Source organism: Oncorhynchus mykiss, chromosome 23 (assembly GCF_013265735.2).
Source record: "Oncorhynchus mykiss isolate Arlee chromosome 23, USDA_OmykA_1.1, whole genome shotgun sequence".
NCBI classification, from domain to species: Eukaryota; Metazoa; Chordata; class Actinopteri; order Salmoniformes; family Salmonidae; genus Oncorhynchus; species Oncorhynchus mykiss.
In genome coordinates, this window is record NC_048587.1 from 48,557,807 (window position 1) to 48,629,559 (window position 71,753).

The window sequence follows — 71,753 nt, forward strand, 5'->3', positions numbered from 1 at the left end:
TAAAATAGATGACCTACGGGGAAGATTAAACTACCAACGGGACATTCAAAACTGTAATATCTTATGCTTCACGGAGTCGTGGCTGAATGACGACACTATCATCATACAGCTGGCTGGTTATACGCTGTACCGGCAGGATAGAACAGCAGTGTCTGGTAAGAGAAGGGCCGGCGGACTATGTATTTTTGTAAATAACAGCTGGTGCATGATATCAAGGAAGTCTCGAGCTATTGCTCGCCTGAGGTAGAGTATCTCATGATACGCTGTAGACCACACTATCTACCTAGAAAGTTTTCATCTGTATTTTTCGTAGCTGTTTACATACCACCACAGTCAGAGGCTGGCACAAAGACAGCATTGAATGAGCTGTATTCCGCCATAAGCAAACAAGAAAACCCTCACCCAGAGGCAACGCTCCTAGTTAATGCAGGGAAACTTAAATTAGTTTTACCAATGTGGCAGGGCTTGCAAACCATTGCAGACTACAAAGGGAAGCAGAGCCGAGAGCTGCCCAGTGACACGAGCCTGCCAGACAAGCTAAACTACTTCGTTGCTCGCTTCGAGGCAAATAACACTGAAACATGCATGAGAGCACCAGCTGTTCCAGGAGGACTGTGTGATCACGCTCTCCGCAGCCGATATGAGTAAGATATTTAAACAGGTCAACATTCACAAGGCCGCAGGGCCAGAATGATTACCAGGACGTGTACTGCGAGCATGCGCTGACCAACTGGCAAGTGTCTTCACTGACATTTTCAACCTCTCCCTGTCCGCATCTGTAATACTAACATGTTTTAAGCAGACCACCATAGTGCCTGTGCCCAAGAACACTAAGGTAACCTGCCTAAATGACTACCAACCCGTAGCACTCACATCTGTAGTCATGAAGTGCTTTGAAAGGCTGGTCTTGGCTCACATCAACACCATTATCCCAGAACCCTAGACCCACTCCAATTTGCATACCGCCCCAACAGATCCACAGATGATGCAATCTCTATTGCACTCCACACTGCCCTTTCCCACCTGGGCAAAAGGAACACCTATTTGAGAATGCTATTCATTGATTACAGCTCAGTGTTCAACGCCATAGTGCCCTCAAAGCTCATCAATAAGCTAAGGACCATGGGACTAAACACCTCCCTCTGTAACTGGATCCTGATCTTCCTGACGGGCCGCCCCCAGGTGGTAAGGGTAGGTAACAACACATCCTCCACGCTGATCCTCAACACAAGGGCCCCTCAAGGGTGCGTGCTCAATTCCCTCCTGTACTCACTGTTCACTCATGACTCCATGGCCAGGCACGACTCCAACATCGTCATTAAGTTTGCTATGACACAACAGTGGTAGGTCTGATCACCGGCAACGACGAGACAGCCTATAGGGAGGAGGTCAGAGACCTGGCTGTGTGGTGCCAGGACAACAACCTCTCCATCATCATCAAGACAAAGGAGATGATTGTGGACTACAGGAAAAAGAGGACAGAGCACGCCCCCATTCTCATCAACCGGGCTGCAGTGGAGCAGGTTGAGAGCTTCAAGTTCATTGGTGTCCACATCACCAACAAACTAACATGGTCCATGCACACCAAGACAGTCATGAAGAGGGCACAACAAAACCTATTCCCCCGCAGGAGATTGAAAAGATTTGGCATGGGTCCTCAGATCCTCAAAAGGGTTTACAGCTGTACCATCGAGAGCATCCTGACTGGTTGCATCACTGTCTGGTATGGCAACTGTTTGGCCTCCGACCTCAAGGCACTACAGAGGGTAGTGCAAACGGCCCAGTACATCACTGGGGCCATGCTTTCTGCCATCCAGGACCTCTATACCAGGTGCTGTCATAGGAAGGCCCTAAAAATTGTCAAAGACTCCAGCCACCCTAGTCATAGACTGTACTGGAGAGCCAAGTACTGCTGCTCTTTAATTTCTTGTTACTTTTATTTATTATTCTTATCCGTATTTTTAGACTGCATTGTTGGTTATTGTTGGCTCATAAGTTAATATTTCACTGAAGGTCTACACCTGTTGCATGTGACTAATAAATCATTTGATTTGATTTGATATAGTGCAGTCAGAAGTTTTTAGCCTGGTGTTCATTGTGGACATACTGGGTGTGAGTTATGTAAATTCCACATCTATGTATCTATTCTGTTTATTGTGGCAGCACTATTTCACTGTGTCAAATTCCTTTACATGAAAATGTATTTGGCAAAGGAAGGGGATTCTGATTCTGATTAAATAAGAACTTTGACGTCTACATACTGTAAATGAGACACCAAATACATGAGGTACCAACCAAAAACAGTAAGTACAGTGCCAGTCAAAAGTTTGGACACATCACCTCATTCAAGAGTTTTTCTTTATTTGAACTTTTTCCTACATTGTAGAATAATAGTGAATACATCAAAACTATGAAATAACACATAAGGAATCATGTAGTAACCAAACAAGTGTTAAACAAATCAAAATATATTTTATATTTGAGATTCTTCTAAGTAACCACCCTTGTCCTTGATAACAGCTTTGCACACTCTTGGCATTCTCTGAACCATCTTCACCTGGAATGTGAGTTGACACAAATGCTGAGCACTTGTTGACTGCTTTTCCTTCACTCTGTGGCCAAACCATCTCAATTGGGTTGAGGTCAGGGGATGGTGGAGGCCAGGTTATTTGATGCAGCACTCCATCAACCTCCTTGGTCAAATAAACCCTTACACAGCCTGGAGGTGTGCTGGGTCATTGTCCTGTTGGTGTATCACTGCAGAATGCTGTGGTAGTCATGCTGGTTAAGTGTGCCTTGAATTCTAAATAAGTCACTGACTATGTCACCAGCAAAGCACCCCCACACCATCACACCTCCTCCTCCATGCTTCACGGTGGGAACCACACTTGTGGTGATCATCCGTTCACCTACTCTGCGTCTCACAAAGACATGTCGGTTGGAACCAAAAATCTCAAATTGGGACTCATCAGACCAAAGGACAGATTTCCACCGGTCTAATGTCCATTGCTCGTGTTTCTTGGTCCAAGCAATATTTTCTTCTTATTGGTGTCCTTTGGTAGTGGTTTCAATGCAGCAATTCAACCATGAAGGCCTGATATCATGCAGTCTCCTCTGAACTGTTGATGTTGAGATGTGTCTGTTACTTTAACTCTGTGAAGCATTTATTTGGACTGCAATTTCTGAGACTGGTAACTGTAATGAACATGCTCTGCAGCAGAGGTAACTCTGGGTCTTCCTTTCCTGTTGGGGTCCTCATGAGAGCCAGTTTCATCATAGCACTTGATGGTTTTTGTGACTGCGCTTGAAGAAAAGTTCTTGAAATGTTCCATATTGACTGACCTTCATGTCTTAACCGTTAAAGTAATGATGGACTGTCATTTCTCTTTGCTTATTTGACCTGTTCTTGCCATAATATGGACTTGGTCTTTTATCAAATAGGTCTATCTTCTGTATACCACCCCTTCCTTGTCTTTTATCAAACTGATTGGCTCAAACGCATTAAGAAGGAAAGAAATTCCACAAATTAACTTTTAACAAGGCACACCTGTTAACTGAAATGCATTCTAGGTGACTACCTGGTGAAGTTGGTTAAGAGAATGACAATGGTGTGAAAAGTTGTCATCAAAATATATGTTGATTTGTTTAACACTTTTTTTGGTTACTACAAGTATGTGTTATTTCATAGTTTTGGTGTCTTCACTATTATTCTACAATGTAGAAAATAGTAAAAATAAAGAAAAACCCTTGAATGAGTAGGTGTGTCCAAACTTTTGACTGGTACTATATATTAGTCTGAAGGCCAGTAAAGATAAGTGCCCACGGATCAATATCACAGACCAATATGAATACCCTCATGCATATATATGATAAATCACACATTAAGTAATATTTTACAAATGTGTGATAGCGACCTGGGGCCGACCCTGGTCTAAATCACCTTGACACGGGGACATGGTAGGTATAAGCACATATCCCAGAGCCTATAAACTAAACAGGCAGTTATTGATTCTGCTCAGCCATCTTCCTTCACCCCGGGTCCCGGAGGTTAAGTTTGCAATATTAATGGATCCTCTAGAATAGGGAGTATATCTGTGTCCCAAATGGCACTCTATCCCCTATATAGTGCACTACTTTTGACAATGGCTGTGGTCAAAAGTGCACTATATAAGAAATAGGGTGCCATTTGGGAAGCACCCAGGGAGTGTGTCTGGGCGGCTCCATTGGCCAACGCCGCAGCACTGGAGCGGTCAGCAGTTTATGATGGTGAGGCCAACAGGTCAATGGGGAATCAGGGGTCAAAAATGGCCATCCCAAATGTCTCCAATGACCCTGGCCAATTGATTGCTTACACATCAGAAAGCTTCCTTTTTGCATTAACTTCAAATTTAGCCCTGGACTCTACAGGGCCATATGACCCACACCACCTCTCTACCTCCCCTCTCTCTACACATCCGCTGGAAGACTGGTCTGACGTGACTGAACAGTAGATCACATGGTGTGGATATTTCATAGAAAGGTATTTTATTCTGAAATGTTGACTTATTTGATGAAAACAAGACAGTTGTTTTGTAATAAAAGCTTTAGTAAAATATCAGCATTTTGAAAAACAGAAGTAGAAGATAAAACATTGTAATTTGATAAATGATGCTTTCCAGAAATTTACAGTCAGAGAGGTACAGTTTATTAGTTTGGTTTGAAACAAAAACACAATGCAGAAAACCACAGATACACATATAGGATATATCACAATTCTCAATAGCATAAGTCTTGCAACATAAATAATATCAATTTTACAGCACATAGAGTAAACCAACCAATATATATTTCCCCCCAAAAAATAGCATTGTCCAGCATTTATCCGAGCATTTATCCCAGCAATAGTCTTCTTTTAATAAAAAAAATGTCACCTAAAAATCGTTGGGATTGCATTTTAAAACCGGAAAATGGGACAACAGTAAATCATTTGTGATTACTAAAATTATTCAGGAAATGCACTTGGCTTATTGTAGTCTAGCTTATTTAAATAGTATTAGCATATTCGGGATTCATTTCTCAGGTGAAAAGATTTGTCAGGCTCATGGAGCAGTTTTGTCAGAATATAAAAATGGTATTACATTGCAGTGACACAACAATCTTACAAGAAAAATCACATCTGTTATTCAAGGAGTTTTAATGCCTCTCTTTATAACCAAAATAACCTATCAGTCTCTCCCATGGTTTGGTTACAATGGTAGCACAACTCTAGCCTGTTCCCGCCAGTCCCAGCCGAAGTCACGAAGACCTGTCATCTGGTAAAACATCAGGTTGAGTGGCCAGTACAGGGCCTGTCTTATCCTCTGGAGACCCATGTCTATGCTCTATCCCATCCCATTTCCATCAGTCCCAGCCAAAGTCATGGCCTGTCATTTGGTAAAACTTCATATTAAATGGCCTATAGAACTCCCTGAGCCTGAGCAGCACCTCTGGAGAGATCTGTGGATGAGGCCTTCCCTTAGACTTCCCTAGACAGCGTGGCCTGCTGCTCCCCTCAGGCTTCTTCAGGCAGGGGAAACCCTTGGTCTGGTTGAAGTAGAAGTGTTTGTCCGTGACCAACCTCTTCAGCCCCAGGAAGTCCTGCACCCTGCCCATCTCCCCGGCCGGGTCCGTCACCAGCCTCTCCCCGCTGACAAAGAGGAACTTCGAGAGGGGGAAGTAGCGCAGCCAGTTCTCCAGGTGCTTGGCGTAGATCCCGATGCGCACGGCGCTCCAGGAGGTGTCGATGAGGCCCATGGTTGAGTTCCGGAAGGTCAGGCTCTGGAAGGACGGAAGGCCGGGTTGTTTTGACAGTGTCTGGGTGTAGTCGGACACAGCCCGGGTCACAGGATCTCGGACCACCACAATCAGCTTGGTGTGACGACTCAGGGCGAAGAGACGGCGAGGAGCCTCCTTGGTGACGAAGTAGCTAGGTGTCTTCTCCATAGTGATCTGGCTTTCCAATGTCCGAGGCATCAGGTTTCTGAGAGGAGAGGAGAGGAGAGGAGCGGAGAGGAGGGGAGAGGAGAGATTTGATTAGTGGTTCCCAAATATTTGGCAAACGGACCCACCAAAAGCTTCTGGGAATTTCTTGTGACCCATGAAGTAAATCTTGTTTCTATGTACCCAGTCTCAATCCTATCATCCTGCATGTGATGAAACAGACTTTAAGACCTTTGGAGCCTGGCTTGTGTGTCATAAACATGACCAGATCTGCGTCCCAATCTATATTACAAATTGTGACAACATATTAATATTCCTTGTGTTATTAGTGTGTTCTCATTGTCTCTTTGACGCTCTGCAGCCTTGAGAGCCTCTGATTTAGTTTTGTAAGTAGTTGGTTAGGTCTGTGATTACATCAATATAAACACCTACATTAGATGCTGGCCTCACTGAAATGTCAGATGGGAAGGAAGTCAATGAGTGGGTGCTAAAGGAAAACCACAAGGCCATAACGACCACTGAAAAGTAATTTCCTCAGGACTTCCTCCTCCTTCACAAGGCTGTTGGAGGCTGGGCTGAGAGCTGGGCTGAGTGCGCTCTCCCCCAGGCTGCCTGGACAAATATACTATGCCATGTACTGTGTATTGTATACCACTGAAGCTGCAAGAAACTCCCCAACAGACTAGCAACAGTCTGATTCTTCTTTAGCCAACAAAGGAGAAATTGACTGACACCCAGGTAGGCAGTAAAGGCTCTGATTGTGAGATGAAGGACAGCTATTAGTCTCCAAAAATGTGTCCTTTCACAGCTGGAACCATATGCTGGGACACTATCTAAAGTGGATTACCAGAAGTTTCATTTTAAAATACAAAACAGGAATCCTTCCAACTTTCCTCAAACAAGGATCCCTTCATTTAATTTAAAATGAGGGGATTCCAATCTCACGGCGGGTTTATGTTTTAGAAATCCAAGCACGGAGGAATGTTCCAAGTCTTCAGAAAATCCCTCATTTAATTTCCACGGATGGTTCCCCCCTGTAGCGTAGCCATGTGGTAGAGACTGAGGGTGGGTCTCAAATGGCACCCTATTTGCTATGCAGTGCATTTGGGCTATGTTCAAAATGAATGCACTATATAGGGAATAGGGTGCCATTTGAAACACATCCTGAAGGCTGTCGTTGACGTGGTTGTTCTCTGGTCTCTAACTGCAGGGCTCTGGCCTGAGCTGTGTGGGGAACAAACTCCTCTCTGATCCAAATCTGATGTCCCCCACCACAAATGTGCCATGGGGCTAATACTGAAAACATGACATTTGTTTTTACAACAGATCACCTCTTTTTTCCCTACTACACCTCGATATGAAGGGATACGAGGATCAGGCATATAGAGAACACTCATACTAAAGTAATACACCATGCAAAAAGAAGATTATGAATGTATTTGGTTTTTGATATTCATCTCAATAGGATCTGGTTCCATAAAGACATTTAAAAAAAATAGATAAACAATGTAGAAAACATTTATTTGGCTCACCCCAACTAGGCCTGTAGCATGTTGATATTAATATTACAACATAAGAGGTCAACAAGTGACACAGAAAACATCAAAGAACAACATCTCCACTGGGATCCAGCTTTTCTACATATTCATCTCCACGGGCTCTCTCTCCTGTCTTCCTCTTTGTTCTGAACGACTCCCACAGTGACCGATCAGTTACATAGGACAGCATTGTGCCACGTTTCTATACTTTATATAAAGGATATAAAGGAAGTGACACTTTTCTTTACAACTAGTACTACAACCCACCAGTTTTTACAGTGATCATTTTGGCCTGCCATATAGACGTGCCAGTCTGTTTGTGTAGTGTGTACTCAGCAGTAAGTGGATGTTTAATTCTGGCCAATCAGGCTAATGGGATCCATGCTGGACCTGTCCCAGCTTCCATTGACATCATATTAACATTCTCGAACACTGGCCTGTAGTCACAGAACTCTGTAGGACTCTCTGGCTATAACACATGCTAAAAGGAGGCCACACACTAGAGAGAGAGGAGGAGGGAGGGAGGTTAGGGAGGAAGAGAGGGACACACACACACACACACATTAACCTGGTCAGCCTTATCTCGCAAGATTAAAGTGAGACTATGTACTAGAGTGTATACCACTTCAACTGTGTTTGTTCTTTATCAGATGCTGTTGGTCTTTGTATGGTTTCCAAGGGCAGAGGCTAGCTAAGCGACTTGCTGTTTGTTTTGATCACACCTTAGCCTAGCGGTAGCGCTGTTAGCATCTGGAGCAGGAATGCCGGTGTGTGTTTATCTCCATAGACCTGCTGCTATCAGCAGCCTGCAGTACTCCCCGTCTGGGTGGCCCTCAGCTCTATTAGGCCCTATTTTAAAAGACCTCAGGTTAATTTGCTACTGTTTACGACCGTATTGTAGTGACTGAACTATGTATACCAACCTGAGTGTGTCAATGCCATCTCAAAAACAAGGTGAAAAGATGACGAGCTACACATTAATTCTGGAAACATCATATTTACTTAATTGTTTTCTGTTCTAAGTAGGTGACCCCTCATGAAAAAAAGACTACTGAATTACTACACAAAACCTATTTGTGCAGTAGTGATTATGTAGGGATTACCTGTAGGGATTGTGTGGTGAATGTGTTGTATATGCACTACTCAAGTAGAGTTTTGTAGTGTTCAGTAGGAAAAACAGTAGTGCTTCCAGGAGTAATCAGGTAGAGATTTTTACAGCTTGATGTTGGCAGTAAATAAGTAGTCACAACACTACTGCCAGACTACACAGTCTTTTCACGACCACAGAAGAAGACAAAACAGGAAGTAGTTGGTTGTTGTTAGCTATCTACTGTTTTTGACAATCCTGAATGTAATCATCTTCCATCCTTTGCCATCCTGTCTTTCATAGCCCTTATGCTGGCACCATCTGTAAGCTTAACTTTCCTTTATGTTTTGTGAATACTTTCATGTTGTTGTTTAGCCATTTATATAACCACATCAAAAAGATTGCTAGTCAAAATGGTCTTGTGTTTACTAGCCATATTGAAATGTAGCTATGTAGACTCTGTTTTCGTCATGCGAGCTAATAAGAATGTGTGTTTGGGGAGGACCATCCTCCTCAGTGAATTTCAGAAACATGTAAATAGTGAAACATTTAAAACGTTTTTAGATAAAACTCTACTAAATATATTCACGTCACCAAATAGTTGATTTCAAACACAATGTTTTGCAATGGTCTACAGTAGCCTCAACGTCACTCTGTAGGGTAGCACCATGGTGTAGCTGGATGATGGCTAGTTTCCATCCTCCTCTGGGTTCAATGACTTCAATACAAAACGTAGGAGGCTTATGGTACTCACCCCCTTCCATAGACTTACACAGTAATTATGACAACTTCCGGGAAGACATCCTCCAACCTATCAGAGCCCAATCAGAGGATCAGAGAAGGAATATAGTACTGAAAGCATAAGCTACAGCAAGCTAGCACTGCAGTGCAGTGAAAGACAATAGTTGAACAGTTTTTAACAAATTACTTTTCTTCAAAAATTAAGGAGAAGCAACAGAGAGAGATATTTAGTATTTTTTTCACTTTCTTAGCAAATGCAGCTAGCTAGTTTAGCCTACTCAAACAACCATATCAAACAGAGAGGGATACTGTGTTAGCTAACTGGCTATGGCTATCCAACAATGGAACTTATGGTTTTGTACATTGCCACCGGGACCCGCCAGTGTAACTGTTAAACTCCTTGGTGACTATACACTGTACTGCATGATTGTAGCGGATTTACTCATGCGTTAGTTCTAGTAGCTATGTTGACTGACGTTATACAGTGGTGGGAAAAGTACCCAAATGTCATGCTTGAGTAAAAGTAAAGATACCTTAATAGAAAATGACTGAAGTAAAAGTGAAAGTCACCCAGTAAAAAATACTACCTGAGTAAAAGTCAAAGTATTTGGCTTTAAATATACTTAAGTATCAAAAGCAAATGTAATTGCTAAAATATACTTAAGTATTGAAAGTAAAATTAAAAGTATAAATAATTTCAAATGACTTCCTTTTATTTATGTATAGCCAGGGCCACACTCCAACACTCAGACATAATTTACAAATTAAGCATTTGTGTTTAGTGAGTCCGCCAGATCAGAGGCAATAGCAATGACAAGGGATGTTCTCTTGATAAGTGCATTAATTTAATAATTTTCCTGTCCTGCTAAGCATTCAAAATGTGACATGTACTTTTGGGTGTCAGGGAAAATGTATGGACTAAAAAGTACAAGATTTTCTTCAGGAATGTAGTGAAGTAAAAGTAAAAGTTGTCAAAAATATAAAGAGTAATGTAAACTACAGATACCCCCAAAAACTACTTAAGTAGTACTTTCAAGTATTTTTACTTAAGTACTTTACACCACTGATGTTATAATATGGTGACAACAATGTAGGTAGCGGTTATGATATGATGGTTTGGCTTGGAAAGTTTTTTTTGCCTGGTCACAGACAGTTGACATGTTGTGCACTGAAGTCCACAAGCGAAGATATAAGGTGAGAGGAGGATAGCACGTAGATGCGAGAAGAAATTATACAACGATCAAAGGGATGCTGTATGTACAGTTGAAGTCGGAAGTTTACATACACTTAGGTTGGAGTCATTAAAACTCGTTTTTCAACCACTCCACAAATTTCTTGTTAATAAATTATATTTTTGGCAAGTCGGTTAGGACATCTACTTTGTGCATGACACAAGTCATTTTTGTAACAATTGATTACAGACAGATTATTTCACTTATAATTCACTGTATCACAATTCTAGCGGGTCAGAAGTTTACATACACTAAGTTGAATGTGCCTTGAAACAGCTTGGAAAATTCCAGAAAATGATGTCATGGCTTTAGAAAACTCTGATAGGCTAATTGACATCATTTGAGACAATTGGAGGTGTACCTGTGGAGGTATTTCAAGGCCTACCTTCAAACTCAGTGACTCTTTGCTTGACATCATGGGAAAATCAAAAGAAATCCGCCAAAAATTGTAGACCTCTACAAGTCTGGTTCATCCTTGGGAGCAATTTCCAAACGCCTGAAAGTACCACGTTCATCTGTACAAACAATAGTACGCAAGTATAAACACCATGGGATCACGCAGCCGTCAGAGAGAGAGAGAGATGTTCATCGTAGAGATGAACATCTCACATTGGTGAGAAAAGTGCAAATCAATCTCAGAACAACAGCAAAGGACCTTGTGAAGATGCTGGAGAAAACAGGTACAAAAGTCTCTATATCCACAGTAAAACGAGTCCTATATCGACATAACCTGAAAGGCCGCTCAGCAAGGAAGAAGCCACTACTCCAAAACTGCCATAAAAAAGCCAGACTACGATTTGCAACTGCACATGGGGACAAAGATCAAACTTTTTGGAGAAATGTCCTCTAGTTGGATGAAACAAAAATAGAACTGTTTGGCCATTATGTTATGTTTGGAGGAAAAAGGGGAGGCTTGCAAGCCGAAGAACACCATCCCAACCGTGAAGCACGGGGGTGGCAGCATCATGTTGTGGGGGTGCTTTGCTGCAGGAGGGACTGGTGCACTTCATAAAATAGATGGCATCATGAGAAAGCCTCCAGTGGGCAGCTGGGTGGAGGTGCTCTTATTCTCCATGGACTTTACAGTGTCCCAGAACTTTTTGGAGTTAGTGCTACAGGATGCAAATTTCTGTTTGAAAAAGCTAGCCTTTGCTTTCCTAACTGACTGTATATTGGTTCCTAACTTCCCTGAAAAGTTTCATATTGCGGGGGCTGTTCGATGCTACTGCAGTACGCCACAGGATGTTTTTGTGCTGGTCAAGGGCAGTCAGGTCTGGAGTGAACAAAGGGCTATATATATATATATATCTGTTCTTAGTTCTACATTTTTTGAATGGGGCCTGCTTTTTTAAGATGGTAAGGAAAGCACTTTTAAAGAACAGCCAGGCATCCTCTACTGCCGGAATGAGGTCAATATCTTTCCAGGATACCTGGGCCAGGTCGATTAGAAAGGTTTGCTCGCTGAAGTGTTTTAGAGAGCGTTTGACAGTGATGAGGGGTTGTCGTTTGACCACGGACCCATTACTGATGCAGGCAATGAGGCAGTGATCACTGAAGACAGCAGAGGTGTATTTAGAGGGCAGGATTATATCTATGAGGGTGCCCCTGTTTACGGATTTAGAGTTGTACCTGGTAGGTTCCATGGTAATTTGTGTGAGATTGAGGGCATCTAGCTTAGATTGTAGGACGACCGGGGTGTTAAGCATGTCCCAGTTTAGGTCACCTAACAGTACAAACTCTGAAGATAAATGGTGGGCAATTAATTCACATATGGTGTCCAGGGCACAGCTGGGGGCTGAGGGGGGTCTATAACAAGCGGCAACAGTGAGAGATTTCTGGAAAGGTGGATTTTTAAAAGTAGAAGCTCGAACTGTTTGGGCACAGACCTGGATAGCATGACAGAACTCTACAGGCTATCTCTACGGTAGATTGCAACTCCACCCCCTTTGGCAGTTCTATCTTGGTGGAAAATGTTGTAGTTGGGGATGGAAATTTCAGAATTTTTGGTGGCCTTCCTAAGCCAAGATTCATACACAGCTAGGACATCAGAGTTGACGGAGTGTGCTAAAAGCAGTGAAAAAAACAAACTTAGGGAGGAGGCTTCTGATATTAACAACCAAGGCTTTTACGGTTAAAAGCAGTAAACAAATGATAGCGTCTGGGGAATAGGAGTGGAACTGGGGGCTACAGGGATTCAAGGCATAATGTACAGACAAGGGTATGGTAGGATGTGAGTTCAGTGGAGGTAAACCTATGCGTTGAGGGACGATGAGAGAGGTTTCATCTCTGGAGGCATCAGTTAACCTAGGTGAGGTCTCTGCATGTGTGTGGGGTGGGACAAAAGAGCTATCTAAGGCATTTTGAGCGGGACTGAGGGCTCTACAGTGAAATAAAACAATAAGAACTAGCTGAGACAGCAGTAGACAAGGCATATTGACATTAGAGAGAGGAATATTGACATTAGAGAGAGGCATAAAGCAATCACAGGTGTTGATCAGGAGAGCTAAGACAACAACGGGTAAATGGCGATGAATGGGCAGAGCGGGTCAGTTAGCTACATACAGGACCTGAGTTTGAGGCTGGGGCCAACAGATAAACAAAATGAGGTACTGTGTTATTGAAACAGTCCAGGGGGCATCAGCTGTGTAGTCGAGTGATCATAGGGTCAAAAGAGCAGCAGCAGGTGAGTCAGTGTGCTGTTCGGTAGTCACTACTACGCTAGGCGAGCAGGGGACGCAGCGTTCAGAAAAGCTAGCGGGTTTGTCATTATGGGATATTGTGTGTAGATTGATGAGGAACATTTTTAATTTAATCCATTTTAGAATAAGGTTGTAAAGTAACAAAATGTGGGAAAGGTCAAGGGGCCTGAATACTTTCCGAATGCACTGTAACTACAGTTAGAAACTTGATGAAATATCATGTGCAATAGTATAGTAGGGACACAGTAGTGAGACAAGAAGGTGTCAGTAGTGATTTTGAATATGCAAACAGTAGTAAATGTTTTCAATAGTAATCCAGAAGGTTTTATGAATGAAAAAGGATCAGGAGCAATTCAGTAGTGATCAGTAGTGACACCACACTACAGACACCGATGGCAGTAGTTATTCAATAAGGATTGAGTGGGCATACGGCAGTCTGGGGGAGTCAGTATGGGGGAATACGTTTTTACAATATATCCTGTTGTATCCTTTTGACTATATCACAATATTATTTTTGTGCTAGTTGGCTTTTGTGCTATTTGGCTGAGCACCAAAATTCCAGTATTTTTCATTCATAGTTCTCCATCTTTTTAAATAGGTAGCCAATTTGTTTTCAGTACTTTAATGACTGATCAAAACCCTCTGAGCAATAAATAATTAAAAAGGTTGGAAACAAGGTTCAAGTCCCAAGTAGAACGGGTCAAGTCCAAGTCGTGCTTTATAAGAGCAAGTTGAGTCACGTTTTTTCAAGTAAAGAAAATCTATACATGCAATGACTTGTTCAACTACTGTCATGCCCTGATCTGTTTCACTTGTCCTTGTGATTGTCTCCACCCCCCTCCAGGTGACAGCCATCTTCCCCATTATCCCCTGTGTGTTTATACCTGTGTATATATGTGTTTGTCTGTTGCCAGTCCGTCTTGTTTGTCAAGTCAACCAGCATTTTTCTCAACTCCTGCTTTTCCCCAGTCACTCTTTTTCTCTCCCTCCTGGTTTTGACCCTTGTCTGTCCAGACTCTGAGCCTGCCTGACCACTCTGCCTGTCCAGACTCTGAGCCTGCCTGCCTGACCACTCTGCCTGTCCAGACTCTGAGCCTGCCTGCCTGACCACTCTGTCTGTCCAGACTCTGAGCCTGCCTGACCACTCTGCCTGTCCAGACTCTGAGCCTGCCTGCCTGACCACTCTGCCTGTCCAGACTCTGGGCCTGCCTGACCACTCTGCCTGTCCAGACTCTGAGCCTGCCTGCCTGACCACTCTGCCTGTCCAGACTCTGAGCCTGCCTGCCTGACCACTCTGCCTGTCCAGACTCTGAGCCTGCCTGACCACTCTGCCTGTCCAGACTCTGAGCCTGCCTGCCTGACCACTCTGCCTGCCCCTGACCCTGAGCCTGAGCCTGCATGACCACTCTGCCTGACCCTGAGCCTGCCTGCCTGACCACTCTGCCTGTCCAGACTCTGAGCCTGCCTGCCTGACCACTCTGCCTGCCCCTGACCCTGAGCCTGCCTGACCACTCTGCCTGTCCAGACTCTGAGCCTGCCTGCCTGACCACTCTGCCTGACCCTGACCCTGAGCCTGCCTGACCACTCTGCCTGTCCAGACTCTGAGGCTGCCTGCCTGACCACTCTGCCTGCCCCTGACCCTGAGCCTGCCTGCTGTGCTGTACCTATGCCCCACTACTCTGGATTATCGACCCCTGCCTGCCTTGGCCTGTTGTTTGTCTGCCCCTGTTGCTGTAATAAACAATGTTACTTCAACACAATCTGCACTTACCTGAAACATTATAACTACACATCTTTGTCTATTTATTGAGGCAACCAGACAGCCCTTTTCATATTATTTTGTCTTCAACATATGTTGATTAGCCTATGACATTTTAAAATAGGGACCTTGTAGCAGTGTTAAGGGCATGAAACCAGCAGGAGTGTACATTTATTTACAGGTCTTGGAGATCGAATGGTGAAAGTGCCATATCATACAAAATAAACAAGTAAATTTACCAAATATACACTGGCAATAGCTGTCACGGCCGTCGTAAGGAGGAGACCAAGGCGCAGCGGGATAAGCGTACATTCTTCTTTATTAAAAGAGAAACACTGAACAGCACGAACAAAATAACAAACCGAACCGTGAAGCTAATATGGATAGTGCAGACAGGCAACTAAACATAGAATAAGAACCCACAAATACCCAAGGGAAAATGGCAACCTAAATATGATCCCCAATCAGAAACAACAATAAACAGCTGCCTCTGATAGGGAACCAATTCAGGCCACCATAAACCTACATATGCCTAGACTTACAAACATCCCATTACATACAAAAACCCTAGACAATACAAAAACCCTAGACAATACAAAACAATCATACCCTCGTCACACCCTGAACTAACCAAAATAATTAAGAAAACATAGATAACTAAGGTCAGGGCGTGACAATAGCCCAAAATAAATTCCCTCTGGATCAGGCTTAACCTGTTCTATCTGAACAGATACAGGTAGAGTGCAAGACTGCACAGCAGTTCACTAGTGAAATATGTAGTGTTCACCAGTAATGAAATTTGTAGTGTTCACCAGTAGTGAAAAATTTAGTTTTCACCAGTAGGGAAATATGTAGTGTTCAACAGTCGTGAAATATGTAGTATTCACCAGTAGTGAAAAAAGTAGTGTTCACACGTAGTGAAATATGTAGTATTCACCCGTAGTGAAATATGTAGCATTTACCAGTAGTGAAATAAGTAGTATTCACCAGTAGTGAACTATGTAGTGTTCACCAGTAGTGAAATATGTAGTATTCGCCAGTAGTGAAATATGTAGTATTCACCAGTAGTGAAATATGTAGTATTCACCAGTAGTGAAATATATAGTATTCACCAGTAGTGAAATATGTAGTGTTCACCAGTAGTGAAATAAGTAGTGTTCACCAGTAGTGAAATATGTAGTATTCACCAGTAGTGAAATATGTAGTGTTCACCAGTAGTGAAATAAGTAGTGTTCACCAGTAGTGAAATATGTAGTGTTCACCAGTAGTGAAATAAGTAGTGTTCACCAGTAGTGAAATATGTAGTATTCACCAGTAGTGAAATATGTAGTGTTTACCAGTAGTGAAACATACCAATATATCACTCATTACTACATAAATCACTGCTGTTTTACTACACATCTCAATAGCAATCAAGTAGTAAAACCAGTAGTAATTCAGTAGTAATTTTTCATGAGTGAAGCTCACTCATAAAACACAGCATCTGGGCATTAACGTGTGTGTGTGTGCCAGTGTTGTATAGTATAATGCTGGCCCCCTCAGGTACAGTAAACGCAGTGGCCATTATAACTTGATTTCACACACTGAGTGCTCCAGTCTTTGAACTCTTTATTTGTCGTCCCAACGTTATCGCTCCTCTCCTCACTGGGTCATACAGTAAGAGCCCATGTGTGTAAACACAGGACAGGAGTGTTGATTTAAAAGGTGGCCTCACTCTCAGAGGAACACACATAGACACACCCACCAAACACACACACGCGCGCATACACACATGAATGCACACACAGCCTCACTACCTGATGCAGGAGCAGCAAACATTTTACACTGCTACCAGCAGCACAGGATACTCCCACATCTGGTAGGTGTGTGTGTGTGTGTGTGTGTGTGTGTGTGTGTGTGTGTGTGTGTGTGTGTGTGTGTGTGTGTGTGTGTGTGTGTGTGTGTGTGTGTGTGTGTGTGTGTGTGTGTGTAAATGTTGGTACCAGAGTGTGTGTGAAACAGAGCTGCAGAGGAAATTAGAGAAGTGTTGCTGGTCCCTGGGTAGGAAGTGTTTTCTCTGTTGGTCCCTGGGTAGGAAGTGTTTTCCCTGCTGGTCCCTGGGTAGAAGTGTTTTCTCTGTTGGTCCCTGGGTAGGAAGTGTTTTCCCTGCTGGTCCCTGGGTAGAAGTGTTTTCCCTGCTGGTCCCTGGGTAGGAAGTGTTTTCCCTGCTGGTCCCTGGGTAGAAGTGTTTTCCCTGCTGGTCCCTGGGTAGGATGTATTTTCCCTAATGGTCCCTGGGTAGGATGTATTTTCCCTGTTGGTCCCTGGGTAGGATGTATTTTCTCTGCTGGTCCCTGGGTAGGATGTATTTTCCCTGTTGGTCCCTGGGTAGGATGTATTTTCCCTTTTGGTCCCTGGGTGGACGTATTTTCTCTGCTGGTCCCTGGGTAGGAAGTGTTTTCTCTGCTGGTCCCTGGTTAGGACGTATTTTCTCTGCTGGTCCCTGGTTAGGACGTATTTTCTCTGCTGGTCCCTGGGTAGGAAGTGTTTACCCTGTTGGTCCCTGGGTAGGAGGTGTTTACCCTGTTGGTCCCTGGGTAGGATGTATTTTCCCTGTTGGTCCCTGGGTAGGATTTATTTTCCCTGCTGGTCCCTGGGTAGGATGTATTTTCCCTGTTGGTCCCTGGTTAGGATGTATTTTCTCTGCTGGTCCCTGGGTAGGATGTATTTTCCCTGTTGGTCCCTGGTTAGGATGTATTTTCTCTGCTGGTCCCTGGGTAGGATGTATTTTCCCTGTTGGTCCCTGGTTAGGATGTATTTTCTCTGCTGGTCCCTGGGTAGGATGTATTTTCCCTGTTGGTCCCTGGTTAGGATGTATTTTCTCTGCTGGTCCCTGGGTAGGATGTATTTTCCCTGTTGGTCCCTGGGGTAGGATGTATTTTCCCTGCTGGTCCCTGGGTAGGATGTATTTTCCCTGCTGGTCCCTGGGGTAGGATGTATTTTCCCTGTTGGTCCCTGGGTAGGATGTATTTTCCCTTTTGGTCCCTGGGTGGATGTATTTTCTCTGCTGGTCCCTGGGTAGGAAGTGTTTTCTCTGCTGGTCCCTGGTTAGGACGTATTTTCTCTGCTGGTCCCTGGGTAGGAAGTGTTTACCCTGTTGGTCCCTGGTTAGGACGTATTTTCTCTGTTGGTCCCTGGGTAGGATGTATTTTCTCTGCTGGTCCCTGGGTAGGATGTATTTTCCCTGTTGGTCCCTGGGTAGAAGTGTTTTCCCTGCTGGTCCCTGGGTAGGATGTATTTTCTCTGCTGGTCCCTGGGTAGGAAGTGTTTTCCCTGCTGGTCCTTGGGTAGGATGTATTTTCCCTGTTGGTCCCTGGGTAGAAGTGTTTTCCCTGCTGGTCCCTGGGTAGGATGTATTTTCTCTGCTGGTCCCTGGGTAGGAAGTGTTTTCCCTGCTGGTCCTTGGGTAGGATGTATTTTCCCTGCTGGTCCCTGGGTAGGATGTATTTTCCCTGCTGGTCCCTGGGTAGGATGTATTTTCCCTGTTGGTCCCTGGGTAGGATGTATTTTCCCTGTTGGTCCCTGGGTAGGATTTATTTTCCCTGCTGGTCCCTGGGTAGGATGTATTTTCCCTGTTGGTCCCTGGTTAGGATGTATTTTCTCTGCTGGTCCCTGGGTAGGATGTATTTTCCCTGTTGGTCCCTGGTTAGGATGTATTTTCTCTGCTGGTCCCTGGGTAGGATGTATTTTCCCTGTTGGTCCCTGGTTAGGATGTATTTTCTCTGCTGGTCCCTGGGTAGGATGTATTTTCCCTGTTGGTCCCTGGTTAGGATGTATTTTCTCTGCTGGTCCCTGGGTAGGATGTATTTTCCCTGTTGGTCCCTGGGGTAGGATGTATTTTCCCTGCTGGTCCCTGGGTAGGATGTATTTTCCCTGCTGGTCCCTGGTGTAGGATGTATTTTCCCTGTTGGTCCCTGGGTAGGATGTATTTCCCTTTTGGTCCCTGGGTGGACGTATTTTCTCTGCTGGTCCCTGGGTAGGAAGTGTTTTCTCTGCTGGTCCCTGGTTAGGACGTATTTTCTCTGCTGGTCCCTGGGTAGGAAGTGTTTACCCTGTTGGTCCCTGGTTAGGACGTATTTTCTCTGTTGGTCCCTGGGTAGGATGTATTTTCCCTGCTGGTCCCTGGGTAGGATGTATTTTCTCTGCTGGTCCCTGGGTAGGAAGTGTTTTCCCTGCTGGTCCTTGGGTAGGATGTATTTTCCCTGCTGGTCCCTGGGTAGGATGTATTTTCCCTGTTGGTCCCTGGGTAGGATGTATTTTCCCTTTTGGTCCCTGGGTGGACGTATTTTCTCTGCTGGTCCCTGGGTAGGAAGTGTTTTCTCTGCTGGTCCCTGGTTAGGACGTATTTTCTCTGCTGGTCCCTGGTTAGGACGTATTTTCTCTGCTGGTCCCTGGGTAGGAAGTGTTTACCCTGTTGGTCCCTGGGTAGGAAGTGTTTACCCTGTTGGTCCCTGGTTAGGATGTATTTTCCCTGTTGGTCCCTGGGTAGGATTTATTTTCCCTGCTGGTCCCTGGGTAGGATGTATTTTCCCTGTTGGTCCCTGGTTAGGATGTATTTTCTCTGCTGGTCCCTGGGTAGGATGTATTTTCCCTGCTGGTCCCTGGGTAGGATGTATTTTCCCTGCTGGTCCCTGGGGTAGGATGTATTTTCCCTGTTGGTCCCTGGGTAGGATGTATTTTCCCTTTTGGTCCCTGGGTAGGAAGTGTTTTCTCTGCTGGTCCCTGGTTAGGACGTATTTTCTCTGCTGGTCCCTGGGTAGGAAGTGTTTACCCTGTTGGTCCCTGGTTAGGACGTATTTTCTCTGCTGGTCCCTGGGTAGGAAGTTTTTACCCTGTTGGTCCCTGGGTAGGAAGTGTTTACCCTGTTGGTCCCTGGGTAGGAAGTGTTTACCCTGTTGGTCCCTGGTTAGGATGTATTTTCTCTGCTGGTCCCTGGGTAGGAAGTGTTTTCCTTGCTGGTCCCTGGTTAGGGAATGTTTTCCCTGCTGGTCCCTGGGCAGGATGTATTTTCCCTTCTGGTCCCTGGGTAGGACGTATTTTCTCTGCTGGTCCTTGGGTAGGAAGTGTTTTCTCTGCTGGTCCCTGGGTAGGATGTATTTTCCCTGCTGGTCCCTAGGTAGAAGTGTTTTCCCTGCTGGTCCCTGGGTAGGATGTATTTTCCCTGCTGGTCCCTGGGTAGAAGTGTTTTCTCTGCTGGTCCCTGGGTAGAAGTGTTTTCCCTGCTGGTCCCTGGGTAGGATGTATTTTCCCTGCTGGTCCCTGGGTATAAGTGTTTTCTCTGCTGGTCCCTGGGTAGAAGTGTTTTCCCTGCTGGTCCCTGGGTAGGATGTATTTTCCCTGCTGGTCCCTGGGTAGAAGTGTTTTCCCTGCTGGTCCCTGGGTAGGATGTATTTTCCCTGCTGGTCCCTGGGTAGGATGTATTTTCCTTGTTGGTCCCTGGGTAGGATGTATTTTCTCTGCTGGTCCCTGGGTAGGATGTATTTTCCCTGTTGGTCCCTGGGTAGGAAGTGTTTTCCCTGCTGGTCCTTGGGTAGGATGTATTTTCCCTGCTGGTCCCTGGGTAGGATGTATTTTCCCTGTTGGTCCCTGGGTAGGATGTATTTTCCCTTTTGGTCCCTGGGTGGACGTATTTTCTCTGCTGGTCCCTGGGTAGGAAGTGTTTTCTCTGCTGGTCCCTGGTTAGGACGTATTTTCTCTGCTGGTCCCTGGTTAGGACGTATTTTCTCTGCTGGTCCCTGGGTAGGAAGTGTTTACCCTGTTGGTCCCTGGGTAGGATGTATTTTCCCTGTTGGTCCCTGGGTATGATTTATTTTCCCTGCTGGTCCCTGGGTAGGATGTATTTTCCCTGTTGTTCCCTGGTTAGGATGTATTTTCTCTGCTGGTCCCTGGGTAGGATGTATTTTCCCTGCTGGTCCCTGGGTAGGATGTATTTTCCCTGCTGGTCCCTGGGTAGGATGTATTTTCCCTGTTGGTCCCTGGGTAGGATGTATTTTCCCTTTTGGTCCCTGGGTAGGATGTATTTTCCCTTTTGGTCCTTGGGGTAGGATGTATTTTCCCTGTTGGTCCCTGGGTAGGATGTATTTTCCCTTTTGGTCCCTGGGTGGACGTATTTTCTCTGCTGGTCCTTGGGTAGGAAGTGTTTTCTCTTCTGGTCCCTGGTTAGGACGTATTTTCTCTGCTGGTCCCTGGGTATGAAGTGTTTACCCTGTTGGTCCCTGGGTAGGAAGTGTTTACCCTGTTGGTCCCTGGGTAGGAAGTGTTTACCCTGTTGGTCCCTGGTTAGGATGTATTTTCTCTGCTGGTCCCTGGGTAGGAAGTGTTTTCCTTGCTGGTCCCTGGTTAGGGAATGTTTTCCCTGCTGGTCCCTGGGTAGGACGTGTTTTCCCTGTTGGTCCCAGGGCTCAGACCATGTATGCTGTTATCTGTGTAACTTTACTCTGGGACCCTTGCCAGACCCCTCGGAGAGAGAATATGGGCCTTTCCGCCCTGAAGGTCAGAGGCAGACACTTTTGATTCAGTGGATGAGACCACCGGGGCCATGGGCATGCTTGTAATGCAAGATGTCTTAAGCTCAGCCTCTCTATCCCTCTCTCTCTCAGGGATACTTCCATAGGAGATTGGAAATTATGAGGACACACAGTGTCCAGGAATGTTGAGAAGACTTTCTGTACTCAATTCCCATCACTGGGGACTGTATTTCTGTCACTACAAGTTCAGTGTCATCTGCAGGGTTAAACGCACTGTGACATCATGAGTTTAACCCTCTGCCCCATGCTTTAGACTCAATGCTTTGCTACTCTGCAGAAAAAAGGCTTGTAATTACTGGGAAGAAAGAATGAAGGCTTCAGGAGTTTTTTTTTTCAATTGCTAACAAGCATCGGTCAATACTGAAGCCACTTTTTCAAAACTCTTCACACAGTCTGCATTACCAACATGCATCTAGGCCAAACAGTTCATCTCACCTCCAAAACTCACTCAAACCACCAAAACACTTCATACATGTCTCAAAATAAACTTGTTCGACCATAACACTGGCAACAATTCTCATTCAGAAAGCATACAGTACATTGTCACTCTGACACAATGACAAAAAACCACTAACAACAGGGAGCATTACATAAATGATGAACTTTTCTCTGAAGTTTGAATGATTTTTCACATAAATCAGTATTTCATTATAGAATAAGAATAACACATTTTCACTTTATTGACTGTACTAAAGTAAATGTAACAGGAATGAATCAGAAATGCAGCAATTTGCGTCGATAGCCTTTATTTTTTATGTATCTTTGCATGTAGTAATTTACTTGTGAAAAATAAAATGTTTGAAACAAAAAACAAATTCCTGAAATTCCTGGGCTGCAGTGATAACGACAAAAAAACATTAACAACATGTATAGTATAATCACTCATACTGTACAGTACTGTGAGGGTTCTAGTTCTCATCAACATGTATAGTATAATCACTCATACTGTACAGTACTGTGAGGGTTCTAGTTCTCATCAACATGTATAGTATAATCACTCATACTGTACAGTACTGTGAGGGTTCTAGTTCTCATCAACATGTATAGTATAATCACTCATACTGTACAGCACTGTGAGGGTTCTAGTTCTCATCAACATATCCAGTATAATCACTCATACTGTACAGTACTGTGAGGGTTCTAGTTCTCATCAACATGTATAGTATAATCACTCATACTGTACAGTACTGTGAGGGTTCTAGTTCTCATCAACATATCCAGTATAATCACTCATACTGTACAGTACTGTGAGGGTTCTAGTTCTCATCAACATGTATAGTATAATCACTCATACTGTACAGCACTGTGAGGGTTCTAGTTCTCATCAACATATCCAGTATAATCACTCATACTGTACAGTACTGTGAGGGTTCTAGTTCTCATCAACATGTATAGTATAATCACTCATACTTTACAGCACTGTGCGGGTTCTAGTTCTCCCTCTCTCCTGCGTTTGGTCACAAGTTCTCAGCAACATCACATCTTATGTCGTCTCTGGTGATGCATCTTAGAAAGTATCTTCTTGAATGTCTAATCCAACCCTGGCAGTCTTCAGGAGAAGTGTCTCCACACCCTGGCAGTCTTCAGGAGAAGTGTCTCCACACCCTGGCAGTCTTCAGGAGAAGTGTCTCCACACCCTGGCAGTATTCAGGAGAAGTGTCTCCACACCCTGGCAGTATTCAGGAGAAGTGTCTCCACACCCTGGCAGTCTACAGGAGAAGTGTCTCCACACCCTGGCAGTCTTCAGGAGAAGTATCTCCACACCCCGCATTCATGGCTTCCAGTAAGGACATCTGGTCATGTGGATGGTGGTCATAAACCTTCCACCTCCACACGGAGAAAAACTCCTCTCTGTGGTTTAGGAAAGTGGTGTATGGAGGCAGGAATAGTACTGACGTCCTGGGATGTGCAGCAAACCAGTCTGACTGCAGCAGAGTGGTGGAATGCCACATTATCCCACACAACAACTAAGGTAGGGGAGTTTCTTGCCCCTCTCTCCTCTGCTGGCACAAGTTGATTATGCAGGTTATCAAGAAAATAACTGAGCCTCTCTGTATTGTAGAGGCCAATGAGTAGTTTGTGTAACAGAAAACCATCATTGGACAGTGCTGCACACATTGTGATGTTAGCTCCTCTCTGGCCTGGGACATCCACGGTTGCTCTCTGTCCAATCACATTGTGATGTTAGCTCCTCTCTGGCCTGGGACATCCACTCTCTGTCCAATCACATTTCTTCCCCTGCTTCGTGTTTTTGCCAGGTTGAATCCAGCTTTATCCACATAGATGGATGTATGTGCAGGTTGCCTGGCTTCCATCTCCATTACTCTCTAAAATACAGCAAATCCACAGTTTTACAGTACTTTACATTATGAGTAGCTGTGTATGTACCCTGTTTGGTTATTGAACAGACATCTTACTTGGACATATTGATACCAGAGTTCTTTCACACGTTCACCGTTTCTCTCAAAGGCTACAGTGTACAACTGCTTCATCCTTATTTTATGTTTCTCTAGGTGTCACGACTTCCGCCGAAGTCGGTCCCTCTCCTCGTTCGGGCGGCGTTCGACGGTCGACGTCACCGGCTTTCTAGCCAATCCATTTTTCATTTTCCATTTGTTCTGTGTTTGTATTACACACCTGGCTTCACTCAACCAATGACTTGTTTATTATTTAACCCTCTGTTCCCCATGTTGTGTTTGTGAGTCATTGTTTATTGAAATTCGGTCCGTCTTTGAGGGCTCGTGATGTTACTTTGTAAATTTGTCTTTTTGAGTAAATACATTGATTACTCATATCTTCTGTCCTGCGCCTGACTCTCTACTCCAGCTACACACAGGACCCTTACACTAGGACTCTGGCAATTGTCATTGTGCTGACCGTATTACCATGTCAACAATGTCAATTTCCTGCGCCTCTGATAATATTCTGCCTCTCCCTCCTGTGGGAGGCAACCTTTAGATCTTACTGAAAAACACAAAACAATCAATATATTTCATATGTCAGTACATGTAAAAATGGGAACATACTGTATTGTACTGTAATATGTAGTTCAATTATCATTTATAGATGCACATCTCACCTGTTGTTTTGCCGGAAAATGTGTACTAATGATGCAACTGTTGAACGCTACAAATTTGGTTGCACCCTTAAACTGGCCTCGCTCAAAGAGAGACCATGGTTTACAACATGGTCAATAATTGTGGCCCTTATCTCATCAGAGACCACCGCTCTTGGTCTTCCTCTCCTTTGTCCTCCACACATTCTTCCTCTCCCTGCCACTCTTCTATCCCCACCAACCTGTCTTCCTTGATCTATGTTTCCAAACTAAATCCTTCTCGATGCCGTCCTCTTTGGTCTGTTTGGTAACGAGGCTAAAAACAGGACATTTGGGTAGGCTTTCAGCTGAAATCGCAATTAGCTGTGTTTGGAATGATTAAATATTGTGCTGAGATTTTCTGTGTTTCAATCTGGTTACTGTAGAAATGTACAACATTTGACATCATTTTGTTTTGAATGTGTTTTCAACAGTTTTGGAAACAGTGTTTTAGCATTTGAAAACATGTGCTGCAAATATATAGTTTTGCAGGTGATGGAGCATGAATGAGAAAAGAGTTCATGGATTTCAGAGAATGTGGTCATTGAATGCTTTTTGTGTGAAAGCAATGAAAAATTATTCACAGTTTGGGCCACATACACTTCTGTACACTCTGTACACTTGTGTGTGTGTGTGTGTGTGTGTGTGTGTGTGTGTGTGTGTGTGTGTGTGTGTGTGTGTGTGTGTGTGTGTGTGTGTGGTACAGTAGCATTGCATAGTAGAACCTAATTCAGTGCACGCCAAGGCTGCCTGACTACACACACAGCAGGAAATGGTGAGACGGAGAGTTCTATTTGTTGAGGAGGTGTAGATCAGTGAGGTAGGTCAGTAAGAAAGACCTAAAGAATGTGTCTACCAGGGGGGAAAGTGAACATGACAACTAATACAGAGATTACTACAGCAGGCAACATTGAGAAGACACTGTAGAGAACACTGTATATATGAGAGAGTGAAAGACAGAGAAAAGTGTCTGCCCCCCCTCTGTCTGCCCCCTTGGTCTGCCCCTCTCTGTCTGCCTCCCTCTGTCTGCCCCCCTATGTCTGCCTCACTCTGTCTGTCCCCCTATGTCTGCCCCCTCTGTCTGCCTCCCTCTGTCTACACCCCTCTGTCTGCCCCCCTCTGTCTGCCCCCTCTGTCTACCTCCCTCTGTCTGCCTCCCTCTGTCTGTCCCCCTCTGTCTGCCCCTTCTGTCTGCCTCCCACTGTCTGCCCCCTCTGTCTCCCTCCCTCTGTCTGCCCCCCTTTGACTGCCCGCCTCTGTCTTATCGAATAGGAAAATCAGCCTGTGTGTTCCACTGTGTTGCTGCCTGGCCCACAGTGGGTTAGCTGTTGGCTGTAAGGATTTATCCGTGGGTGACCAGTGGCCGGGGGCCCCCACCCTGAGATGAACCGATGAACAGACAAGAGGAGGAGGAAGAGAGAGATGGACAGATTACTGGAGGGTCACTTCCTTCCTCCCTCAGCCTGACCCCAGTGATGTAATTGATAACACTGTAAAACGAGCCTCTAGTACAGGGGTTCTCAAGTACTATTTGAGAAGGTCCGGTCACTCAAATTTCCTAGGTGGCGAAGGTCCGGATGGATATTGTTATTTTTCGGCGTAATAACAAACCCCCAACTCGCAACCCATGCGACCCCAAACTGTTCACACCTCTCTTGTTGGCAGAGAGAACATTTTGCAGTTTTAAAGCAAATTTCCTGCAATTTTACAAATTTTGCATGAGGCAGATAATTGTTTGCTGTTTTAAAGCTCATTCCCTGAAATTCTACAAAATTGTGTGTTCAGATGATACCAGGGGTCGAAACCCCTCCGAGTTCCCCCCCAAAGGTGTTTTACCTTGTTCTGGGTCCGCATCTGGACCGCTGTCCACCAGTTGACTATGGGGGCTCTAGTAACTTCATTAGGTTAAATTGTTCCGAGGGTTTCAGTATGAAATCCTGCACTGTAGTTATTCTTACTAACAACTACCTTTATGGAAAAGCAGAAACCCCAGTATCAGAAATGCACTCCAGCCTTGATACATTATTGTGAAATCTGAAGGGCTTCTTATGATGCTATACGTTGTCTTTTTGACTTTATAAAAGCAGCCTCTTCCCTTTTGAACCAAAGTTAAACATTATCGTCTTATACTTTACATCATGCTAAAGTGTTCTCTCCTCAGGGTCTGCTACCGTGCTAAAACGCCCACATGTTTCCATTAATTAGCTAGCTTTTCCAAATGAATAAAACTTACAAGTACACCTCAGAACTCTCCAATGGACTCAATATGGGCTCCAACCATTGGCCATCTGGCATCTACCCAACTCTAGACCAATGAGAAGACTCAATACTGAACTGCAGTGAAAAACCACTTCCTAAACTGTTAAAATGTCCCACTCCTTGTGGTTGTCGGCCCATCCTTGACTTGTTTTAATTGAGGAATGGGGATTATTGCCGGCAGAACACAGGGACTACAGTGTTTGTCATTAGGGGACCGATCCACACCCAGTAAGTGGTGTGTGTGTGTGTGTGTGTGCGCGTGCGTGCGTGCGTGTGCGTGTGTGTGTGAGAGAGAGAGAGCATGTCTCTAAAATACACAGTACAACAAAGAGAGAGAGAGCATGTCTCTAAAATACACAGTACAACAAAGAGAGAGAGAGCAATTTGTAAGAGAGCAAGTCTTTTTTTCTTCCGATTTCTCATTGTGAACTTCCCAGATAATGTTCACATTCCACAGACAATTTCTTCCAGAGATCTCCTTCAGGCAGAGTTCTCCTTTTAATCAGGCACATTTCCTCACAATTAAACATAACCACCGCACCCGTAACCAATTCCTGTTACGCTATTAAAGACAACCCAGAACATTTTTCCTAAGTAGGTTTAAAAGAAAAAAAGGTGTGTTCTCACATTCTCTCCACCTCACCCTTCCTCCCTTCCTCCCTCCTATGCAAATTAGCAGATGCTTTTATCCAAAGGGACTTACAGTCATGTGTGCATACATTTTACGTTTGGGTGGTCCCACTACCCTGGTGTTACAAGCACTATGCTCTACCAACTGAGCTACAAAGGACCATTACTCTCTCTTACCCACCCAGCCAGCCAGCCAGCCAGCCAGCCAGCCAGCCAGCCAGCCAGCCAGCCAGTCATTAAACAGAGATGGTTTAACGGCTGAGACAGCAAACACACACTAAGCTGTCAATGATCCAGTAGCCTCTCTAGACAGAAGATGGTAGGCTGGGCGATGGGGGTAGAGGTCAACTTAAAGTCAGTGATCCAGTAGCCTCTCTAGACAGAAGATGGTAGGCTGGTTGATGGGGGTAGAAGTAAACTTAAAGTCAGTGATCCAGTAGCCTCTCTAGACAGAAGATGGTAGGCTGGGTGATGGGGGTAGAAGTCAACTTAAAGTCAGTGATCCAGTAGCCTCTCTAGACAGAAGATGGTAGGCTGGGTGATGGGGGTAGAGGTCAACTTAAAGTCAGTGATCCAGTAGCCTCTCTAGACAGAAGATGGTAGGCTGGGTGATGAGGGTAGAAGTCAACTTAAAGTCAGTGATCCAGTAGCCTCTCTGGACAGAAGATGGTAGGCTGGGTGATGGGGGTAGAGGTCAACTTAAAGTCAGTGATCCAGTAGCCTCTCTAGACAGAAGATGGTAGGCTGGGTGATGGGGGTAGAGGTCAACTTAAAGTCAGTGATCCAGTAGCCTCTCTAGACAGAAGATGGTAGGCTGGGTGATGGGGGTAGAAGTCAACTTAAAGTCAGTGATCCAGTAGCCTCTCTAGACAGAAGATGGTAGGCTGGGTGATGGGGGTAGAGGTCAACTTAAAGTCAGTGATCCAGTAGCCTCTCTAGACAGAATATGGTAGGCTGGGTGATGGGGGTAGAGGTCAACTTAAAGTCAGTGATCCAGTAGCCTCTCTAGACAGAAGATGGTAGGCTGGGTGATGGGGGTAGAAGTCAACTTAAAGCGTCCTAGGTAAAATGGTGCACAAGAGAGCTCCTGGCAGAATTATATTCCAATAACTATCGAATAGCCTACACAACTCTCTGCCCTTGTTGAGGTACTAAGGCAAATAAGCACACTCTAAACGGGAATGGGCCCTGGTTAAGATAAGGTTAGGCAAGTTGAAGTGTAGGCAGGGATTCATTCCTTGTGTAACTAAACAGAGTAACTCCGGTGTTGGTGCAAAAACAAAACTGTCCTTGTCAACATTCACACTTCTATCCTACAGTCACTACAACCACTACTACAATCTCTGATAACTAGAATTTCATTAGTCCACTATTCGATAATCACAGCCTTGCAGAAAACAAGACATTTCTGTTTATCAGTGTTGACTGGGTGTGTATTGTGATTACAGAGAGGTGTAGTGCCATGTGAGGTTGTTATAGCTGTGCCATCCATCTTGCTGTGACAGGGACATGAGAGGAGAAGGTCGGGAGGGACGGAGTGGGGAATCATTTTTTCCACTCCACCAAACATGAGCCCTGATCAATCACCGTAACCTGGGAGTCATGTTAGAGACCTGCAGTCTGAGAGGAATCCAGCCTACTGGATAAATACTGTCACAGTTCTGCTGCTCCATCTGCTTCAAATGTATTTGTTATGAGGGGAGAGAAGGTAGAAAACGGTCGTTATTGTGGCAGTGAAAATCTCTGGATTAGTTTTACATTGTTATAGTAAAAGAGCATCAGAGTAGTCTACATCTGCTAGTTCAAACATAACTAGCATACCTTTTTGTCACACTGAGTTTAGAAATTCAACAGTAATGTTCCTAGCTACAGTATGTGTGAATGCAGCACTGGTAAACAGTATAGGGAACCCAGTTTTTACTTTAACACTTCTAGTAATTGACGATCTGTTAGTTAAATAGTCCTGTTCAGATGTAATTAGGTTAGGCATCTGGCTATCGAAGACATTGATTCGTAATAGTCAGTCCCTTGTTCTGTCACACTATAGGGTTGGAAAGGAAGTCCAATTACATTTCCATCTGTCCAATTCTAAATACTCATCTAGTTATCATTTTCACATCTCTTATACTTTCCAGTTATTTCATTAACTATCATCTGATTGGATAGTGCATGCCATACTGAAGGTGAAAGGTCGGCCAATTATGAGCTGTCAAAATATTGATGACTGAGTTGGACGATGGGTTTTTCTCAAGATTGAAAATCCATACCCGTCCCCAAACCAATTTATCAAGTCATGTTCGATTATTCAGTTACATTTTCCCCATTTCATTTTGCATATTGATATCAATCTTGAAGGAATTCCTTTGGTTGCTTGAAAGCATGCCATGCATATATTCTAGATCTTTGGTTGCTTGAAAGCATGCCATGCATATATTCTAGATCTTTCCTTGATCGTACGGCGCCATAGCCTGAGATAAATCTTATTTCTGAAAAGTTGAGGAGGCAGCATTTATGATTGTCAATGGTCACAGCAGAGAATGTTTCTCATTGCTCTCATTCTGCATAATGACACAAAGACAAGACGACCAGTGGACATTCAAACAAAGGTCTCCTTTGTTCAGTCCGATTCTATACATTTTATTATTTCAAAGACAATTATTTCCATGCTTCCTACTTGGAACCATGAAAGGCCCTTCCAAAAACTTTTTGTTGGGTCAAAGAACACTCTCTCTGTCTCTAACACTCCATTTCCAAACCTTCGACATATGCCTCCGAATTCCACAGTGGAATCCCTTGTGATTGGTAAAAAAAGACTTGCAGGAAATAAGAGCCGGTCATTCCAGTCTGGATACTGTGACCAATGCTACACTGAATTATGAAAGAAAATATACTTCTGAAGAACCCTGTCCCCCCAATCACCACACGTTTCACAGACTTAACTAGTATTTCACTGCAGCATGAATACATTCTAGGTGTAACCATGTGTGTAGGGTATAAATGTCGCTGGTTGACGGGCCAACAACACCTTGTCAACAAGATTGAATATTCAGCGGGTAATGAACCTCCCCTGCAGTGCCCTGATAAAGGTGCCAGGAGCTGAATCAATAGGAAACCCTATTTAACTGATCAATATGGGAAATTACATTTATATCTATTGGCTATTTATGGTGTAATGAAAAGATGTGGATAGGTTTAATGGTGGATGGCAGAGGAGAATGGGGAGAGGGAGATAGACACGGGACTGGATCTCATCGGGTAAAGCTTAGGCTACATGCACATATGCAATGGAAACACACACACACAGTCACACACACACAGTCACACACACACACAGTCGCACACAGAAAGAGTAGAAAGAGCTAAACCCTTGAAACATGTTCTCTCCCACAAAGCCACATTACCATTTCCAAATGCATTGAGTGTTTTTCCCCACATATAAACATTTCTTCTAAAACAATTTGCCAAACGCTTCCTTTTAACATGGCCATGTGTTTTATTTGGTTACCAACTGAAGACAGAGGACAGTGTTCAATTCCAAACACAAAGCAGTGTAATAATACTTTGAAGTTAAGAGCTCTGTCAAAGAATATGTTTAAGTGACACTTTCCAGTCCAGTCTAAATGCATTCTTAAACGGTGCCTGGAGTGAATCCAGTCCAGATATGAATGGATAGGTTTCACTTTATGTCAATGTGAATAGCAACATTTTATAAGGTTGCCCTTACGCCACAGAGGTACTCTATAACTGCTTTGGTAACCCGAATGTTATTCCTCAGTTGCACACATAAAACAATGAATGAATTGCCTTCAAAGGACAGGGGACAGATTCGGTTTCATATCAGTTACTAGTATAGTACCATGTAGATACATAAATCATTACACAAGACATTATAATACCCTGTGTAATACCCTGGATGGAGTGAGAGAAGAGGGGAGGGAGTGAGAGAAGAGGGGAGGGAGTGAGAGAAGAGAGGAGGGAGTGAGAGAAGAGGGGAGGGAGTGAGAGAAGAGAGGATGGAGTGAGAGAAGAGAGGAGGGAGTGAGAGAAGAGAGGAGGGAGTGAGAGAAGAGAGGAGGGAGTGAAAGAAGAGGGGAGGGAGTGAGAGAAGAGAGGAGGGAGTGAGAGAAGAGGGGAGGGAGTGAGAGAAGAGTGGAAGGAGTGAGAGAAGAGGGGAGGGAGTGAGAGAAGAGAGGAGGGAGTGAGAGAAGAGAGGAGGGGGTGAAAGAAGAGAGGATGGAGTGAGATAAGAGAGGAGGGAGTGAGAGAAGAGAGGAGGGAGTGAGAGAAGAGAGGATGGAGTGAGAGAAGAGAGGAGGGAGTGAGAGAAGAGAGGAGGGAGTGAGAGAAGAGAGGAGGGAGTGAAAGAAGAGGGGAGGGAGTGAGAGAAGATGGGAGGGAGTGAGAGAAGAGAGGATGGAGTGAGAGAAGAGAGGAGGGAGTGAAAGAACAGAGGATGAATGAGAGAACAGAGGATGAGTGAGAGAAGAGGGGAGGGAGTGAGAGAACAGAGGATGAGTGAGAGAAGAGGGGAGGGAGTGAGAGAAGAGTGGAGGGAGTGAGAAAAGAGAGGATGGAGTGAGAGAAGAGAGGAGGGTGTGAGAGAAAAGTGGAGGGAGTGAGAGAAGAGTGGAGGGAGGTGAGAGAAGAGATGATGAGTGAGAGAAGAGGGGAGGGAGTGAGAGAAGAGAGGATGAGTGAGAGAAGAGAGGAGGGAGTGAGAGAAGAGAGGATGGAATGAGAGAAGAGAGGAGGGAGTGAGAGAAGAGAGGAGGGAGTGAGAGAACAGAGGATGAGTGAGAGAAGAGGGGAGGGAGTGAGAGAAGAGAGGAGGGATTGAGAGAACAGAGGATGAGTGAGAGAAGAGTGGAGGGAGTGAGAGAAGAGTGGAGGGAGTGAGAGAAGAGATGATAGAGTGAGAGAAGAGAGGTGGGAGTGAGAGAAGAGAGGATGGAGTGAGAGAAGAGAGGAGGGTGTGAGAGAAGAGAGGATGAGTGAGATAAGAGAGGATAGAGTGAGAGAAGAGCGAAGGAAGTGAGAGAAGAGAGGATGAGTGAGAGAAGAGAGGAGGGAGTGAGAGAAGAGAGCATGGAGTGAGAGAAGAGAGGATGGAGTGAGAGTCGAGGGGATGGAGTGAGAGAAGAGGGGATGAGTGAGAGAAGAGGGGAAGGAGTGAAAGAGAGAAGAGTGGAGGGAGTGATAGAAGAGAGGATAGCGTGAGAGAAGAGAGGAGTGAGTGCGAGAAGAGAGGATTGAGTGAGAGAAGAGAGGGTGGAGTGAGAGAAGAGAGGAGGGGTTTGAGAGAAGAGAGGAGGGAGTGAGAGAAGAGAGGATGGAGTGAAAGAAGAGCGAAGGGAGTGAGAGAAGAGAGGATGGAGTGAGAGTCGAGGGGATGGAGTGAGAGAAGAGGGGATGAGTGAGAGAAGATGGGAGGGAGTGAGAGAAGAGAGGATGGAGTGAGAGAAGAGAGGAGGGAGTGAAAGAACAGAGGATGAATGAGAGAACAGAGGATGAGTGAGAGAAGAGGGGAGGGAGTGAGAGAACAGAGGATGAGTGAGAGAAGAGGGGAGGGAGTGAGAGAAGAGTGGAGGGAGTGAGAAAAGAGAGGATGGAGTGAGAGAAGAGAGGAGGGTGTGAGAGAAAAGTGGAGGGAGTGAGAGAAGAGTGGAGGGAGGTGAGAGAAGAGATGATGAGTGAGAGAAGAGGGGAGGGAGTGAGAGAAGAGAGGATGAGTGAGAGAAGAGAGGAGGGAGTGAGAGAAGAGAGGATGGAATGAGAGAAGAGAGGAGGGAGTGAGAGAAGAGAGGAGGGAGTGAGAGAACAGAGGATGAGTGAGAGAAGAGGGGAGGGAGTGAGAGAAGAGAGGAGGGATTGAGAGAACAGAGGATGAGTGAGAGAAGAGTGGAGGGAGTGAGAGAAGAGTGGAGGGAGTGAGAGAAGAGATGATAGAGTGAGAGAAGAGAGGTGGGAGTGAGAGAAGAGAGGATGGAGTGAGAGAAGAGAGGAGGGTGTGAGAGAAGAGAGGATGAGTGAGATAAGAGAGGATAGAGTGAGAGAAGAGCGAAGGAAGTGAGAGAAGAGAGGATGAGTGAGAGAAGAGAGGAGGGAGTGAGTGAAGAGAGCATGGAGTGAGAGAAGAGAGGATGGAGTGAGAGTCGAGGGGATGGAGTGAGAGAAGAGGGGATGAGTGAGAGAAGAGGGGAAGGAGTGAAAGAGAGAAGAGTGGAGGGAGTGATAGAAGAGAGGATAGCGTGAGAGAAGAGAGGAGTGAGTGCGAGAAGAGAGGATTGAGTGAGAGAAGAGAGGGTGGAGTGAGAGAAGAGAGGAGGGGTTTGAGAGAAGAGAGGAGGGAGTGAGAGAAGAGAGGATGGAGTGAAAGAAGAGCGAAGGGAGTGAGAGAAGAGAGGATGGAGTGAGAGTCGAGGGGATGGAGTGAGAGAAGAGGGGATGAGTGAGAGAAGAGGGGAAGGAGTGAGAGAGAGAAGAGATGAGGGAGTGAGAGAAGAGAGGATGGAGTGAGAGAAGAGATGAGGGATTGAGAGAAGAGAGGATGGAGTGAGAGAAGAGAGGAGGGAGGTCAGAGAAAAGTGGAGGGAGTGAGAGAAGAGAGGAGGGTGGTGAGATTAGAAATATATATATATTTAACTAGGCATGTCAGTTAAGAACAAATTCTTATTTACAATGACGGCCTGCACCGGGCCAAACCCGGGCGACACTGGGCCAAGTGTGCACCGCCCTAGGGGACTCCCAATCACAGCCGGTTGTGATACATCCTGGATTCGAACCAGGGTGTCTGTAGTGACGCCTCTAGCACTGAGATGCAGTGCCCGAGTGACGCAGAGCTTAGGGAGAAGGGAGGCGGGAGTGAGAGAAGAGCGGAAGGAGGTGAGAGGAGAGCAGAGGGAGCAGGTGATGATGAGAGACTGGCTGATTGGGGTGCTTTGACACCATTTTCATTACTCCAGCACAGCGCTACACACTTCTCCTTAGATAAGAACCAATAAAAAAATCACAATAAAAAGGATCAGCTTCCCATCCCCCAATCCCAACCTAAAACATTAGAGAAAAAGACCCAACACTGACTTTAGATCAAAGCCTTGGCTTTGGGCAACTTTACCCTACGCTGACTGGCAGGTACTCCATGATGTGATGTTGAACCGTGACAGGGCCCGAATCTCCATGTTCCTGAGTTGTCCGAGCTAATGCTTGAGCTGTCATTACATCAGGCCAATCCACGCAGTGCTGACAAGACCTGTCGTCAGATTAGGAAAGACTAAAACCATTTCATCACACATTTATGAGACAAGAAGAGAGACTAGAGAGCCGCCGTGCAGCTGCAACAAAGCACTGGGACGGTGTTAAAAGGTCTCTCAACACCATCAAAGGCCTGTAACTACTGTAGTGCCATACTGTAGGCTCAACTGCCTGGCCTCACAAATGAAATGATAGGACAGTGAAAGACAGTACGTCCAGGTAACTTGCAGAAGAGTACAGGCTACATTGTCAACGATTGGAAAGAGTACATTTACATTTGAGTAATTCTTATCCAGAGCAATTAGGGTTAAGTGCCACGCAACAGATATTTTTTTTCTTCACCTAGTTGGCTCAGGGATTCAAACCTTTTGGTTGCTAGTCCAATGCTCTTAACCACTAGGCTACCTGCCATACACCATTAGAGACATTTTTCTGTGTGATCTTAATTTCTTTAGTAAAAAAAAAATCTGCATATGCTTGGAGAGTTTAGAGAGTTGTGATGGGAGAGACCTTCATCCCTCCATTGCTGCTATTGACATTTATACCCAACATCTGCAATATGAATTAACAGACTGTATTGATTTCTCCCTCTCATTGGCTCTGTGTCAAATCTCTATGTGCTCACCTGCCCAACCAGGTGATATGGGTGACAGTGAGGGGTCCCCGGGGGGACACACAGGGACAGACACTTAGAACCGCAGCACATCACATCAATAAACAGCATTTTTTTGGCAGGGGACTGAATGCCCTGTCGCACCAAGGGGCTCTCAGAGAGGATCCTTATTGGCATTGGGCGATATTAATGAGGTGACACTGTAGGAAGGGACGAGGAGGTGGAGGAGGATAGGAGCCTGCTCAGGAGAGGTGATCAATGACAAACACTAGTTACCAAAATAAATGTAAATAAATGTATTTTTTTATGTATGGTATAAATTGTATGGTTTGTTAAACTTTTAAATAAATGGTTTTTGTTTGGAATATATTTAAAAGTGAAAAATCTGAGTCTTCTGTGTAATTCTGTTACCATGGAATTTCCCATGTAGGCCACACCTGATATATAGTAAATCCACATACGTGTTTCTGAGTCTGTTGTCTTCTGGTGCCTGCGATGACAGGCAGTTTCACACAATATTTGATACTTTGTCATTGTGAGATGAATTCCTTTATTTGAAGAAAAAAATGTATTTTTCCAAGCAAGCCCCTATGTCACAGTGATTGTAATACTATGATTTTACCTGGGTAGCAGGCAATCCTTATTGAATAATCCAAACAAAACATTAGGCTATTTATGATAGAAAATCATATCTCTTTCCATCTTTTGGCCATGTTCACGTTGATGTTTTCAGTGCTCCTGTAAAGAAAAACATTACAGTGAAATTCAAAACAGCACTGGCTCACCTGTACCATTCCAGTCCTTTATCATAGAACCTGTCGAAGAAGTGGGGTTCGGCGCCCACTGCTCTGACATCCGGGTGAATGCGCAGAAACTCCAGTAGTGCGCGCGTGCCTCCTTTCTTTACTCCGATGATGATTGCTTGAGGAAACGTTTTACTCCCGAAGTTATTGGCTGTAGAGATATTGTTATCAGGTCGCAGTTCGTTATCATTGCCCTGCAAGAGTGTGTCAACACTGTCAACGCCGGGGAGCTCGCGAACAAACGAGCCGGGAGAACTGTTCTTGTGCGCGTCGGACATTTGGTGAGGTGAATACTCCAGTCCTTCCTTTTGCAGGATTTTGTTGATAAAAGTCTGTTGGTCGTATACAGTTATAGGTAGGGAGTCGCAGTACCCAGTGAAACAATAAAATAAGTACGTGAAAATGATGATCATGGCAAAGAAGACGGAAAGTTTGGACTGTGCCTTCAGGTGTCCAAAGTTGAACCCAGCTTTCCATTTGTTACATCCCATGAGGCGCTATACTGAGCTGGAGGGTAACACGCAGGAAACATGCCTTTTAAATTAGATCAATTCAATGCGCTTTAAAATCAAGATTAGGCTTAGTCTTTCTTTATAATGTTACCCATAAAAACATAGTTCATGGTGAAGTCGTGCCATTACGCACTTAAAAAAGGCATTCATATTTCCAAAAATAACAATGTCAAAGTCCGTTTTGTTTGACCATCCACTTCATAACTGTAGTCTAGAGAAAATGTTTTGAACAGTGTCAATGTCAACTTGTCCAAAGTCCACAGTGCTATGAGAAGCGGTTGAGTTTATGTCCCCTCTGTCCCATCTCACTCTCTGCTCCTCTCCCTTGGCAAAGAAGCGCTCACACGAAGCCCTTTGGCCCCCATCAGCAGCCTGCAGACACACCCCTTTCATTCTGGGTGTGAAGCCACGCCCTGTTGGTTAAATTCCCGCCCCTTACGTTTACAGACCCTAAAATAACACTAATAACTAGCAAACTGAGACCAATCACTAATAATCATGTGATTCAATAGCACTGATTTATATTTTAGATGATACATTTTTATAAATTGCTATGTAATTCAATAATATATAGTTAAATTCCAAGAGATAACAGTTTTGTTTAGAAATATGTAGATATTTCATTTACATATAAAAAGGAGCATGAAAATCTCTAGATATGTTTATGTGAAGTTTTGTTTAAAGCCCTCTGACGTTTAGGGCTTACTGTGGTCACTGTGTCTGTGTGGGGTAAGGGTTACCCTCTGTCCCCATGCAGGGCTGTAAAAGGGGCCCTGTGGAACCACCTGTCAGTCTGCTATCCCTCCTGGGCCACACACCCTATGGAGCCAGCCTGCACAGCCATGGCACACACATTTAACCTCTCCTCTCCCTGCTATAACAGGGACAGACAGGTGTGGTCAGTGTTCAGCTAGAAGCCTGTGTGTGATCAGCAGTATGCTGTATAAACGGACCCTCTCCCTCTTCAAGAGACTATGGTGAAAATGCAGACAGACCACCATTCAGTTTTTCTCATGTCAACTTTCTCACATCGGCATGCTGATGATCGTAGTCAGAAATGTACCTGTGGTGTTACATATCAAATTAAATCAAATCAAATCAAATATATTTGTCACATACACATGGTTAGCAGATGTTAATGCGAGTGTAGCGAAATGCTTGTGCTTCTAGTTCCGACAATGCAGTAATAACCAACGAGTAATCTAACTAACAATTCCAAAACGACTACCTTATACACACAAGTGTAAAGGAATAAAGAATATGTACACAAAGATATGAATGAGTGATGGTACAGAACGGCATAGGCAAGATACAGTAGATGGTATCGAGTACAGTATATACATATGAGATGAGTAATGTAGGGTATGTAAACATTATATTAAGTAGCATTGTTTAAAGTGACTAGTGATATATTTTACATCAATTCCCACCAATTCCCATTATTAAAGTGGCTGAGTTGAGTTGAGTCAGAGTGTTGGCACCAGCCACTCAATGTTAGTGATGGCTGTTTAACAGTCTGATGGCCTTGAGATAGAAGCTGTTTTTCAGTCTCTCGGTCCCTGCTTTGATGCACCTGTACTGACCTCGCCTTCTGGATGATAGCGGGGTGAACAGGCAGTGGCTCGGGTGGTTGTTGTCCTTGATGATCTTTATGGCCTTCCTGTGACATCGGGTGGTGTAGGTGTCCTGGAGGGCAGGTAGTTTGCCCCCGGTGATACGTTGTGCATCACCAGGTAGAATGCAATAAGTATTGGAGGAAAACTAAATGCTAAAACCCAACCCAGCTGCTGCTGATAAAAGCAACAAGGAAATAAAGGAGTAAAGAAAACAACAAGTGGAATAAAGCAGAAACTGGATCTGTCTCCTACAATAGGGACTTGTAGTCAAAGGGCTAGGGTTTCCTCTGTAACCTGAGAAAGGCTGGAGAGTGGACCAGTAAAGCTGATATTACAGCAGATATTACCATACATTATGTTAGTCAGTTGGCTAAAAGATCAATAGAATGTTCCACTATAACAAAATAGAGATAAAAAATCTGAACAATCTGAATGGTTGCAGCTGACACACACACTCACTCACACACATGCACACACGCACACACGCACACACACACACACTCACACACACACACACACACACACTCACACACACACACACACACACACACACACACACACACACACACACACACACACACACACACACACACACACACACACACACACACACACACACATTACACACACACACACTCACGCACACTCACGCACACACGCACACTCACTCACGCACACAAGCACACACACACACACATTACACACACACACGCACACACGCACACACACACACACACACACTCACACACACACATTACACACGCGCACGCACGCACGCACACATGCACACACACGCAAGCACGCACGCACGCACACACACACACACAAAGTTAATGGAATGCTCTCTTGATGGTTGGTAAACTTAGAAAAATAAAGGTAGTCTCGCCCACTCTAATACTAATTTCAGAACAGAACAGCAATTCATGGCACGTTTGTTTAAGGCCACTGCTGTAGCAATCTTATTTTTTTCTCAGCTTCTCCTTGTTCAACCTGAGCCTGTCCTTGTTCAACCTGAGCCTCTCCTTGTTCGACCTGAGCCTGTCCTTGATCAATCTGAGCCTGTCCTTGTTCATCCTGAGCCCGTCATTGTTCAATCTGAGCCTGTCCTTGTTCAATCTGAGCCTCTCCTTGTTCAATCTGAGCCTGTCCTTGTTCAATCTGAGCCTGTCCTTGTTCATCCTGAGCCTGTCCTTGTTCAATCTGAGCCTGTCCTTGTTCAACCTGAGCCTGTCCTTGTTCAATCTAAGCCTGTCCTTGTTCAATCTAAGCCTGTCCTTGTTCAATCTGAGCCTCTCCTTGTTCAACCTGAGCCTGTCCTTGTTCAATCTGAGCCTGTCCTTGTTCATCCGGAGCCTGTCCTTGTTCAACCGGAGCCTGTCGTTGTTCAACCAGAGCCTGTCCTTGTTCAATCTGAGCCTGCCCTTGTTCAATCTGAGCCTGTCCTTGTTCAACCTGAGCCTGTCCTTGTTCAATCTGAGCCTGTCCTTGTTCAACCTGAGCATGTCCTTGTTCAATCTGAGCCTGTCCTTGTTCAACCTGAGCCTGTCCTTGTTCAATCTGAGCCTGTCCTTGTTCAACCTGAGCCTGTCCTTGTTCAATCTGAGCATGTCCTTGTTCAATCTAAGCCTGTCCTTGTTCAATCTGAGCCTGTCCTTGTTCAACCTGAGCCTGTCCTTGTTCAGCCTGAGCCTGTCCTTGTTCAATATGAGCCTGTCCTTGTTCAACATGAGCCTGTCCTTGTTCAATATGAGCCTGTCCTTGTTCAATCTGATTCTCTCCTTGTTCAAACTGAGCTTGTCCTTGTTCAATCTAAGCCTGTCCTTGTTCAATCTGAGCCTCTCCTTGTTCAACCTGAGCCTGTCCTTGTTCAATCTGAGCCTATCCTTGTTCAATCTGAGCCTGTCCTTGTTAATCCGGAGCCTGTCCTTGTTCAACCGGAGCCTGTCGTTGTTCAACCAGAGCCTGTCCTTGTTCAACCTGAGCCTGCCCTTGTTCAATCTGAGCCTGTCCTTGTTCAACCTGAGCCTGCCCTTGTTCAATCTGAGCCTGTCCTTGTTCAACCTGAGCCTGTCCTTGTTCAATCTGAGCCTGTCCTTGTTCAACCTGAGCCAGTCCTTGTTCAATCTGAGCCTGTCCTTGTTCAACCTGAGCCTGTCCTTGTTCAATCTGAGCATGTCCTTGTTCAATCTAAGCCTGTCCTTGTTCAATCTAAGCCTGTCCTTGTTCAATCTGAGCCTCTCCTTGTTCAACCTGAGCCTGTCCTTGTTCAATCTGAGCCTATCCTTGTTCAATCTGAGCCTGTCCTTGTTCATCCAGAGCCTGTCCTTGTTCAACCGGAACCTGTCGTTGTTCAACCTGAGCCTGTCCTTGTTCAATCTGAGCCTGCCCTTGTTCAATCTGAGCCTGTCCTTGTTCAACCTGAGCCTGCCCTTGTTCAATCTGAGTCTGTCCTTGTTCAACTTGAGCCTGCCCTTGTTCAATCTGAGCCTGTCCTTGTTCAACCTGAGCCTGTCCTTGTTCAATCTGAGCCTGTCCTTGTTCAACCTGAGCCAGTCCTTGTTCAATCTGAGCCTGTCCTTGTTCAACCTGAGCCCGTCCTTGTTCAATCTGAGCATGTCCTTGTTCAATCTAAGCCTGTCCTTGTTCAATCTGAGCCTGTCCTTGTTCAATCTGAGGATGTCCTTGTTCAACCTGAGCCTGTCCTTGTTCAACCTGAGCCTATCCTTGTTCAATCTGAGCCTGTCCTTGTTCATCCGGAACCTGTCCTTGTTCAACCTGAGCCTGTCCTTGTTCAATCTGAGCCTATCCTTGTTCAACCTGAGCCTGTCCTTGTTCAACCATAGCCTGTCCTTGTTCAATCTGAGCCTATCCTTGTTCAATCTGAGCCTGTCCTCGTTCATCCTGAGCCTGTCCTTGTTCAACCGGAGCCTGTCGTTGTTCAACCAGAGCCTGTCCTTGTTCAATCTGAGTCTGCCCTTGTTCAATCTGAGCCTGTCCTTGTTAAACCTGAGCCTGTCCTTGTTCAATCTGAGCCCGTCCTTGTTCAATCTGAGCCTATCCTTGTTCAATCTGAGCCTGTTCTTGTTCAATCTGAGGATGTCCTTGTTCAATCTGAGCCTGCCCTTGTTCAATCTGAGCCTGTCCTTGTTCAACCTGAGCCTGTCCTTGTTCAATCTGAGCATACCGTTGTTAAACCTGAGCCTGTCCTTGTTCAATCTGAGCCCGTCCTTGTTCAATCTGAGCCTGTCCTTGTTCAACCTGAGCCAGTCCTTGTTCAATCTGAGCCTGTCCTTGTTCAATCTGAGCCTGTCCTTGTTCAATCTGAGGATGTCCTTGTTCAACCTGAGCCTGTCCTTGTTCAACCTGAGCCTGTCCTTGTTCAATCTTTGCCTGTCCTTGTTCAACATGAGTCTGTCCTTGTTCAATATGAGCCTGTCCTTGTTCAATCTGATTCTCTCCTTGTTCAATCTGAGCCTGTCCTTGTTCAACCTGAGCATATCCTTGTTCAATCTGAAGCTTTCCTTGTTCATCCTGAGCCTGTCGTTGTTCAACCTGAGCCTGTCCTTGTTCAATCTGAGCATGTCCTTGTTCAATCTGAGCATGTCCTTGGTCACCCCGAGCCTGTCCTTGTTCAATCTGAGCCTGTCCTTGTTCAACATGAGCCTGTCCTTGTTCAATATGAGCCTGTCCTTGTTCAATCTGATTCTCTCCTTGTTCAAACTGAGCCTGTCCTTGTTCAATCTAAGCCTGTCCTTGTTCAATCTAAGCCTGTCCTTGTTCAATCTGAGCCTCTCCTTGTTCAACCTGAGCCTGTCCTTGTTCAACCTGAGCCTGTCCTTGTTCAATCTGGGCCTGTCCTTGTTCAACCTGAGCCTATCCTTGTTCAACCTGAGCCTGTCCTTGTTCAACCTGAGCCTATCCTTGTTCAACCTGTGCCTGTCCTTGTTCAACCTGAGCCTGTTCTTGCTCCATCTCAGCCTTTCCCTGTTCAACCTGAGCCTGTCCTTGTTCAACCTGAGCCTGTCCTTGCTCCATCTCAGCCTTTCTCTGTTCAACCTGAGCCTGTCCTTGTTCAACCTGAGCCAGTCCTTGTTCAATCTGAGCCTGTCCTTGTTCAATCTGAGCCTGTCCTTGTTCAATCTGAGCATGTCCTTGTTCAATCTGAGCATGTCCTTGTTTAACACGAGCCTGTCCTTGTTCAATCTGAGCCTGTCCTTGTTCAACCTGAGCCTGTCCTTGTTCAACCTGAGCCTGTCCTTGCTCCATCTCAGCCTTTCTCTGTTCAACCTGAGCCTGTCCTTGTTCAACCTGAGCCTGTCCTTGCTCCATCTCAGCCTTTCCCTGTTCAACCTGAGCCAGTCCTTGTTCAATCTGAGCCTGTCCTTGTTCAATCTGAGCCTGTCCTTGTTCAACCTGAGCCTGTCCTTGTTCAATCTGAGCCTGTCCTTGTTCAATCTAAGCATGTCCTTGTTCAATCTAAGCCTGTCCTTGTTCAATCTGAGCCTCTCCTTGTTCAACTTGAGCCTGTCCTTGTTCAATCTGAGCCTATCCTTGTTCAATCTGAGCCTGTCCTTGTTCATCCGGAGCCTGTCCTTGTTCAACCGGAGCCTGTCGTTGTTCAACCAGAGCCTGTCCTTGTTCAACCTGAGCCTGCCCTTGTTCAATCTGAGCCTGTCCTTGTTCAACCTGAGCCTGCCCTTGTTCAATCTGAGCCTGTCCTTGTTCAACCTGAGCCTGTCCTTGTTCAATCTGAGCCTGTCCTTGTTCAACCTGAGCCAGTCCTTGTTCAATCTGAGCCTGTCCTTGTTCAACCTGAGCCTGTCCTTGTTCAATCTGAGCATGTCCTTGTTCAACCTGAGCCTGTCCTTGTTCAACCTGAGCCTGTCCTTGTTCAATCTTTGCCTGTCCTTGTTCAACATGAGTCTGTCCTTGTTCAATATGAGCCTGTCCTTGTTCAATCTGATTCTCTCCTTGTTCAATCTGAGCCTGTCCTTGTTCAACCTGAGCATATCCTTGTTCAATCTGAAGCTTTCCTTGTTCATCCTGAGCCTGTCGTTGTTCAACCTGAGCCTGTCCTTGTTCAATCTGAGCATGTCCTTGTTCAATCTGAGCATGTCCTTGGTCACCCCGAGCCTGTCCTTGTTCAATCTGAGCCTGTCCTTGTTCAACATGAGCCTGTCCTTGTTCAATATGAGCCTGTCCTTGTTCAATCTGATTCTCTCCTTGTTCAAACTGAGCCTGTCCTTGTTCAATCTAAGCCTGTCCTTGTTCAATCTAAGCCTGTCCTTGTTCAATCTGAGCCTCTCCTTGTTCAACCTGAGCCTGTCCTTGTTCAACCTGAGCCTGTCCTTGTTCAATCTGGGCCTGTCCTTGTTCAACCTGAGCCTATCCTTGTTCAACCTGAGCCTGTCCTTGTTCAACCTGAGCCTATCCTTGTTCAACCTGTGCCTGTCCTTGTTCAACCTGAGCCTGTTCTTGCTCCATCTCAGCCTTTCCCTGTTCAACCTGAGCCTGTCCTTGTTCAACCTGAGCCTGTCCTTGCTCCATCTCAGCCTTTCTCTGTTCAACCTGAGCCAGTCCTTGTTCAATCTGAGCCTGTCCTTGTTCAATCTGAGCCTGTCCTTGTTCAATCTGAGCATGTCCTTGTTCAATCTGAGCATGTCCTTGTTTAACACGAGCCTGTCCTTGTTCAATCTGAGCCTGTCCTTGTTCAACCTGAGCCTGTCCTTGTTCAACCTGAGCCTGTCCTTGCTCCATCTCAGCCTTTCTCTGTTCAACCTGAGCCTGTCCTTGTTCAACCTGAGCCTGTCCTTGCTCCATCTCAGCCTTTCCCTGTTCAACCTGAGCCAGTCCTTGTTCAATCTGAGCCTGTCCTTGTTCAATCTGAGCCTGTCCTTGTTCAACCTGAGCCTGTCCTTGTTCAATCTGAGCCTGTCCTTGTTCAATCTAAGCATGTCCTTGTTCAATCTAAGCCTGTCCTTGTTCAATCTGAGCCTCTCCTTGTTCAACTTGAGCCTGTCCTTGTTCAATCTGAGCCTATCCTTGTTCAATCTGAGCCTGTCCTTGTTCAACCTGAGCCTGCCCTTGTTCAATCTGAGCCTGTCCTTGTTCAACCTGAGCCTGCCCTTGTTCAATCTGAGCCTGTCCTTGTTCAACCTGAGCCTGTCCTTGTTCAATCTGAGCCTGTCCTTGTTCAACCTGAGCCAGTCCTTGTTCAATCTGAGCCTGTCCTTGTTCAACCTGAGCCTGTCCTTGTTCAATCTGAGCATGTCCTTGTTCAACCTGAGCCTGTCCTTGTTCAACCTGAGCCTGTCCTTGTTCAATCTTTGCCTGTCCTTGTTCAACATGAGTCTGTCCTTGTTCAATATGAGCCTGTCCTTGTTCAATCTGATTCTCTCCTTGTTCAATCTGAGCCTGTCCTTGTTCAACCTGAGCATATCCTTGTTCAATCTGAAGCTTTCCTTGTTCATCCTGAGCCTGTCGTTGTTCAACCTGAGCCTGTCCTTGTTCAATCTGAGCATGTCCTTGTTCAATCTGAGCATGTCCTTGGTCACCCCGAGCCTGTCCTTGTTCAATCTGAGCCTGTCCTTGTTCAACATGAGCCTGTCCTTGTTCAATATGAGCCTGTCCTTGTTCAATCTGATTCTCTCCTTGTTCAAACTGAGCCTGTCCTTGTTCAATCTAAGCCTGTCCTTGTTCAATCTAAGCCTGTCCTTGTTCAATCTGAGCCTCTCCTTGTTCAACCTGAGCCTGTCCTTGTTCAACCTGAGCCTGTCCTTGTTCAATCTGGGCCTGTCCTTGTTCAACCTGAGCCTATCCTTGTTCAACCTGAGCCTGTCCTTGTTCAACCTGAGCCTATCCTTGTTCAACCTGTGCCTGTCCTTGTTCAACCTGAGCCTGTTCTTGCTCCATCTCAGCCTTTCCCTGTTCAACCTGAGCCTGTCCTTGTTCAACCTGAGCCTGTCCTTGCTCCATCTCAGCCTTTCTCTGTTCAACCTGAGCCAGTCCTTGTTCAATCTGAGCCTGTCCTTGTTCAATCTGAGCCTGTCCTTGTTCAATCTGAGCATGTCCTTGTTCAATCTGAGCATGTCCTTGTTTAACACGAGCCTGTCCTTGTTCAATCTGAGCCTGTCCTTGTTCAACCTGAGCCTGTCCTTGTTCAACCTGAGCCTGTCCTTGCTCCATCTCAGCCTTTCTCTGTTCAACCTGAGCCTGTCCTTGTTCAACCTGAGCCTGTCCTTGCTCCATCTCAGCCTTTCCCTGTTCAACCTGAGCCAGTCCTTGTTCAATCTGAGCCTGTCCTTGTTCAATCTGAGCCTGTCCTTGTTCAACCTGAGCCTGTCCTTGTTCAATCTGAGCCTGTCCTTGTTCAATCTAAGCATGTCCTTGTTCAATCTAAGCCTGTCCTTGTTCAATCTGAGCCTCTCCTTGTTCAACTTGAGCCTGTCCTTGTTCAATCTGAGCCTATCCTTGTTCAATCTGAGCCTGTCCTTGTTCATTCGGAGCCTGTCCTTGTTCAACCGGAGCCTGTCGTTGTTCAACCAGAGCCTGTCCTTGTTCAACCTGAGCCTGCCCTTGTTCAATCTGAGCCTGTCCTTGTTCAACCTGAGCCTGCCCTTGTTCAATCTGAGCCTGTCCTTGTTCAACCTGAGCCTGTCCTTGTTCAATCTGAGCCTGTCCTTGTTCAACCTGAGCCAGTCCTTGTTCAATCTGAGCCTGTCCTTGTTCAACCTGAGCCTGTCCTTGTTCAATCTGAGCATGTCCTTGTTCAATCTGAGCCTGTCCTTGTTCAATCTAAGCATGTCCTTGTTCAACCTGAGCCTGTCCTTGTTCAATCTGAGCCTGTCCTTGTTCAACCTGAGCCAGTCCTTGTTCAATCTGAGCCTGTCCTTGTTCAACCTGAGCCCGTCCTTGTTCAATCTGAGCATGTCCTTGTTCAATCTAAGCCTGTCCTTGTTCAATCTGAGCCTGTCCTTGTTCAATCTGAGGATGTCCTTGTTCAACCTGAGCCTGTCCTTGTTCAACCTGAGCCTATCCTTGTTCAATCTGAGCCTGTCCTTGTTCATCCGGAGCCTGTCCTTGTTCAACCTGAGCCTGTCCTTGTTCAATCTGAGCCTATCCTTGTTCAACCTGAGCCTGTCCTTGTTCAACCATAGCCTGTCCTTGTTCAATCTGAGCCTATCCTTGTTCAATCTGAGCCTGTCCTCGTTCATCCTGAGCCTGTCCTTGTTCAACCGGAGCCTGTCGTTGTTCAACCAGAGCCTGTCCTTGTTCAATCTGAGTCTGCCCTTGTTCAATCTGAGCCTGTCCTTGTTAAACCTGAGCCTGTCCTTGTTCAATCTGAGCCCGTCCTTGTTCAATCTGAGCCTGTCCTTGTTCAATCTGAGCCTGTCCTTGTTCAATCTGAGGATGTCCTTGTTCAATCTGAGCCTGCCCTTGTTCAATCTGAGCCTGTCCTTGTTCAACCTGAGCCTGTCCTTGTTCAATCTGAGCATACCGTTGTTAAACCTGAGCCTGTCCTTGTTCAATCTGAGCCCGTCCTTGTTCAATCTGAGCCTGTCCTTGTTCAACCTGAGCCAGTCCTTGTTCAATCTGAGCCTGTCCTTGTTCAATCTGAGCCTGTCCTTGTTCAATCTGAGGATGTCCTTGTTCAACCTGAGCCTGTCCTTGTTCAACCTGAGCCTGTCCTTGTTCAATCTTTGCCTGTCCTTGTTCAACATGAGCCTGTCCTTGTTCAATATGAGCCTGTCCTTGTTCAATCTGATTCTCTCCTTGTTCAATCTGAGCCTGTCCTTGTTCAACCTGAGCATATCCTTGTTCAATCTGAAGCTGTCCTTGTTCAACCTGAGCCTGTCCTTGTTCAATCTGAGCCTGTCCTTGTTCAACCTGAGCCAGTCCTTGTTCAATCTGAGCCTGTCCTTGTTCAACCTGAGCCTGTCCTTGTTCAATCTGAGCATGTCCTTGTTCAATCTGAGCCTGTCCTTGTTCAATCTAAGCATGTCCTTGTTCAACCTGAGCCTGTCCTTGTTCAATCTGAGCCTGTCCTTGTTCAACCTGAGCCAGTCCTTGTTCAATCTGAGCCTGTCCTTGTTCAACCTGAGCCCGTCCTTGTTCAATCTGAGCATGTCCTTGTTCAATCTAAGCCTGTCCTTGTTCAATCTGAGCCTGTCCTTGTTCAATCTGAGGATGTCCTTGTTCAACCTGAGCCTGTCCTTGTTCAACCTGAGCCTATCCTTGTTCAATCTGAGCCTGTCCTTGTTCATCCGGAGCCTGTCCTTGTTCAACCTGAGCCTGTCCTTGTTCAATCTGAGCCTATCCTTGTTCAACCTGAGCCTGTCCTTGTTCAACCATAGCCTGTCCTTGTTCAATCTGAGCCTATCCTTGTTCAATCTGAGCCTGTCCTCGTTCATCCTGAGCCTGTCCTTGTTCAACCGGAGCCTGTCGTTGTTCAACCAGAGCCTGTCCTTGTTCAATCTGAGTCTGCCCTTGTTCAATCTGAGCCTGTCCTTGTTAAACCTGAGCCTGTCCTTGTTCAATCTGAGCCCGTCCTTGTTCAATCTGAGCCTGTCCTTGTTCAATCTGAGCCTGTCCTTGTTCAATCTGAGGATGTCCTTGTTCAATCTGAGCCTGCCCTTGTTCAATCTGAGCCTGTCCTTGTTCAACCTGAGCCTGTCCTTGTTCAATCTGAGCATACCGTTGTTAAACCTGAGCCTGTCCTTGTTCAATCTGAGCCCGTCCTTGTTCAATCTGAGCCTGTCCTTGTTCAACCTGAGCCAGTCCTTGTTCAATCTGAGCCTGTCCTTGTTCAATCTGAGCCTGTCCTTGTTCAATCTGAGGATGTCCTTGTTCAACCTGAGCCTGTCCTTGTTCAACCTGAGCCTGTCCTTGTTCAATCTTTGCCTGTCCTTGTTCAACATGAGCCTGTCCTTGTTCAATATGAGCCTGTCCTTGTTCAATCTGATTCTCTCCTTGTTCAATCTGAGCCTGTCCTTGTTCAACCTGAGCATATCCTTGTTCAATCTGAAGCTGTCCTTGTTCATCCTGAGCCTGTCCTTGTTCAACCTGAGCCTGTCCTTGTTCAACCAGAGCCTGTCCTTGTTCAATCTGAGCATGTCCTTGGTCACCCCGAGCCTGTCCTTGTTCAATCTGAGCCTGTCCTTGTTCAACATGAGCCTGTCCTTGTTCAATATGAGCCTGTCCTTGTTCAATCTGATTCTCTCCTTGTTCAAACTGAGCCTGTCCTTGTTCAATCTAAGCCTGTCCTTGTTCAACCATAGCCTGTCCTTGTTCAATCTGAGCCTATCCTTGTTCAATCTGAGCCTGTCCTCGTTCATCCTGAGCCTGTCCTTGTTCAACCGGAGCCTGTCGTTGTTCAACCAGAGCCTGTCCTTGTTCAATCTGAGTCTGCCCTTGTTCAATCTGAGCCTGTCCTTGTTAAATCTGAGCATACCGTTGTTAAACCTGAGCCTGTCCTTGTTCAATCTGAGCCCGTCCTTGTTCAATCTGAGCCTGTCCTTGTTCAACCTGAGCCAGTCCTTGTTCAATCTGAGCCTGTCCTTGTTCAATCTGAGCCTGTCCTTGTTCAATCTGAGGATGTCCTTGTTCAACCTGAGCCTGTCCTTGTTCAACCTGAGCCTGTCCTTGTTCAATCTTTGCCTGTCCTTGTTCAACATGAGCCTGTCCTTGTTCAATATGAGCCTGTCCTTGTTCAATCTGATTCTCTCCTTGTTCAATCTGAGCCTGTCCTTGTTCAACCTGAGCATATCCTTGTTCAATCTGAAGCTGTCCTTGTTCATCCTGAGCCTGTCCTTGTTCAACCTGAGCCTGTCCTTGTTCAACCAGAGCCTGTCCTTGTTCAATCTGAGCATGTCCTTGGTCACCCCGAGCATGTCCTTGTTCAATCTGAGCCTGTCCTTGTTCAACATGAGCCTGTCCTTGTTCAATCTGGGCCTGTCCTTGTTCAACCTGAGCCTATCCTTGTTCAACCTGAGCCTGTCCTTGTTCAACCTGAGCCTATCCTTGTTCAACCTGTGCCTGTCCCTGTTCAACCTGAGCCTGTCCTTGCTCCATCTCAGCCTTTCCCTGTTCAACCTGAGCCTGTCCTTGTTCAACCTGAGCCTGTCCTTGTTCAATCTGAGCCTCTCCTTGTTCAACCTGAGCCCGTCCTTGTTCAATCTGAGCATGTCCTTGTTCAATCTAAGCCTGTCCTTGTTCAATCTGAGCCTGTCCTTGTTCAATCTGAGGATGTCCTTGTTCAACCTGAGCCTGTCCTTGTTCAACCTGAGCCTATCCTTGTTCAATCTGAGCCTGTCCTTGTTCATCCGGAGCCTGTCCTTGTTCAACCTGAGCCTGTCCTTGTTCAATCTGAGCCTATCCTTGTTCAACCTGAGCCTGTCCTTGTTCAACCATAGCCTGTCCTTGTTCAATCTGAGCCTATCCTTGTTCAATCTGAGCCTGTCCTCGTTCATCCTGAGCCTGTCCTTGTTCAACCGGAGCCTGTCGTTGTTCAACAAGAGCCTGTCCTTGTTCAATCTGAGTCTGCCCTTGTTCAATCTGAGCCTGTCCTTGTTAAACCTGAGCCTGTCCTTGTTCAATCTGAGCCCGTCCTTGTTCAATCTGAGCCTGTCCTTGTTCAATCTGAGCCTGTCCTTGTTCAATCTGAGGATGTCCTTGTTCAAGCTGAGCCTGCCCTTGTTCAATCTGAGCCTGTCCTTGTTCAACCTGAGCCTGTCCTTGTTCAATCTGAGCATACCGTTGTTAAACCTGAGCCTGTCCTTGTTCAATCTGAGCCCGTCCTTGTTCAATCTGAGCCTGTCCTTGTTCAACCTGAGCCAGTCCTTGTTCAATCTGAGCCTGTCCTTGTTCAATCTGAGCCTGTCCTTGTTCAATCTGAGGATGTCCTTGTTCACCCTGAGCCTGTCCTTGTTCAACCTGAGCCTGTCCTTGTTCAATCTTTGCCTGTCCTTGTTCAACATGAGCCTGTCCTTGTTCAATATGAGCCTGTCCTTGTTCAATCTGATTCTCTCCTTGTTCAATCTGAGCCTGTCCTTGTTCAACCTGAGCATATCCTTGTTCAATCTGAAGCTGTCCTTGTTCATCCTGAGCCTGTCCTTGTTCAACCTGAGCCTGTCCTTGTTCAACCAGAGCCTGTCCTTGTTCAATCTGAGCATGTCCTTGGTCACCCCGAGCCTGTCCTTGTTCAATCTGAGCCTGTCCTTGTTCAACATGAGCCTGTCCTTGTTCAATATGAGCCTGTCCTTGTTCAATCTGATTATCTCCTTGTTCAAACTGAGCCTGTCCTTGTTCAATCTAAGCCTGTCCTTGTTCAATCTAAGCCTGTCCTTGTTCAATCTGAGCCTATCCTTGTTCAACCTGAGCCTGTCCTTGTTCAACCTGAGCCTGTCCTTGTTCAATCTGGGCCTGTCCTTGTTCAACCTGAGCCTATCCTTGTTCAACCTGAGCCTGTCCTTGTTCAACCTGAGCCTATCCTTGTTCAACCTGTGCCTGTCCCTGTTCAACCTGAGCCTGTCCTTGCTCCATCTCAGCCTTTCCCTGTTCAACCTGAGCCTGTCCTTGTTCAACCTGAGCCTGTCCTTGTTCAATCTGAGCCTCTCCTTGTTCAACCTGAGCCTGTCCTTGTTCAACCTGAGCCTGTCCTTGTTCAATCTGGGCCTGTCCTTGTTCAACCTGAGCCTATCCTTGTTCAACCTGAGCCTGTCCTTGTTCAACCTGAGCCTATCCTTGTTCAACCTGTGCCTGTCCTTGTTCAACCTGAGCCTGTCCTTGCTCCATCTCAGCCTTTCCCTGTTCAACCTGAGCCTATCCTTGTTCAACCTGAGCCTGTCCTTGTTCAACCTGAGCCTATCCTTGTTCAACCTGTGCCTGTCCTTGTTCAACCTGAGCCTGTCCTTGCTCCATCTCATCCTTTCCCTGTTCAACCTGAGCCTGTCCTTGTTCAACCTGAGCCTGTCCTTGCTCCATCTCAGCCTTTCTCTGTTCAACCTGAGCCTGTCCTTGTTCAACCTGAGCCAGTCCTTGTTCAATCTGAGCCTGTCCTTGTTCAATCTGAGCCTGTCCTTGTTCAATCTGAGCATGTCCTTGTTCAATCTGAGCATGTCCTTGTTTAACACGAGCCTGTCCTTGTTCAATCTGAGCCTGTCCTTGTTCAACCTGAGCCTGTCCTTGTTCAACCTGAGCCTGTCCTTGCTCCATCTCAGCCTTTCTCTGTTCAACCTGAGCCTGTCCTTGTTCAACCTGAGCCTGTCCTTGCTCCATCTCAGCCTTTCCCTGTTCAACCTGAGCCAGTCCTTGTTCAATCTGAGCCTGTCCTTGTTCAATCTGAGCCTGTCCTTGTTCAACCTGAGCCTGTCCTTGTTCAATCTGAGCCTGTCCTTGTTCAATCTAAGCATGTCCTTGTTCAATCTAAGCCTGTCCTTGTTCAATCTGAGCCTCTCCTTGTTCAACTTGAGCCTGTCCTTGTTCAATCTGAGCCTATCCTTGTTCAATCTGAGCCTGTCCTTGTTCATCCGGAGCCTGTCCTTGTTAAACCGGAGCCTGTCGTTGTTCAACCAGAGCCTGTCCTTGTTCAACCTGAGCCTGCCCTTGTTCAATCTGAGCCTGTCCTTGTTCAACCTGAGCCTGCCCTTGTTCAATCTGAGCCTGTCCTTGTTCAACCTGAGCCTGTCCTTGTTCAATCTGAGCCTGTCCTTGTTCAACCTGAGCCAGTCCTTGTTCAATCTGAGCCTGTCCTTGTTCAACCTGAGCCTGTCCTTGTTCAATCTGAGCATGTCCTTGTTCAATCTAAGCCTGTCCTTGTTCAATCTAAGCCTGTCCTTGTTCAATCTGAGCCTCTCCTTGTTCAACCTGAGCCTGTCCTTGTTCAATCTGAGCCTATCCTTGTTCAATCTGAGCCTGTCCTTGTTCATCCGGAGCCTGTCCTTGTTCAACCGGAACCTGTCGTTGTTCAACCTGAGCCTGTCCTTGTTCAATCTGAGCCTGCCCTTGTTCAATCTGAGCCTGTCCTTGTTCAACCTGAGCCTGCCCTTGTTCAATCTGAGTCTGTCCTTGTTCAACCTGAGCCTGCCCTTGTTCAATCTGAGCCTGTCCTTGTTCAACCTGAGCCTGTCCTTGTTCAATCTGAGCCTGTCCTTGTTCAACCTGAGCCAGTCCTTGTTCAATCTGAGCCTGTCCTTGTTCAACCTGAGCCCGTCCTTGTTCAATCTGAGCATGTCCTTGTTCAATCTAAGCCTGTCCTTGTTCAATCTGAGCCTGTCCTTGTTCAATCTGAGGATGTCCTTGTTCAACCTGAGCCTGTCCTTGTTCAACCTGAGCCTATCCTTGTTCAATCTGAGCCTGTCCTTGTTCATCCGGAGCCTGTCCTTGTTCAACCTGAGCCTGTCCTTGTTCAATCTGAGCCTATCCTTGTTCAACCTGAGCCTGTCCTTGTTCAACCATAGCCTGTCCTTGTTCAATCTGAGCCTATCCTTGTTCAATCTGAGCATGTCCTCGTTCATCCTGAGCCTGTCCTTGTTCAACCGGAGCCTGTCGTTGTTCAACCAGAGCCTGTCCTTGTTCAATCTGAGTCTGCCATTGTTCAATCTGAGCCTGTCCTTGTTAAACCTGAGCCTGTCCTTGTTCAATCTGAGCCCGTCCTTGTTCAATCTGAGCCTGTCCTTGTTCAATCTGAGCCTGTCCTTGTTCAATCTGAGGATGTCCTTGTTCAATCTGAGCCTGCCCTTGTTCAATCTGAGCCTGTCCTTGTTCAACCTGAGCCTGTCCTTGTTCAATCTGAGCATACCGTTGTTAAACCTGAGCCTGTCCTTGTTCAATCTGAGCCCGTCCTTGTTCAATCTGAGCCTGTCCTTGTTCAACCTGAGCCAGTCCTTGTTCAATCTGAGCCTGTCCTTGTTCAATCTGAGCCTGTCCTTGTTCAATCTGAGGATGTCCTTGTTCAACCTGAGCCTGTCCTTGTTCAACCTGAGCCTGTCCTTGTTCAATCTTTGCCTGTCCTTGTTCAACATGAGCCTGTCCTTGTTCAATATGAGCCTGTCCTTGTTCAATCTGATTCTCTCCTTGTTCAATCTGAGCCTGTCCTTGTTCAACCTGAGCATATCCTTGTTCAATCTGAAGCTGTCCTTGTTCATCCTGAGCCTGTCCTTGTTCAACCTGAGCCTGTCCTTGTTCAACCAGAGCCTGTCCTTGTTCAATCTGAGCATGTCCTTGGTCACCCCGAGCCTGTCCTTGTTCAATCTGAGCCTGTCCTTGTTCAACATGAGCCTGTCCTTGTTCAATATGAGCCTGTCCTTGTTCAATCTGATTCTCTCCTTGTTCAAACTGAGCCTGTCCTTGTTCAATCTAAGCCTGTCCTTGTTCAATCTAAGCCTGTCCTTGTTCAATCTGAGCCTATCCTTGTTCAACCTGAGCCTGTCCTTGTTCAACCTGAGCCTGTCCTTGTTCAATCTGGGCCTGTCCTTGTTCAACCTGAGCCTATCCTTGTTCAACCTGAGCCTGTCCTTGTTCAACCTGAGCCTATCCTTGTTCAACCTGTGCCTGTCCTTGTTCAACCTGAGCCTGTCCTTGCTCCATCTCAGCCTTTCCCTGTTCAACCTGAGCCTGTCCTTGTTCAACCTGAGCCTGTCCTTGCTCCATCTCAGCCTTTCTCTGTTCAACCTGAGCCTGTCCTTGTTCAACCTGAGCCAGTCCTTGTTCAATCTGAGCCTGTCCTTGTTCAATCTGAGCCTGTCCTTGTTCAATCTGAGCATGTCCTTGTTCAATCTGAGCATGTCCTTGTTTAACACGAGCCTGTCCTTGTTCAATCTGAGCCTGTCCTTGTTCAACCTGAGCCTGTCCTTGTTCAACCTGAGCCTGTCCTTGCTCCATCTCAGCCTTTCTCTGTTCAACCTGAGCCTGTCCTTGTTCAACCTGAGCCTGTCCTTGCTCCATCTCAGCCTTTCCCTGTTCAACCTGAGCCAGTCCTTGTTCAATCTGAGCCTGTCCTTGTTCAATCTGAGCCTGTCCTTGTTCAACCTGAGCCTGTCCTTGTTCAATCTGAGCCTGTCCTTGTTCAATCTAAGCATGTCCTTGTTCAATCTAAGCCTGTCCTTGTTCAATCTGAGCCTCTCCTTGTTCAACTTGAGCCTGTCCTTGTTCAATCTGAGCCTATCCTTGTTCAATCTGAGCCTGTCCTTGTTCATCCTGAGCCTGTCCTTGTTCAACCGGAGCCTGTCGTTGTTCAACCAGAGCCTGTCCTTGTTCAATCTGAGCCTGTCCTTGCTCCATCTCAGCCTTTCCCTGTTCAACCTGAGCCAGTCCTTGTTCATCCTGAGCCAGTCCTTGTTCAATCTGAGCCTGCCCTTGTTCAATCTGAGCCTGTCCTTGTTCAACCTGAGCCTGTCCTTGTTCAACCTGAGCCTGTCCTTGTTCAATCTTAGCCTGTCCTTGTTCAACATGAGCCTGTCCTTGTTCAATCGGAGCCCGTCCTTGTTCAATCTGAGCCTGTCTTTGTTCAACCTGAGCCAGTCCTTGTTCAATCTAAGCCTGTCCTTGTTCAATCTGAGCTTGTCCTTGTTCAATCTGAGCATGTCCTTGTTCACCCCGAGCCTGTCCTTGTTCAATCTGAGCCTGTCCTTGTTCAACCTGAGCCTGTCCTTGTTCAATCTGAGCCTGTCCTTGTTCAATCTGAGCCTGTCCTTGTTCAACCTGAGCCTGTCCTTGTTCAATCTGAGCCTGTCCTTGTTCAACCTGAGCCTATCCTTGTTCAACCTGAGCCTGTCCTTGTTCAACCTGAGCCTGTCCTTGCTCCATCTCAGCCTTTCCCTGTTCAATCTGTATTCCCTTGTTACTGACTGCAGCCCAACAGTCCCTAGTCAACTCTACTGTGTTATATTGGAGGGCTGCTGTAGTGCTAACCTGGCTTCAGTTCATATATACTGAACAAGGACGGGCTCAGTGAAAAACCCGGGTGTGAATGTCCAGGGCTGGCGTGGTTACACGTGGTCTGTAGTTGTGAGGCCGGTTGGACATACTGCCAAATTCTCTAAAATTACGCTGGAGGTAGCTTATGGTATTCTCTGACAACTGCACTGGGGGAAATTGGTGGAAAGGAGAAAGCACTGGCCGTTCATGCAGTCAGCATACCAGCATACCAATTGCACGTTCCCTTGAAACATCTGTGACAATGTGTTGTGTGACAAAACTGCACATTTTAGAGTGGCCTTTTATTGTCCCCAGCACAAGATGCACCTGTGTAATAGTCATGCTGTTTAATCAGCTTCTTGATATGCCACACCTGTTAGGTGGATGGATTATCTTGGCAAAGGAGAAATGCTCACTAACAGGGATGTAACAGATTTGGGCCCAATATTTGAGAGAAATAAGCTTTTTGTGCATATGGAAGACATTTCTGGGATTTTTTATTTCAGGTCATGAAACATGGGACCAACACTTTACATGTTGCGTTTCTTTTTTTGTTTAGTGTAATTAGACTCATGGAAACCCAGCTCAGTGATCTGATGAAGAGCCCTGTTCAGCTCATATAATTAGACTTGTAGAAACCCAGCTCAGTGATCTGATGAAGAGCCCTGTTCAGCTCATATAATTAGACTTGTAGAAACCCAGCTCAGTGATCTGATGAAGAGCCCTGTTCAGCTCATATAATTAGACTTGTAGAAACCCAGCTCAGTGATCTGATGAAGAGCCCTGTTCAGCTCATATAATTAGACTTGTAGAAACCCAGCTCAGTGATCTGATGAAGAGCCCTGTTCAGCTCATATAATTAGACTTGTAGAAACCCAGCTCAGTGATCTGATGAAGAGCCCTGTTCAGCTCATATAATTAGACTTGTAGAAACCCAGCTCAGTGATCTGATGAAGAGCCCTGTTCAGCTCATATAATTAGACTTGTAGAAACCCAGCTCAGTGATCTGATGAAGAGCCCTGTTCAGCTCATATAATTAGACTTGTAGAAACCCAGCTCAGTGATCTGATGAAGAGCCCTGTTCAGCTCATATAATTAGACTTGTAGAAACCCAGCTCAGTGATCTGATGAAGAGCCCTGTTCAGCTCATATAATTAGACTTGTAGAAACCCAGCTCAGTGATCTGATGAAGAGCCCTGTTCAGCTCGTATAATTAGACTTGTAGAAACCCAGCTCAGTGATCTGATGAAGAGCCCTGTTCAGCTCATATAATTAGACTTGTAGAAACCCAGCTCAGTGATCTGATGAAGAGCCCTGTTCAGCTCATATAATTAGACTTGTAGAAACCCAGCTCAGTGATCTGATGAAGAGCCCTGTTCAGCTCATATAATTAGACTTGTAGAAACCCAGCTCAGTGATCTGATGAAGAGCCCTGTTCAGCTCATATAATTAGACTTGTAGAAACCCAGCTCAGTGATCTGATGAAGAGCCCTGTTCAGCTCATATAATTAGACTTGTAGAAACCCAGCTCAGTGATCTGATGAAGAGCCCTGTTCAGCTCATATAATTAGACTTGTAGAAACCCAGCTCAGTGATCTGATGAAGAGCCCTGTTCAGCTCATATAATTAGACTTGTAGAAACCCAGCTCAGTGATCTGATGAAGAGCCCTGTTCAGCTCATATAATTAGACTTGTAGAAACCCAGCTCAGTGATCTGATGAAGAGCCCTGTTCAGCTCATATAATTAGACTTGCAGAAACCCAGCTCAGTGATCTGATGAAGAGCCCTGTTCAGCTCATATAATTAGACTCATGGAAACCCAGCTCAGGGATCTGATGAAGAGCCCTGTTCAGCTCGTATAATTAGACTTGTAGAAACCCAGCTCAGTGATCTGATGAAGAGCCCTGTTCAGCTCATATAATTAGACTTGTAGAAACCCAGCTCAGTGATCTGATGAAGAGCCCTGTTCAGCTCATATAATTAGACTTGTAGAAACCCAGCTCAGTGATCTGATGAAGAGCCCTGTTCAGCTCATATAATTAGACTTGTAGAAACCCAGCTCAGTGATCTGATGAAGAGCCCTGTTCAGCTCATATAATTAGACTTGTAGAAACCCAGCTCAGTGATCTGATGAAGAGCCCTGTTCAGCTCATATAATTAGACTTGTAGAAACCCAGCTCAGTGATCTGATGAAGAGCCCTGTTCAGCTCATATAATTAGACTTGTAGAAACCCAGCTCAGTGATCTGATGAAGAGCCCTGTTCAGCTCATATAATTAGACTTGTAGAAACCCAGCTCAGTGATCTGATGAAGAGCCCTGTTCAGCTCATATAATTAGACTTGTAGAAACCCAGCTCAGTGATCTGATGAAGAGCCCTGTTCAGCTCATATAATTAGACTTGTAGAAACCCAGCTCAGTGATCTGATGAAGAGCCCTGTTCAGCTCATATAATTAGACTTGTAGAAACCCAGCTCAGTGATCTGATGAAGAGCCCTGTTCAGCTCATATAATTAGACTCATGGAAACCCAGCTCAGTGATCTGATGAAGAGCCCTGTTCAGCTCGTATAATTAGACTCGTAGAAACCCAGCTCAGTGATCTGATGAAGAGCCCTGTTCAGCTCATATAATTAGACTTGTAGAAACCCAGCTCAGTGATCTGATGAAGAGCCCTGTTCAGCTCATATAATTAGACTTGTAGAAACCCAGCTCAGTGATCTGATGAAGAGCCCTGTTCAGCTCATATAATTAGACTTGTAGAAACCCAGCTCAGTGATCTGATGAAGAGCCCTGTTCAGCTCATATAATTAGACTTGTAGAAACCCAGCTCAGTGATCTGATGAAGAGCCCTGTTCAGCTCATATAATTAGACTTGTAGAAACCCAGCTCAGTGATCTGATGAAGAGCCCTGTTCAGCTCATATAATTAGACTTGTAGAAACCCAGCTCAGTGATCTGATGAAGAGCCCTGTTCAGCTCATATAATTAGACTCATGGAAACCCAGCTCAGTGATCTGATGAAGAGCCCTGTTCAGCTCATATAATTAGACTTGTAGAAACCCAGCTCAGTGATCTGATGAAGAGCCCTGTTCAGCTCATATAATTAGACTTGTAGAAACCCAGCTCAGTGATCTGATGAAGAGCCCTGTTCAGCTCACTTGAATCCTTCCTTTCAGACTCAGTTATCTCTCCATCAGCTAACTGTCATACATCTTGTTCAGCTAGAAGATGAGACAGGGATGTTTAGTGTATTCTGTAACTCAGCTGTATGAAACATTTTGTTTATAGTTTTGCCCACTAGAATCATCAGCACATCTGCTATCTGTGGCAGACTGTGGTGATGTTGCTGTTGTTGTGTTTACTATGTTAGCAGAGTGGAAAGAAGCCTCTGATGACATGCAGTCTGAGGTGACAGACTGAATTCTTGTATTAACAGCAGAACAACTGATAGGTGTAGTACAGTCCAGTGCAGGGATTTTTGTTATATAGTGTTTACAGTCAATGAAATATTGATGGATTTAGGATTCAATGTTGGCAGGTATTGATGACTTTGACCAGTGGCATGACAGCACATCTATAAGGAAAATAAATCCAAACCCAATGACAATATCTATTGACCTTCTGTTACTTTTACCCAGGGGCCTGTCAATGTGCTCTAAAATAAAGGATTTACAGTAGCTCCCTGTCTCTGAGTACTTTCAAAGCTGTTTAGGATGTTAAAAACAACAGAATTTGCTTCTCTGTTCATTGCATCTCTACTTCTGGTCAAACTGATAAATGGATAAATAATACTCAAATTAATGTTGAATTCCCGTGTTGAATTCCTACCCACCTTTGTAAGGTTCTAGCTGTGGGAAGGAGACAACTGTACAAAGCTTGGCAGCAGATTATGGTCTGTCATCCTGGGTAAGTCCCTATGACGACCTGTCCTGTCTCTTCAAAGAGGGATCCGGAAATATAAACGTTATCGCTTGTCGTGTCATGAGGAGCCAAAATCCTATTTCATAGAAGCTGACGTATTGTTGGGAAGTATGGATCAGGGTTTTGGCACTGATGTCCTGTCTGTCACAGAGAAAGAGGTGGCTGACTACCAAACAGTTACTTTTATGAAACAAAAATAGAAAACATTTCAGAGTAATAGCTTTGTTCAATGTTTTAAAAGCATTCCATAATGGTTTAGCACTTGTCTCTCCAACTATATTGCTGTATAACTAGCCTCCTGTAGGTTTTCAATCCCAGTTGTAACTAACCTGATTCAGTTAATCAACCAGCTAATTATTAGAATCAGGTGCTCTCCAGGAACAGGGTTGGATAGACCTGGTTTAGCACCTCACTGTCTCTGGTGAAACTGTATGAGCAACACTTCTCAATTTTAGTGTTTTGAAGAGGGTGACGGATAGTGAGCTGGTACAGGACTACAGGCGATACAGTGCATGGGCTATCTGCTGAAGAGATGCTCTTGAAACTGGCCTATTGACTCACCTGGATGGAATGTCACACACACGCACACACACATACACACACACACACACACACACACACACACACACACACACACACACACACACACACACACACACACACACACACACACACACACACACACACACACACACACACACACACACAGCCCTGTTATAAGGGAAAGAAGGGGCCATGGCACATCATGCAGAACTTGACAACTTGTCCCTTTCAAATAACTGAAGGCTGCTATAATGAAGGAAGAGATCTGACTGCTCCCTCTCTGGCTGTTTATCCCACAGAGAAAAGACAGTTGTTGAAAGGCGCAACCATGTCCTATCAGCTTCCCCTGTTCTCACAGTCCTCTTTGGAAAACATCAAATCAATATTGTCAACCCCCCTGAGGCGCTGATGACAAGGGTGGCACTGAATTCAGTAAAACAGGAGGGAAGTATCCTTGCGGTAACTCCTGGGTGAACTTTAGTGTCTTTCCAATCTCTGCAAGATGTTGTTTTCATTCAGCTTTTACAGTAAGCTTATGTAGAGTTAATCTATAATGTTATGTAGAGCAGTCTTAATAACCATGTTTGCTCAAAACAGCTGAGTAGAAAACAACTTAACTGCCGCTACACTAATGAGTCCATTCTGATCATGGAGAAGAGGCACTGTAGTGTACAAATGATCCCAGCACCCATCCAACCCTTTCTGTCTCTCTTCCTGTAAGTCTCTCTCTCTCTGTCTCCCTCTCTCTCTCCTGCTCTCTCTCTCTCTCCCGCTCCCGCTCTCTCGCTCTCTTTCTCTCTCTCCCTCTCTCTCTCTCTTTTTCTCTCTCTCTCTTTCCCTCTATTTCCCTTTCTCTCTCTCTCTCAATCCATATCTATATCTCTATTTATCTCTCTGTTTTGTGAAACCCATTTATAGGGCCATATTCCGTAACTGTAGGACAGAGTACTGCAGTTAGGTGGCTAAGTATAGGGGATTATTGCAGGGCTAGCAGGTGGGCTAGCAGGCAGGCAGCGCAAAAGTGCTTTCAATCAGGAGCAGCTCTGAGGGTATAAGTGCCAGGCGTGCCCATGCAGGAACGTATTCCTGAGAGATGTGGGAATTTGGGGAGTAATTAAAAAATGTATCAGCCTGTGAAGTTAATGATGACAAAGATGCCGTGGAGGAGAACCAAGCTGATGCCTGTACAACGACCATTAAAGGCTTTAATGTGCTGCATTGTGGTTAAACACCGTTATTGTCTCTAATTAAAAGAAAAGTGTTAAGTTGCAACCAGACACTGTTCTGAGGTCAGAGATACTTTTTCCATCTAATGGTTAAGGTTAGGATTAGGGGAAGGTGAGTTGATCCTAAATCTTCCAGTCTGAGTCTAATAAAACCAGACCAGGCAGAGATGTTCCTGTTAACTTCTGGTCTGATTGTTTCTTTGTACTCATTACTCAATGCGAACTAGTACAGATGTAGGATCTTAATTTGAGCCAGTTTTCTTCAGCAGGAAAATAATCCTGCAACAACAGGAAATGTGAGTTATGTGGATTATATGGATAATTAGTGGACATTTTTGTAGGGGTTAATTATTTTTTCTGGTAATTACAAACAAAGCCTTTTTAAACAATCAATCAATCACATGTATTTATAAAGCCCCTTTTACATCAGCAGGTGTCACAAAGTAGAGGAAAAGGAGGAAATGCAGATGCAGAAGTTTTGCATTTCCTGGATAGCAGGAAAGTTCTCCTGCAACCGAGTGATCAAAATAAGCCCCTACGTCTGTATGTAAACTGTTTGAGATCTGCCTTTATGTTGGGAAAGAGAAAGAACTGAGGACATCAGCTGGGTTATACTGAGTGAAAACAGTCAGGGCCTCACGTTAAAACAAATACACTGACCATGATTACTGGGTTAAGTCCTTATAAAACTGTAGGGACTGGGGAAAAAGCACAGTGGTCTTACATTCAGAGGTTAGTGATACCGTCTGGAGAGCCAGACACAACATTGGGAGAGAACAACTGGAAGTCTAGAGGCCTGAAGTACATTTCTACTGCTGTTGCTGCTGCTAGATGGAAAAAGCAGATGAATAAGATGGAGTGGCACATTCACAGTACTTAAGAGGCCATTAGAGTAGTTCAAAAGACAGGTCATTAAATGGTCATGATATTTGTTGAAGTAGTGTAATAGATTGGATTTACTGTATATGCTGAAGAGCTTTTCATGAAGACTAACAATACCCATGGGAAAAATAAATATGAAACCTGACAAAAAGCCAACAGAAGTCTCTCATAGCAAAAAAATTAAATATATTGGTAAAATATGCACCGCAGTATTTGGGTAACGAAAGTCAATGTTGGTTGAACAGTGTCAAAACAACTTTTGAAATATGGACAATTGTAACGGATCGCTAGGAGTGGTGGGTGTGGAGTCAGGTGCAGAGAGCAGTGCTTCCAATGAATACGTTTTATTCAGCTGGGTCCAGACAACAACCAGGCAAAATGACAAAAGTCCCCCAACCAGGGGAAATAACGGACAACAAACACATAAGAGCAAAACAATAATACACCACTGACATAAAGGATAAACCCGCACAAAAGCATGCGGGACCTGGGAGTTTAAACAGCCCCTTAATTAACAACAAATAACATACAGGTGAAAACAATCAAGACAAAACCAACAGAAAAGAAAAAGGAATCGGTGGCAGCTAGTAGACCGGTGACGACGACCACCGAGCGCCACCCGAACAGGAAGAAAAGCTACCTTCGGTGGCAGCTAGTAGACCGGTGACGACGACCACCGAGCGCCACCCGAACAGGAAGAAGAGCTACCTTCGGTGGCAGCTAGTAGACCGGTGACGACGACCGCCGAGCGTCGCCCGAACAGGAAGAAGAGCTACCTTCAGTGGAAGTCGTGACAACAATATGCATTCCCAGGAACAATGAAACCATGGCCTTAAGTCAGAGAGGAAAACAACCTCAACAGAGGTATCTGTTCTTTAATCTACAGGAGTAAGCAATCAGCCCAGCTCTGATAGGTTGTGATCTGAAAGGACCACCCATAACAACCTGCTGTGGACAGCATGTGGACCCACTTTCCACATGAAGTGTGTGTGTGTGTGCGCGAGGTAGGTATGTGTGTGCATGCACGTGTGGTCTTTCTTGACCTGATGTTTCCTTTTTGCAACAAATCCAACAACTTATCCTAAGCTCTGCAATACAGTATGTATTTCATATACATTACTACGTAGAAGACGGCAGGTAGCCTAGCAGTTAAGAGCGCTGGGCCAGTAACCAAAAAGTTGCTGGTTCTAATCCTCATGCCGACTAGGTAAAAAATCTATCAATGTGTCCTTGGGAAAAAAAATGATTGAATCAATGTTGTTTCCATGTCATTTCATCCCCAAAAATCAATGTGGAAACTGATTGGATTTGCAAAACATTGTCAACGTAAGGGCACTTAATCTTTTTGAACCGACTTTGAACCTAAATCCAATGACATGATGACATTTGTTGTTGATCTCACGTTGAATTCCCGTTAGTTGACAACTTAACCAAATGTAAATCAGATGTTGAACTGACGTCTGTGCCCAGTGGGTTAACCCCAATTGCTCCTATAAGTGGCTTTGGACAAGAGTGTCTGCTAAATGACTAAAATGTTAAATTTAGTGGGACACGTACAGAGAGAATCCCAAACCACGTGATTCTATAGCCTACAGTATTATGGCATCTATGGAATAAGGACTGCAATCATGCTGGTCTCCTCTTCTTCGATGGCTTCCACAGAGAAAGAAAATATAATGTATCACAAACCAGTTTATCCATAAATAAACAGAAGTGTCCATGGGGGCTAACCATTTCAGAGAAACTTCTAGAAACCAAAAAGCAAATAAAAATGAGTAAAGAGACAGGCTACTTGCAGATGTAGGATTTTAATTTGAGCCAGTTTGCTACAGCAGGGAAATAATCCTGCAGCAACAGGAAATGTGAATTATTATGTGGATTATAAATAACAGACATGTTTGTAGGGGTTGCTACATTTTTTTTGTAAGGGAAAATCAAGCCTTTTCAAACCTTAAATGTCCTCAAATTTCTCCTACAACAGGGTGATCAAATTTAGATCCTACATCTGTATGTCAGAATGTCAAAAAAAATGTATTTGGAAAACACATTCTGCAGCACCTTGGGTCTATGAGTTGTAGGCTACTAGTTAGAGTATAATTAAAACTATTTTTCTAACATCAACCAAACTCCTGTGACGGCCTATTCAAAAGCTGGACTCGTCATCTTGTCTCTTAGGCCTGTGTGACTGTACAGGGAGAAAGAACAGAGCAGAGAAATAGTTACATAACGCATTTCTTCACAGTAAAACAACCCTTCTGAGATCAGGTCCAGGTTACTGTGCCACAAACGGCACCTTATGCTCTACATAGTGCACTACTTTTGACCACAGTCCTACGAGCCCTGGTCAACAGTAGTGCACTATATAGGAAATAGGGTTCCGTTTGGGACGTAGACATAGTTCTAAATCCCTGCAGAGGGCGGGAGGAACAAATGAAATAGTTTCAGGGCCTGCATTGCAGCTGTTCGACACATGGGTTGATGTGTTTCACGGTAATCTCTCTCACAGGACAGACAACAATACTGGACAGGAATCAGAGGTGGTGTTTACTAACATTCCCTACCACAGCTTGTCTCTGAGTAGCGATAGGATGAGGCAGAGACACAGTACATGTCTAGCAGAAGCAACTCTGAAAATGCAAGCTATCTAGTCTTGAATGCATTGAATACTATTATGAGGGTCTAGGGATGTGTATAGTTCACCAAGCAGATAAAGAATAGAATGTGGATATACAGTTGAAGTCAGAAGTTTACATACACCTTAGCCAAATACATTTAAACTCAGGTTTTCACAATTCCTGACATTTAATCCTGGTAAAAAATTCCCTGTCTTATGTCAGTTTGGATCACTGCTTTATTTGAAGAATGTGAAATGTCAGAATAATAGTAGAGAGAATGATGTATTTCAGATTTAATTTCTTTCATCACATTCCCCATGGGTCAGAAGTCTACATGCACTCAATTAGTATTTGGTAGAATTGCCTTTAAATTGTTTAACTTGGGTCAAACATTTCGGGTAGCCTTCCACAAGCTTCCCACAATAAATGAGGTGAATTGTGGCCCATTCCTCCTGACAGAGCTGGTGTAACTGAGTCAGGTTTGCAGGCCTCCTTGCTCGCACACACTTTTTCAGTTCTGCCCACAAATTTTCTATAGGATTGAGGTCAGGGCTTTGTGATGGCCACTTCAATACCTTAACTTTGTTGTCCTTATGCCATTTTGCCACAATCTTGGAAGTATGCTTGGGGTCATTGTCTATTTCGAAGACCCATTTGCGACCAAGCTTTAACTTCCTGACTGATGTCTTGACATGTTGCTTCAATATATACACATAATTGTGTTACCTCATGATACCATCTATTTTGTGAAGTGCACCAGTCCCTCCTGCAGCAAAGCACCCCCACAACATGATGCTGCCACCCCCGTGCTTCACGGTTGGGATGGTGTTCTTCGGCTTGCAAGCCTCCCCCTTTTCTACAAAAAGGACAATATTTGTCCCCATGTGCAGTTGCAAACCATAGTCTGGCTTTTTTATGGCAGTTTTGGAGCAGTGGCTTCTTCCTTGCTGAGCTGCCTTTCTGGTTATGTCAATATAGGACTCGTTTCACTGTGGATATAGATACTTTTGTACATGTTTCCTCCAGCATCTTCACAAGGTCCTTTGCTGTTGTTCTGGGATTGATTTGCACTTTTCGCACCAAAGTACGTTCCTCTCTAGGAGACAGAACGCGTCTCCTTCGTGAGCGGTATGACGGCTGCGTGGTCCCATGGTGTTTATACGTGCATACAATTGTTTGTACAGATGAACGTGGCATCTTCAGGCATTTGGAAATTGCTCCCAAGGATGAACCAGACTTGTGGAGGTCTACAATTATTTTTCTGAGGTCTTGGCTGATTCCCTTTGATTTTCCCATGACGTCAAGCAAAGAGGCCCTGAGTTTGAAGGTAGGCCTTGAAATACATCCACAGGTACACCTCCAATTGACTCAAATTATGTCAATTAGGCAATCAGAAGCTTCTAAAGCCATGACATCATATCCTGGAATTTTCCAAGCTGTTTCAAGGCACAGTCAACTTAGTGTAAACTTCTGACCCACTGGAATTGTGATACAGTGAATTATAAGTGAAATAATCTGTCTGTAAACAATTGTTGGAAAAATGACTTGTGTCATGCACAAAGTAGATGTCCTAACCGACTTGCCAAAAATATAATTTATTAAGAAGAAATTTGTGGAGTGGTTGAAAAACGAGTTTTAATGAGTCCAACCTAAGTGTATGTAAACTTCCGACTTCAACTGCATATACAGTGAGCTCTAAAAGTATTGGGACAGAGACACATTTGTTGTTGTTTTGGCACTTTGGATTTGAAATGATACAATGACTATGAGGTTAAAGTGCAGACTGTTAGAAATGTTGGCACTTTTTGTACATAAACCCCCATTTTAGGGAACCAAAAGTATTGGGATAAATTCACTTGTATATAAAAGTAGTAAAAAGTTTATGTACAAAAGTATTTGGTCCTATATTCATAGCACGCAATGGCTACATTAAGCTTGTTACTGTAAAAATATGTTGGATGCATTTGCTGTTTGTTTTGGTTGTTTCAGATTATTTTGTGCCCAATAGAAATGAATGATAAATAATGTATTGTGTCATTTTGGAGTCACTTTTATTGTAAATAAGAATATAATATATTTTGTAACACTTTTACTTGAACGTGAATGCTACCATGATTATGAATAATCTTGAATTAATTGTGAATAATGATGAGTGAGAAAGTTACAGAGGGTCAAAGATCATACCCCCAAGACATGCTAACTTCTCCACAAATCCACAGTAGTTGAAAGCTATGTAAGGGCCAACTGAGCCTTCTTGTAATAAAACGACATGTTTATATAAACAGTAGTAGAGAACAGAGTAAGGGCCAACTGAGCCTTCTTGTTTAAATCCACAGTAGTAGAGAGCAGAGTAAGGGCCAACTGAGCCTTCTTGTTTACATCCACAGTAGTAGAGTGCTGTGTAAGGGCCAACTGAGCCTTCTTGTAATAAAACGACATGTTTATATAAACAGTAGTAGAGAACAGAGTAAGGGCCAATTGAGCCTTCTTGTTTAAATCCACAGTAGTAGAGTGCTGTGTAAGGGCCAACTGAGCCTTCTTGTAATAAAACGACATGTTTATATAAACAGTAGTAGAGAACAGAGTAAGGGCCAATTGAGCCTTCTTGTTTAAATCCACAGTAGTAGAGTGCTGTGTATTGGACAACTGAGCATTCTTGTATTAAAACAACATGTTTAAATCCACTGTAGTAGAGAACAGAGTAAGGGCCAGCTGAACCTTCTTGTTTAAATCCACTGTAGTAGAGAGCAGAGTAAGGGCCAGCTGAACCTTCTTGTTTAAATCCACAGTAGTAGAGAGCTGTGTAAGGGCCAACTGAGCTTTCTTGTTTAAATCCACAGTAGTAGAGAGCAGAGTAAGGGCCAGCTGAACCTTCTTGTTTAAATCCACAGTAGTAGAGAGCTGTGTTAGGGCCAACTGAACCTTCTTGTTTAAATCCACAGTAGTAGAGTGCTGTGTAAGGGCCAACTGAGCCTTCTTGTTTAAATCCACAGTAGTAGAGTGCTGTGTAAGGGACAACTGAACCTTCTTGTTGAAATACAATTTGAGGACACAAAGGCGAGAAGTCATCTTGTTCCGTTGTCAATTTCTAACTTCATATCAAATCCTAGATGGATTTGAAATATTTCAATACTGTTCTCTTTGACTGTAAACTTAACGTTGATCAGTAGGTCACTGCACAGCCTGTCAGCTGGATCATGTTATTTCATGCATTGCTGTAAGTGTGTGTGTGGTCTTAAGGGCCCCTAGAAATGCAGGTTACATTGTACTATGTGGTGGGGTCTGGGGCTCATACAGGCTGTCAGAGGATACAGATGGATGTGGCTATTTGCCAGTCATAGGGGGAAATGGAGGCTAATGCTGTCCAGATGTGATGTGATCCTGTCCCATTGGCAGGTGAGGGTCCCTGGAGGCTTAGAATAATGTGGTGGGGGCACTAGTCATTTTAATCCAGCCATTTTATCCACTATCTTGCAAATTAGAATGTTGGTGGGCTAAAAATGTTATTGAATGTTGTAGAATGTTGGTATTCCTCAAAATGAAAGTTCTATATTGTTCTAGCATGTTGGTGGAATTAAAAATGACAGTAGGAATGACAAAAATGGCCGTTAGGATCTCTCTCTTCAAACTGAATGCCACCAACATGTGCCTGGATGAGTGGTGTGGATAGATACGCAGGTGTGTAAATACCTTTAGCAGAGCTACCCCTATGGGACGAGGCATTTGCGTTTGACAGTTTCCAGGTATTTTTAATGGCAGTAAGCAGACAACAGAGTGCTGAACTCTCCCATGGGGACGGCATTGTCTGTGTTTGTGTGTGTGTCTGTGTGCGTGTTTGTGCGTGCGTGCGTGTGTGTGTGTGTATGAAGGAGTATGCTGGTCCATAGGTCCCATGTACACTCATCTGCTGTCTCACTGCTAGCGTCGGTGACTTTGTATTTGTGTGTCCCTGTCCTGAATGACACCTATTGGACAAAATCAGCAGTGGTGTGTACTGTATAAGGTACAGTATAAACAATTCAAGTTCACTTTCCTGTTTTTATGGTGTGTAGCTAAGACTGATTAAGTTATTTCAACCTTCTCTGAAAATGTTACATCTGTATCAAACATTGACCTCATCCCCCACTTTACCCGAAGTGTTAGTTTCAAATACTCTTAGATACATCATCTATATGAAGTGTTAGATTCAAATACTCTTAGATACATCATCTATATGCAGTGTTAGATTTTCAAGGATTGTGGTTTCAGATGAGTGCATGACAAGTCTCTGCTCTCTGATCAAGCTCATTACCTCAGCTTCAGCAGTGTCCTCAAATCACTTTCAACTCATATCCTGTATAAACAACTCTGCTTTAAAAAAGACAGGGAGTTACATTCTGGCCCAGACAGTACTACGTAAACAACTTAACTTTATTCCCGTGCATACAGTATTTGGTGTATTTGACTACTAAGCAAAAATAGATTGACATAATGTCTTATAGAGTTTCAGTTAGTGTCAGGGTAATTCCCTATGGCCAAAATGTCACTGATCTCAGTATGAAGAGCTACATGTCAGGACACAGCATGGCACAACTGGTCGTCTATGTACGTATGCCTCAACAGAATACACTGTTCAAACCAGTTTGTGGCTTACCTAAGTATGTGGAGACACATACTTCTCTGAGGCAGCCAAAACACTGCTTTGGGTCGGGCTGGCCTGCACTGCCGAGGATTGTGAAGTGATGTCTGGTCTCTTCAGCTCTACCCTGATTACACGTTTCTGCTGCCCAGTCATCTATCGTTCAGATCGTCCCATATGTGTGTGTGTGTGTGTGTGTGTGTGTGTGTGTGTGTGTGTGTGTGTGTGTTTGCTATGGCCTGATAAAAGGACAAACTTCTGAGAAGATGTGTATGAGAGCACTAACACAACAACATGTCATTAGAGTAAAGGCGCAGTCATGTTTTTGATCTATGGCCTCTGCTAGGAAACACGATAATGACAACTGCCAGGTCCTACTGTTTAACCCTAATGTAGGTGACATCATATGTTGGTTTTCAAAGAGCATTGTGAGGGATATATAGGTCAAAGGTATGCTATTGTTATATGTCGTAGTCCAGAGTGTGTCTGTGTATATATATATATATATATATATATATATATATATATATATATATACACATTAGACATTATGGACAGTATGTGGATAAAATGTTTAGTATACAGTATCTGTAGAATACGTAGGATAGAACAGTATATATTGAATACAGAAATAGTTGTGGCATTGACTAGAATTCATATAAATCTGTTATGTTTTAACGGGCTCCAGTAAACTCTCAAACATTGAGTTATGCAATGAATGCTCACTACAAGGAGCAATATTTAGAAAGAAAGAAAGCATTAAAACTTGTTTGTGGTGAAATCCACAAAAACACATCAGCTCCCTCAAGACACACAGTAGACTAGTAACTGGTTCAGACATGAGTGAGTATGTGACTCATGAGAGGGCGCTGTGTGTCTATGTATGTGTCAGTCATGCTAGTAGAGTAATGATACCCCTCTGAGCCTAGCTGGGCTGCAGGGCCACTCCTCTCCCTCACAGGGTCCGTGCCAACTGCCAAGGCCCACAGAATGACTTCCTGCTGGGGCAGAGAGAGAGACCAACCCTGGTCCTCTTGTACATCATGAAATACCTAACAATTATATTCTAGTCAGATCCATCCTATTCAACTATTGCTGTGCATACTATTCTATCCACGCATTCTTGAGATATACTATATATTCTATCCACATACTGTCCATAATGTCTATACATCCCATCACATACTGTACATATTTATTCTCTGGACTGTTGGAGCTAGGAACACAAGCATTTCACAACACCCGCAATAACATCTGCTAAGTATGTGTATGCAACCAATAACCTTTGATTTGACAAAGAAGCTCACTGTCAAAATGTTGATACAGCTACAGTCTTAGTTCTACCAGTCTACACCTTGCCAATTCAGGTCAGTATTTTCCTTGCTCTAAAATACTCATGTCCAACGACTGGGTATACCACTCCCCAATGCCCTGAGCTGGGGTGCTCTCAGTGGCTCATACACAGAGATATCGCCCCACCTGCTGGACATGAACTGCAAACGTCTATAACCTAAATTCTGACTGATTTTTCCAGTTCTGAGTAAATATGAAGGAGACAATGTAAGAGGGGCAATGGTTTCTAGTAAACTATAGTAATTTATTGTTTTATCAGTATAACAGAATCATGACAGATAAACAGAGCATCTGCATTTCATCTACTCAATGTCATTAATAACAGAATAAGCATTGTTTGTTCCATTTGCATTGCCAGTTAGAACCTGTAGTTAAAATACTGTTGTAGGAATTTGGGTTAGATGTGACAGCAAGCCTGTGTAGGTCTTTGGGTAAGTTAGATGTGACAGCAAGCCTGTGTAGGTCTTTGGGTAAGTTAGATGTGACAGCAAGCCTGTGTAAGTCTTTGGGTAAGTTAGATGTGACAGCAAGCCCGTGTAGGTCTTTGGGTAAGTTAGATGTGACAGCAAGCCTGTGTAAGTCTTTGGGTAAGTTAGATGTGACAGCAAGCCTGTGTAGGTCTTTGGGTAAGTTAGATGTGACAGCAAGCCTGTGTAGGTCTTTGGGTAAGTTAGATGTGACAGCAAGCCTGTGTAAGTCTTTGGGTAAGTTAGATGTGACAGCAAGCCTGTGTAGGTCTTTGGGTAAGTTAGATGTGACAGCAAGCCTGTGTAAGTCTTTGGGTAAGTTAGATGTGACAGTTAAAACATTACTTTTGATATTATGGATTGTCAGTCCTTGCATCCGTAGGTCTGTTTATTAATCTGCGAGTGGTTACATTTTTCCAGGCCCATCCCTCAGCTTTTTACCAAAACAGAGGCAAGGCGACCGTTTTATTATTGTTTAATCTGGGATTTGCCCTATAAACAGCTGCATATTATCAAGATATCAAAGTGTTACAAAGAAAAGTTAAACAATAGGCTTATAGAAAATGCAGCAAAAACTCTAAAAAGAAAAGGTACCTGGAGTATCCTTTAGGGGTTCTTCAAATTTAAACTGTGGGGGGAACCCCTATAAGGTCCTCGAAGAACCCCTTTTAATGGATCCTCAAAGAACCTTTTGAAGAACCCCTTTTAATGGATCCTCAAAGAACCTTTTGAAGAACCCTTTTCATGGATCCTCAAAGAACCTTTTGAAGAACCCCTTTTAATGGATCCTCAAGGAACCTTTTGAAGAACACCTTTTAATGGATCCTCAAGGAACCTTTTGAAGAACACCTTTTAATG

General features: G+C 44.8%; 1 protein-coding gene across 1 annotated transcript; it reads right to left on the reverse strand.

Moving 5' to 3' along the window:
• Positions 1-4,664: 4,664 nt before the first annotated feature.
• On the reverse strand, positions 4,665-37,062 carry LOC110502904 (heparan sulfate glucosamine 3-O-sulfotransferase 6-like). Its single transcript, XM_021581248.2, has 2 exons — positions 36,213-37,062; positions 4,665-5,998 (listed from the first exon to the last, which is right to left on the reverse strand). Exons 1-2 carry the CDS (start codon positions 36,719-36,721, stop codon positions 5,380-5,382), a joined length of 1,128 nt encoding a protein of 375 aa, XP_021436923.1. The 5' UTR covers positions 36,722-37,062; the 3' UTR covers positions 4,665-5,379.
• Between the last annotated feature and the right edge of the window lie 34,691 nt (positions 37,063-71,753).

Coding starts and splice junctions, on each gene's coding strand:
- LOC110502904 (XM_021581248.2), bottom strand. CDS start 36,721: ATGGGATGTAACAAATGGAAAGCTGGGTTCAACTTTGGACACCTGAAG. Junction 5,999..36,212: donor AAAGGACTGGAATGGTACAG/GTGAGCCAGTGC, acceptor CTCTCCTCTCAG/AAACCTGATGCCTCGGACAT.